The sequence below is a fragment of the Musca autumnalis genome, unplaced genomic scaffold, assembly GCF_047663935.1.
Source record: "Musca autumnalis isolate F117 unplaced genomic scaffold, ASM4766393v1 scaffold_4, whole genome shotgun sequence".
In the NCBI taxonomy this organism is placed as follows: domain Eukaryota; kingdom Metazoa; phylum Arthropoda; class Insecta; order Diptera; family Muscidae; genus Musca; species Musca autumnalis.
In genome coordinates, this window is record NW_027411977.1 from 47,159,127 (window position 1) to 47,220,074 (window position 60,948).

The 60,948-nt window shown below is 36.1% G+C and overlaps 2 protein-coding genes across 2 annotated transcripts; one reads left to right on the top strand and one right to left on the bottom strand.

Moving 5' to 3' along the window:
* Window positions 1–28,447: 28,447 nt before the first annotated feature.
* LOC141402078 (G-protein coupled receptor Mth2-like) lies at window positions 28,448–37,194 on the bottom strand. Its single transcript, XM_073982704.1, has 7 exons — window positions 36,813–37,194; window positions 29,701–29,833; window positions 29,436–29,630; window positions 29,181–29,372; window positions 28,973–29,111; window positions 28,726–28,911; window positions 28,448–28,665 (listed from the first exon to the last, which is right to left on the bottom strand). The coding sequence occupies exons 1-7, from the start codon at window positions 37,146–37,148 to the stop codon at window positions 28,602–28,604; spliced, it is 1,245 nt and encodes a 414-aa protein (XP_073838805.1). The 5' UTR covers window positions 37,149–37,194; the 3' UTR covers window positions 28,448–28,601.
* Window positions 37,195–48,619: 11,425 nt separating this feature from the next.
* LOC141403321 (G-protein coupled receptor Mth2-like) lies at window positions 48,620–57,223 on the top strand. The gene is made up of 7 exons (XM_073985516.1): window positions 48,620–48,975; window positions 49,142–49,274; window positions 49,347–49,541; window positions 56,313–56,504; window positions 56,567–56,705; window positions 56,780–56,965; window positions 57,049–57,223. Exons 1-7 carry the CDS (start codon window positions 48,649–48,651, stop codon window positions 57,107–57,109), a joined length of 1,233 nt encoding a protein of 410 aa, XP_073841617.1. The 5' UTR covers window positions 48,620–48,648; the 3' UTR covers window positions 57,110–57,223.
* Window positions 57,224–60,948: the final 3,725 nt, after the last annotated feature.

The window sequence follows — 60,948 nt, forward strand, 5'->3', positions numbered from 1 at the left end:
TTGTTCTTCGGTATTTGAGGTTTCCAGTGGTCAACAAGTGTCGATATTTGTATAGCCCCCACATAGCGGCAGCTCCCGATTCTAGGTATTTTAAGATGTATTTTTTATTACTTCATTTTAATTCACTACTGCGATTTGGCATTGCCACACCCTGGACTTTATAATATTTTAACTCCACTAGATCTAAATCTAATTCTACCTCAATGTTTGGCAAATACAAAACAAATTTGAAATTCACATTCATTATGGATGGCTTTCAACATCGTTAAATGTTCGCCATCATGGTTGGCTGTAATAATTTACATAAAATTACAGCAAAGAATTAATTTTTACGCATATAAATGAGCAAATTAACACAATTCGTTGCATTTTGTATCCATTAAACGGTAGATGAGTGCGCAGCATCAAACTGGACTGTCTGACAGACAGGCAACTTCAGAATTTAAAGAAGGGCCTCAAGGAAGCTTTGGTTAAGCCTAGAAACGCACACACACACACAAAACATGCGCAAATTCCAAACATTCAAAAATAAATTAAGAAAATGTCTTAAGATGGAATAGCAACAACAACAAAAGAGATACAATGTTTCACAAAAGTTTATCCCTAAAATAACAAAACCACTTAATTCGGTCCTGTCAAATCACAAAGGACGTTACGCAAGTTTCAAATCAGAAAGGGGAAGGGCTTAAAACTCAAAATTTCTTGAGGCCAAAGAGTGAGGGAATTAATATGATGAAATTAATGGTGGTGGTTAGTCGCCAATGTAATTTATTCCCAGCATTACAACACAATTTTCAACAATCCTGTCAGTAGCCTCCTGTCATGTCAAGAACAATGGAAAATCTGTTACAGTATCAACAGCAACAACAACATCATTATCATCAAACTCTCCTTCCTGTCGTTGTTGCTGCTCTACATTTAGGCTGTGTCGAAAGCCACAAAGGTTTTTGTTGTTGTGTTGTGGATATGAGCCTGCAAATTGTTTGATAACATTGTTGTTGCATTCTTGTTCATATCATTTATACCATCCCCAATGATGATGGGTAGGCTGTCTATTGTGAAGATGATGATGATTACAGTTCACATTTATGCCATGCCAAATGGGATGAGCTAAGGGAATGTGCCGGCCATTGTTATGCTAAAAATTTAAATTAATACGTTAAGAATACGTTTATCACATCCGAAACATAACCATAAGGCTTGTAAGCCGAAATTCAATTGCTCTGTGGTTTTGGGTAAATCGGTTATTGTTTCGAATTTTTTTGTAGCTGCTTCATATGGAAATATGAAGAGAGGGGGTAAACATTTGGTTGGAACTCTTTATTTGAAAATTAAACAAAATATGGTTTTACGCGGTAGAGATGAACATCATGACTTCTGAAACAGTCTCCACAAAAATTAATTTATAGCTTCTGTTCACATTCGTGAAACGCTGTTAATTTCAGATGAGCGGTCGGCGGAACTGATTTGGTAACCCTTGAGAAATGATACATTTTTTGATATGGCATAAAATGTCACTTGCTGTGCTTTTTGGTGTTGCTCGAACTATTAACTACAACTTCAAGTTTTTTTCGTGGAATTAAGCGCGCAGACCCACTTTATCCAAATTATATTCATTATACCCTCAGCCTTTAGGCTAAAGAGGGTATATACACTTTGATACCATGAAAATGTGCCTCATCGAAATAATGGTTTTAGATCCCAAGTATGTTTGGACGAAATGTGTTTCAGACAATTTGGAGTCGATCTAGCCATGTCCGTCCGTCTGTCCTGCTGGCTGGAGCGCACGATAACTCTCGAACGGATGAACCGATTCGGTTCAAATTTTGGTTTTCGTAATATTTTGCCCAATCTTAGTTTAAGTTCGAAGATGAGCTACATCGGTCCACTCCTTCGGAAAGATTGTGCGCACGATAACTCTTGAAGGGAGTGACCGATTTGGTCCACGTTTTGTATAACGTAAACTTTCTACCAGAGTAATATGAGGTTCAAATATGGACTCAATCGGTCCATTCCTTCGGGTACCTCCCACACAAAATTTCGGAAAAGTTCAGTTTAGGAGCTGCTCTCGAATAGCTTTGATTTTTGTTGTAGCAACTTGTATTCACTGCCCCTCATACGACGGTACAAGTTTCATAAGGGCAAGTCCACACTTCCTGAGATACTAGCCTTAAATGTGCAAAAAAACCCTCTGGCACCGTGTGTAGTGGTTGCAGCGCAAGATAACTCTCGAACGGATCTACTGAGTCGGTCCAAAATGTGGCCTTCGTAATATTTTGTGCAAACTTAGTTTAAGTTCGAAGATAAGCCATATCGGTCCACACCTCCAGGTACCTCCCCAAACAAGTTCAAAAATGTTTGGAAAAATTGTGCGCACGATAACTCTGGATTGGAGTGAGCGATTTGGTCCATACTTTACACATCCTAATATATTTACCTGATATAGATCAGGTTCGAATATGGACTATATTTGTTTTGTTCAGTCCTTCGGGTACCTCCCACACAAAATTTTGAATAAATTCACTTTAAGACCTGTTCTCGAATCACTTTGATTTTTGTTGACGCATCTTGCATTCTCTGTCTCAATTACGACAGTAAACGTTTTTTCAGGGGCAAGACCATACCTCTTGAGAAAGGTAAAAAAACCCTATGGCACCATATGTAATGGCTGTAGAGCTCGAACCGAATACAGGGTTCGTCCACACTTTGGATATCGTATTATTTCTTCGAATATTAGATGAAATTAGATGGTAGTGCTTATCGGTCCACTGCTTCCGGTACCTCTCCCACAAATGTTTGAAAATATTTGCTAAAATGATAAGCGCAATATCTCACAGACGTAGCAACCGATTTGGTCCAAATTTTCGATCTCGAAATTTTTTGTCCAAGCTTAGTCTATGTTCAAATTTGGTGGGCCATATCGGTTCAATACTTGGGGTACCACTCATACAAATGTTCAACACATTTTTGTAGTTGAGGGTCTATTCGAGGATCCTTTGGAGATTTTTACTGAAGGGTTCCCTAGTGGCCCGATATTATGCTTTTCGTAGGCTAGTATGGTACAGAAGCCCTATCTATCGATATCCCCAGCAAATTTTTGAGCTTTAATCAAATCCATATTTCTGTCGGTTCATACGCCCATACATTTTTTTTCTTTTTTTTTGGAAAAAAAAGTATTTCAATCCACACAGGCTGAGGGTATATCTCTGTCGGCAAAGCCGACCGATACTTTTTTACTTGTTTTATTTTATATTTAAAATGTTTACCGCAAATATGTAGTCCCTGTGATTCCAATTACACCTTCCTGAGATAATGGAAATGGAAGTCATGGAATGTCTGGGTGGAAAATTCTCTTTCGGAATGAAATCCCCTATTGACAATATTAGGAACCCCAAAGGATTACATAGCTCAAATATCTGAGTTAGGTCTTGGTGAATTTTTTGATTGACCCCCAGCAATGATTGACAAAATAGCTTTATATCTCTGTTTGGAGATATTGTCTCATAATTTTGAGATGAATTTTTTTCAGTTAAATAGTCTAATAATTTGTGCTTCTAGCTCAGTTCCTTCCATGTCCTTTTTGTTCATGAACTGAGAAAGTAACACAAGATTAAATTTTATACGAAAACTAGTTGATCCGGTTGCAAGTCCGTTTTTTTGGGGGAAGGAGTTGGTATTTCGTGTAAGCCGATCTACATACATATGTATTTATCTATCTACGCCTTTTTCAGATGCTGTTTAAGTTGCTTTTGCAATTCGAAACATTTCAATTGTAATTCGAATTATTCCATAACTTGATTCCATTGATCAATATCAACTTGATATTATTGATCAACGTAAAAATAAGCCAATATAGCGATATCCTTCAGCTGAAATCAAGATACAACTCACAATATTTAACATAGAACTTTGCATTTTGGTACAAAACCGATTTTCGGTATTTTTAAGGTTTTAGCAGCATTGTCCTGTCGAAGTGGCTTGAATTTGGTGTTTAATGGAAGGGTACCTCCCGGTACCCAGAAGAGCATCTCCCGGTTTTAGACATTTTCAAGAGTTTTAGCTAAATGAGTCAACCGAATCGGATATAATTCGGTATTAAGTCAGTATCTCTCGATTATAGATATTTTGGAGGTTTTAGTTTCATTATCCTACCGAAATGTCTACAATTTGCTTTAAGTCTTCTTTGTGTACAAATCCTTCCAGGTTTTATATATAGCTTCCATATATAGCTGAAGTTCGGTCCAATTGAACTTAACGCCGTTTTTACATGTTGTTAACAATGTACTGTTTCATTGAACACGTTCTTATTTTATTATCCTAAATATGTAATTCTAAAAAAAATTCCCTTTAAATGCAACATGGAATTGTCGACACCGCGATGACTTTGCAGGGTCAAGACAGTAATTACCATAGTATTGCAACAAACGTTTGTGGGGGGAGGTACCCTGGTCATTTCACTGACTAGTACAAAAAGTAGCTAAACACTTATTCTGAGATCTAAAAATACCACATGAAAAATTTCAATAAATTCGGTCCAGCAGTTTCAGAGGAGTTTAATTTCGAACATTATGGCAGACTTGAAGAATTTTATATATACATATGTATATAGATGTTCACCGAAAATTTTACGTAGGATCGGGTAAAAGTAATAAAGGATACCAAAGTTCAAAATGCGTGCGCTGAATTTTCCCTTTCTGAAAAAGGGATAAATTTCATAGAATATATGGTCTAATTTTCAAGTCAATCGGAACAATATTGCCCTAGATATGAGTTAATAATGGTTAACTAGTTTTCGTGCTAGATTTAGCACAGCATGAAAAATGACTTTTATTGGGCTTTACAACTGGGGGTCTCCTTTTAAGGCTTAGCACACATTGCTTATAATTTTTATCGTATTTAGTACTTATGATTTGTATTACCCCTTCATTTTCATATTCTCATATTACGTCCAAAATATACTCGTGCAAAAAACCCGTAAAACCGGCAAAAACTTTCTTCCTTTTTTCAATATAGACACGAATTTTACTTAATATTTATGTTCTGTAGTTGAGTATTTTATTCAAACGAATGCCATTTCTAAAGAATAGGTAAGGAAAAACCAACAGATTAGCCTATTTAGGCCAAAATATAGTAAAAAGTTAAAAATTTGTGCACATTTTATTTATTTTAGTTTTACAGGAATTCACTCTCGGAGTCGGAGTCGTGAAAAAAAACTGGTCTGGAGTCGGAGTCGTTCCAAAAATACCTCGACTCCGAAACTCTGGTCATAAGGTCCAGAGTTCCATGCGGAATTTCATGACGATTGGCACATGTCTGAGTTCTGAAGAATCATTGGAATTTATAATGAACATACGGGCCGATAGTCATATAATAGGAGTCTAAGACGAATATTTCGCGGTGTTACATGCATTTTTAGCAAAACAAACTTATAATACCCTTCCCACATTGTGGAGTAGGGTACAATTAATTAATTGTTAAATAAGATAATAAATAAATAACTAATTAACTTTATTTGTAGTATTTTTTCTATACAAAATCCATTGCACAATAATACAGGTTCTACACCAAAAAAAAGCTGAAACAGCAACAGCTGACAAAATGCATTATAGTGAATAGAATAACAGACAATTGTACGTCTGTTGAAATAAAGATGCAGCTAGCAATGTTGTTGGTTTAGGTCAACGTCTTCATATAGCACCCATAGGTTTTAGCGTCATACCCTCCAAATTTCGGTATTTTGAAGGATTTAGCCTCGATAAACCACCGAAATGGTTCCTATAATTTTGGAGTAGTAAAAGACTTCGTCCACCTCGGCACCGCCGTAAACACTACAAACAACATCAGTTGTGAAATAAAAACCAGTAAGGAAAGGATCATAGTCGGGCGGGGCCGACTATATGATACCCTACACCACTGTGAATATGTAAAATATAGGAGATATGTATCAATTTGAACTGATTTATATACATATATATACACATCTCAAATTTCATCAAAATTAGACAGAGCGGGCGAAAATATACATAGGAGCTATATCCAAATCTGAACCGATTTCGATATAAGTTGTTACACTTATTTCTAGACTAAATTCAGTCACACATTCCAAATTTCATCAAAATTGCACGTAAATAGCGTGTTTTCAGCAAATACGTCAAATCGGCCGAAAATATATTTGGGAGCTATATCCAAATATGAACCGATTTCGATGTAGTTTGGGACATTTATTTTGAGACCGAATTCAGTTACACATTCAAAATTTCATCAAAATCGGACGTATATAGCGTGTTTGGTGCAGCAAGTACGCCAAATCGGCGGAAAAATATATGGGAGCTATATCCAAATCTGAACCGATTTCGATATAATTTGGTACATTTATTTATAGACCTAATAAATTTAAATGTCAAATTATAGCTACATCGGTCTGAAAATGTAGCTACAAACGTCAAAACACCGCAAATCGGGGGTACCGTTATATGGGGGCTATACCAAAACGTGGACCTATGTCCACAAGTTTGGTTATATAAGTTTATTGACACTTAAGAACCCTAAGTGTCAAAATATAGCTAAATCGGTCTGAAAATGTAGCTAAAACTGTCAAAATAGCGTAAATCGGGGGGTACCGTTATATGGGGGCTATACCGAAACGTGGACCTATGTCCACAACTTTTGTTATATAAGTTTATTGACATTTAAGAACCCTATATGTCAAATTATAGCTACATCGGTCTGAAAATGTAGTTAAAAACGTCAAAATACCGCAAATCGGAGGGTACCGTTATATGGAGGCTATACCAAAACGTGGACCTATGTCCACAACTTTTGTTATATAAGTTTATTGACACTTAAGAACCCTAAATGTCAAATTATAGCTATATCGGTCTGAAAATGTAGCTAAAAACATCAAAACACCGTAAATCTGGGGGCACCGTTATATGGGGGCTATACCAAAACGGGGACCTATGTCCACAACTTTTGTTATATAAGTTTATTGAAACTTAAGAACCCTAAATGTTAAATTATAGCTACATCGGTCTGAAAATCTAGCTAAAAACGTCAAAATACCGTAAATTGGGGGGTACCGTTATATGGGGGCGCAAGCAGACATGGCAGTGCTTGGTGTGTTTGAGAGAAAAATTCTTCGAAAGATCGACGTCGCATGAAACACGAGCTGTATATGCTATATAACGACATCCGTATAGATAAACGTATCGAGAAGCAACGATTGCGTCGGCTAGGCCATATCATAAGAATGAGCAATGATGACCTCGCTAAAAAGGCGTATAAATACGGGCCGTTTGGCGGTACACGGAGAACTGGCAGACCAAGGTGGCAGTAACCCACCGAAATGGCTGAAATTTGGTAATTAGTCTTCGTTGATATTTAGTCTTCCACCTTGTCGGTATAGGTCTACGTTTTGATGTAGCCCCCATAGAACGGTACCTCCCGAGTTTCGATATTTTGAAGGTTTTGGCCTCAATAACCCACCGACATGGCTGAAATTTGGTCTTCGTTCGGAGTATAAAACATTCCACCTACAATTTGTCGGTATAGATCTATGTTGTGATATAGCCCCCATAGAACGGTATCTTCCGACTTTCGGCTATTGAAGGTGTGGCGTAAATAAACCACTGAAATGGCTGATATTTAGTATTAAGTATCATTGGGGATATAAAACTTTCCACCTGATATTTGTCGGTATAGGCCAACGTCTTAATGACTAAAATAACTTTTATTCCATATAAATATTTAAAAAGATCCCGCACAAACCACTTTTAATTTTTATGATATATGACATAATATTATATATAATATAAAATGATATATGTATATGTAATAATACGACGATAAAATAGTGAGAAAACAACGGTTATGTAATTTCAGTTATGTCGTGTGCCCCTATACCTTGTTTTCTGATAAATATCTGTTTACAGTGACTTCAAAAAAGTTTCAAAAGTTCTAAAAAAAAATTAAAAACTTTTTGTGCGGAAGCTTTTTCATCGAATCACTTTAAAATTAAGATTTTATGTAATCGTATGTAGAAATTCATCACGCTGTGATAAAGAGATATGAGGTTGTATAAATTCATAATCCAAATATGTATGCCCTAAGTCTATAAAAGAAAAAAAGTAAGAACGGCGTTAATTCAAGTAAATGTGAACAATTCGTAAATCCGAAATTCTATGAGTGCCATTCTATGGAGGCTACACATACCTATACTGAAAAATTTCTGGTGGAAAGTTTTATAACCCCAATGAAGACTACATACCAAATTTCATCCGTTTCGGTGGAATGTTGAGGCCACAACCTTCAAAATACCGAAAATCGGAAAGTAAAGTTCTATGGGGACTACATGAAGGTCCACGTCACCTATGCCGACTAATTTCAGGTGGAAAGTTTTATACCCCCAACGGAGAATAACTACCAAATTTCAGCCATTTTGGTGGGTTATTGAGGCTAAATCCTTCAAAGTGCCGAAACTCGAGGGTACCGTTGTATGGGGGCTACATGAAGACGCTGATCTATAGCGAAAAAATTTAGGTGTAAAGTTGTATACCACAAACGAAGACCAAATTTCAGCCATTTCAGTGGTATATTGAGGCCACAACCTTCAAAATGCCGAAAATTGCGAGGTACCGTTCAATGGGGTTATATGAAGGCGTGGACTTTCAGATGGAAAGTTGTATACCCCCAACGAAGACTAAGTATTAAATTTCAGTCATTTCGGTGGGATATTGAGGCTAAATCATTCAAAATGCCGAAACTCGGAGGGTACCGTTAAACGGGGGCTATATGAAGACGTGGGCCTTTACCGACCAATTTCAGGTGGAAAGTTTTATACCCCCAACAGAGAATAAATACCAAATGTCAGCCATTTCGGTGGCATATTGTGGCTAAAGCCTTCAAAATACCGAAAATGGGGAAGTACCGTTCTATGGGGGCTATATGAAGACGTATACATATACCAATTAATTTCAGGTGGAAAGTTTTATACCCCAAACGAAGACTTAATGCCAAATTTAAAAGTTATTTTAGTCATTAATAGGCAAAAGGTCATTCATTTGTGCAAAAGGAAATATTTTTTGAGAAAAAACATTTTTTTCAAATAAAATTTTTTCAAAGTGGTTTGCGATATTTATTTTATTAGGCATTAGTAGGCAAAAGTTGATTCATTCTCACTACAGGAAATCATTTTTGAGAAAAAATGTCAAAAAGTCATTACCCTAATAGATGTCTCTGGCCGGCTGATTATTTTTACTTGTTTTATTTTATTAATATGTAAGAAAAAAAAACGTTTAAATAAATATACTGATAGTGTCATTTATTTATAACAATGAAACGGTAATAATTCGTTTTGCAAATCTTTATCTGACAAAACTATTTTATTATTTATAATAATAACTAAATATCGATTTTTTCATTAGAAATGTTTGTTTTGTGTAAAAAAATTCAGAAATTCTTAATTATTGGAAAACACCTAAATAAATACCACAATAACAACAGCTCCATTTCAAACAATTCCTATGAAATTCTAAAGAAATTGGAATTCCCTTGGAATTGGAATTCTGGGATGACAGAAGTCTTTAAATGAAAGTGATCTGACTACCACATCTGCAATTTCAAGTGGACATCTAGAGGTTGCATTGCCGTTAATAATTTGTATTTTTCAAAACCAAAATTTCAAGTGGTTTTATGTGTGAATCAAATTTCTAGAATTTATATTTGTTGCTTTGGCGGAGAGGATCCGTCTAAAAATATTAACGACAATCTATGGTTGTGTCAAAAGTACATCAAGAAAAATCTTTAAGTGGATGGCAAGAAGATCTAGCATGACAAACAAAACTCGGCAGACATTGTGTCGCCTAAAAGTGTCCTTTTTGGTGTCTGTGAAAGTACTTGCCTGTCAGACAAAGGGAATGCCATCAATAACTATTGATTGTGATGAAGGTTGGGTTGGGCATTTAGACAGACTGAGAGAGAGACGTGTCTTGGGCGGTAAATAAATAACACACATGAATGACTATTTACGCCTTGCAGTGTTTAGGGGTTTCACGCATGCGCAAGCATTTCAAACAATTATTTATGGTCTCTTCTAATGACACACAGAGTGAGAGGCACAGACACCCCACCCCCTTGAGTTGAGGAGCAAACAAATATTTAATGATCGATCGATTTTCAATGTGCTGCTCTTTATGATTGGGAAATTTAAATCCCAAACGTGCGGGAGTGCCTTTACTGTAATCACTTGTCTAATAAAATATGTGACACTCATATCCTCATGGGTATTGTTGTTGTTGTGGCAATGGTTATTGAAGCGTACAAAAATCTCATATTTCGAAATTAATTTCTTGTCACAAAAAATTGTCAAGTGTAATGTTACGTTTGTCCAATGCTGTAATTGCTCATGTGGTTGTTTAGACTTACCATCGCAATTCCATGTCCCTATACGCAATTCTGAGATTTTCTAATGATTTTCCAAGAATTTCTGTTGTTTTTCTTCTTATTCCGGTTTTGAGGTATTTTCTTGAAATAAACAGAAGATATGATTAAAGATTTGTAAGTTTTTATATGTATGTATGTATATTGGTCAGTCCCCTTTGTCGGCAGATAAATTCCTTTAGCCTATATTACATTTTCGTTGGCGACAAAAGACGTTTTCAAAATGTTCGGCGGTTGTGTGTTCATAAACATTGAGTTTAATTACGAGGGGCACTAAAAACTTTCTGCTCTAGGCAACACGCAGTGTCGCCAGGCGTCACCTTTGACGCCTTTTTTGGTAAGCTTGACAGTACTCAGGACAGTTTGACATATGTTGACATGTGTTGTTTAGAGTGGTTTGAAAAAATTACTTTGCAAACAAAAATGGAATTTATTGTGAACATTTTCGTCCGATAATTTTTCACAACTTTCAACGGGGATAATCACGGAAAGAGTGGATCGATGAAATTAAATTTTTCTATGTCGATTAATAAATTCAATCGTGACTGACACTTGCCAAAAAACGGAGGTCGTGAGGGTTGCCCAAAATCGGACGATGAGAAAAAAAAAAATAAATAAATAAATAAAGCCGCGCGTGAACGGATAATGCAAAATCGCCACGTTATATACCGTGAGATAGAGGCACCTTGGCTTGCATGAACATCTGATCGCAAAAATGGATTTTTCTCGCTAGATCCAGAAAAATTGGTCAATCGCCCCAAAAATATTCTCTTGTGGATTGGTGCAAAGAACAATAGCGGTGCTTCAAACGATATTTATAAGATCGTCACAGACGTCGAATCTTGGATCTATGCTTAGGAGCTTGAAACAAAACAGGAATCGACCCTTTGGGTCTTCGAAATCGAACCAAATCCAACTAAAGTTTTTCATGGAAGAAGACCTTCGAAGCAAATGGTCGCCCGTTTCTTCGGCAAAACTGACTGTTTGCCGACTAACACGGCTTGAGAAATGTTTGCCTGAAGTCTTCTGAGAAATTGGAAAAACTAACAAGAGAAGACGAATCGTTCTGCATCATGACAATGCGAGCTCTCACACATACCAGCGCCTGTTTGACCGGACAAAATGTGGAATTGATGGGTCATGCGCCGTATAGTCCTGACTAGGGATGCAATGACTTCATTTGATTCCAGAACATGTAGAAAAAAACGAGATTAACGATTTTCGTCGCCAGAAGATGCTGTAAAAGCGTTCAAAAACCAAGTTTTGGAGGTGTCTCGATCAAGCCACTGGACAGTGGACCCACTTGTATGGGAAGGTGCGACAAAAATAGTCAAAAATACTTTAGCCAAAAAATCATCAATATGGGTCCAGTCTTTCCTATAGGCCCCATGTAGCGGTACCACCCGATTTCAGGTATTTTGAAGCTTTTATCTACATATTTGGCCCTAATTGACTGTACTTTGGTATTTGGGGTTCCCAATGGTCAGAAACCATCTGCGCCAAAAATTGTGGTCTTAGGTCCAGGTGTCGGTATAGCTCTCATATTACGATACATCCCGGTTTCAGGTATTTTGAAGATTTTATCAACATTTTCGGTCCAAATTGGTTGTAATTTGTCATTTGGAATTCTCAATGATCAAAAACCTTCTGCTCCAAAAATTGTGGTATTAGGTCCAGGTTTCGGTATAACCCTTATACTACGGTACCTCCTTATTTCAGTTATTTTCACGTTTTTATCTACATTTTCGGTTCTGATTGGTTGTAATTTGCTATTTGGAGTTCTTACTGGTCAAAAAACGTCTCCGACTGGTATCGTGGACTGGAAAAGAAAAATGATTAAAATGATTCCATTTGAGGTCAGAATATTTCATGGTAGGGGATATAATAAAGTTCGGTGTGATCGAACTTTACATGTTTACTTGTTTTTCATATTTTATGTAGCATCATACATACATCAAAAATATACAAATGTAAAAAAATACACTCATAAGTAGATCCCAAAACAAAAATGCCGAAATCTTTAAAGAAAAAAAGCCAAAACAAACAATTAAAACACAAAACAAAGAAGAAACTGAAAATACAGTAATAAGGCATATTCACTGAAACGACCAGAGGCATCGTCAGTATTTCGGATATGCAAATATATGCAGCTGGAACCAAATTTGTTGTAAAATTGACACTGTTTCGAACATTCTTCAAAAAATTTGGAGAGTGGCGAAGGATGGCGAAGTTAGTAAAACTCTACTTTAATTTTTAGGACTTGGAAAAAAATCCACAAGAAAGTATTATAAAAAATGTGATTTCAGGCACATTTTATGCGAATAATGTGTACACATTTTTATGTAAAAGTAATTAGAAAACATTGTACTAAAACTTCCATTTCGAAAAAAAAAATTATCTTTTCAATTTTGAGTTACTTGCCTTGTAAGAAGTCACAACCTTACTGATGTTTTTAAAGTTTTTAAGAGATCATTCGTAAATGTCAACATCTTCTGTTTTGTTTTGTTAAATACCGTTATAAATTACAAACACAGTGCAGGAATATTAAAATATGATATGTTTAGAAACGATTTGCTGAATTGTTGCAAAGATTTTCTGATATCGATTTTTCGATTTTTGTGCACATTAAAAACCCAACACATGCTCGTATGTCAAACTGTCCTGAGTACGTTTAGGCTAAAAACTGTCAAACTTTCCAAAAAATGTCAAATGACTCCTGCCGACGCTACGTGTTGCCTAGGCAAGAAAGTTTTTTAGTGTCTCTCGTAGTACACTGACAGTCTGTTTTAACATGGCAAGGCCCAGGACTTACCTTGGTCCCTCTTTCATCTCAAGTGGACACTGACCTCCCAGTGCACTGTGGTCCCAAACTGCGACCAAAATCGAAAAATCGATGTCAACAAATTTCAATGACAATTCACCAAATTATCTCTAAACATTAGGGTTATGACCAGGGTTTTTTTGGCTCGACTCCGACTCCAGACGAGTTTTTTTCACGACTCCGGCTCCGACTCCGACTCCGGGTCGACTCCGAGAGTGAATTCCTATACCACTAAAAATGAATAAAATGTACACAAATTCTTAACTTTTTCATATATGTTGGCCTATATATTAGAGTGGGGCGATTTGAACACCATCACGGGCGCCTGGAGTTTCTGATTCTTGGGATTGTACTGAGCAAAATAGTCAACTAGACCATATGTCTACGGTGAAAATCGAGCCCCCGGATTTTGACTTGAAGTTTTTTTTAAGGATTTTCGGATATTTTGGCATATAACAACCAAACCACTGATATTTTCGATCCAACGCAAAGACAACAATTGTAGCCAAGACAATAATAAAGAACTCTCTAGTACATCGTAAAAGCATTGGAACGCTCCTTCAGGCAGTTATGGCCTTGAGAAGGTGCACATTTTTCGGAAAATATCGATAAATGACACTGTGCTACAAAATGGGACTCAAATTCAGTGGGTGGAAAATCCCTTTTTGAGATGAAAGCCCTTGGTGAGTGTACTAAGAACCCAAAAGGAAATTTTCACAATAGGTCAAGTTTCCGAGATATCGCGTGATTAATGGTTTAATTTTGGTCCCTTAATTTGCGACAAAATAGCTTTATATCTCTGTTAAGCGTTATTGTAGCTTCATTTTGAGATTACATGTCTTCAGTCAAATCGAGTGGTGAATCTTTTTGTAGAATATTTTATCCCTCTAACTCCATTCCTTTTATGTCCTTTTCGTCCTTTATTTTTTGAACCGTAGTAAAAGTACCACAAGATGAGATTTTACAGCATCCAAATATTCTACAAAAATGTTGTTCAGAAGATTTTAGGTACGGTTCTCATTGATGACCACTCGATATTTCCCCGTTTTCATGGTCCTTTTTGATATTTACCCGTATTTTGTTGAGAAAACTATGTTTTGTTTTTATGTATATTCGTTATTGGTCTGTGGTGCATCTGAAATACTTACCATAAATAGCTCTTGTAATGACGAACACGTTAATAACAAATTTTATTGAAGGATAGATCCGGGTATCTAAATTTTTGAACCGGATATTCTGATATCAAAACCGATTTTGGAACCGGTTTTAAGTAACCGATTAATCGTATATGTATATCATTGTAAAGCTAATAAAATGGTCAATCAAATGACAGCAAGTAGCTGATTACATGATTACAACTTTGTTGGTTCCAAAGCTAGAACAAAAAAAAAAAACGCTTTCTTAAACCGATTTTGATGTAAAATATCACTGGGTTGAAAAATTCTTTTTGGCGATGAAAGTCGATTAAGATATTTTATAAATCTGGAAAGACAGTTATGCCATAGGTCAAACTTCTGAGTTATTGTGAGATGAATTTGTGTTATGCTGTTTTGTTATCATGCACTTAAAGTTCATCAAGAATGAATTAATTTCGCCATAACTCAGAAGTTTGAACCACGTCAACCCAGTGATATTTTACATCAAACTCGGTTTAAGAAATCGGTTTTTTTGTTCTAGCATCGGAACCAAGAAAGTTGTAATCAGCTACTTGCTGTCATTTGATTGACCATTTTATTAGCATTACAATGATATACATATACGATTAATCGGTTACTTAAAACCGGTTCCAAAATCGGTTTTGATATCAGAATATCCGGTTCAAAAATTTAGATACCCGGATCTATCCTTCAATAAAATTTGTTATTAACGTGTTCGTCATTACAAGAGCTATTTATGGTAAGTATTTCAGATGCACCACAGACCAATAACGAATATACATAAAAACAAAACATAGTTTTCTCAACAAAATACGGGTAAATATCAAAAAGGACCATGAAAACGGGGAAATATCGAGTGGTCATCAATGAGAACCGTACCTAAAATCTTCTGAACAACATTTTTGTAGAATATTTGGATGCTGTAAAATCTCATCTTGTGGTACTTTTACTACGGTTCAAAAAATAAAGGACGAAAAGGACATAAAAGGAATGGAGTTAGAGGGATAAAATATTCTACAAAAAGATTCACCACTCGATTTGACTGAAGACATGTAATCTCAAAATGAAGCTACAATAACGCTTAACAGAGATATAAAGCTATTTTGTCGCAAATTAAGGGACCAAAATTAAACCATTAATCACGCGATATCTCGGAAACTTGACCTATTGTGAAAATTTCCTTTTGGGTTCTTAGTACACTCACCAAGGGCTTTCATCTCAAAAAGGGATTTTCCACCCACTGAATTTGAGTCCCATTTTGTAGCACAGTGTCATTTATCGATATTTTCCGAAAAATGTGCACCTTCTCAAGGCCATAACTGCCTGAAGGAGCGTTCCAATGCTTTTACGATGTACTAGAGAGTTCTTTATTATTGTCTTGGCTACAATTGTTGTCTTTGCGTTGGATCGAAAATATCAGTGGTTTGGTTGTTATATGCCAAAATATCCGAAAATCCTTAAAAAAAACTTCAAGTCAAAATCCGGGGGCTCGATTTTCACCGTAGACATATGGTCTAGTTGACTATTTTGCTCAGTACAATCCCAAGAATCAGAAACTCCAGGCGCCCGATAACACTTTTTTCCTTCCATACAAATCGCCCCGGCCTACTATATATGCTAATGTGTTAGTTTTTCCTTACATATTCATTAGAAACATTCGTTCGAATACATTCGAATATATCAATACTGTTTCTCCGAATCTTACATTGAAAACAAGTAAAAAAGTGTCAGTCGGAATTGCCGACAGATATATACCCTCAGCCAATGTGAAGTGAAACTTTCACCTACATACAGATCGAATGTATTTAAGACCTCTTCAGAATTTTGTGGCCCTTTTTGGACATTTACACTTGCCGACAAAAATGTCGATTAGGAATTAACTACACTAAGACACAAATTTTGAACTTTTGAGGGGGGGTGGGTGTAAATAATATGACGAAGACCAAATCGGTTGAAGAGTTATCGTTCGAGAGTTATCGTGCTCCCCGACTGCCACATTTGGTGACATAGGGTTTTTTCACACCGTTCGGGCTGTTTTCCCAAGAAATATGGACTTGCCCCTGAAAAAGCTTTAACCGTCGTAATGGAGGTAGCGAATGCAAATCGCTTCAACCAAAATCAAAGTGATTCGAGAGCAGGTCTTAAAGTGAACTTATCCGAAATTTTTTGTAAGAGGTACCAGAAGGAGTAGAAAAATATTGTTTATATTCGAACCTGATCTATATCTGGTAGATATATTAGGAGGTGCTAAGTATGGATTACATCAGTCACTCCCTTTAAGAGTTATCGTGCGCACAATTTTTCCGAACATTTTTGAACTTTTGTGGGGGAGGTACCTGAATGAGTGGACCGATATGGCTTATCTTCGAATTTAAACTATGTTTGGGAAAAATATTACGGAGGTCAATTTTTGGACCGAATCTGCAGATCCGTTCGAGAGTTATCTTGCGCTCCAACCACTCCACACGGTGTCATAGGGGCTCTTTGCAACTTTTATGCTATTTTCTCAGGAAGTGTGGACTTGCCCTTGATGAAACTTGTACCGTCGTATGGGGGGCAGTGAATACAAGTTGTTGCAACAAAAATCAAAGCGATTCGATAGCAGGACCTAAACTGAACTTTTCCGAAATTTTGTGTACCCGAAGGCGTGGACCGATTGAGTCCATATTGGAACCTCATCTAAGTTTGGTAGAAATATCACGATGTGCAAAGTATGGACAAGTCGGTTATTCCCTTCAAGAGTTATCGTCCGCACAAATTTTCCGAACATTTTCGAACTTTTGTGGGGGAGATACCGGAGGGAGGGGACCGTTTTTACCCATCTTCGAACTTAAACTTCTTCTTCTTCTTTATTTGCATATCCGTTATCCGGATGTTAAGCGATCATACAATATTACATTTTATTACATTGTTCTTGCAAATATATAGTTTATGTGGAAAGCGATAATTGTCGGTTTTTAGCCGCTGTTAGAAGACTGAGTTCATCGCGGTATCCGGTCCAGTCTTGAATATTTTTTAGCCAGGACAATTCTCTTCGACCTCTACCACGTCTTCCTTCAACTTGGGATTTGAGAATGATCTGCAGGATCTTATATTTGTTGTTCCTCATCAAATGTCCCAAATAGGAAACTTTCCGGGTTTTGATGGTTTTAATTAGCTGCCGTTGTACATTCATTCTTCGCAGAACTTCGGCATTTGACACTCGATCGGTCCATGGAATTTTGAGCACACGTCGGTATGCCCACATTTCAAATGCTTCCAATTTCTTCTCGTCTGCTGATTTTACAGTCCATGTTTCAGCCCCGTACAATAGAACAGACCATACATAGCACTTGATAAAGCGGGTTTTAAGCTCAATGTTGATGTCGTGGCTGCTTAGTACTTTTTTGTATTTGAGAAACGCTTCTCTCGCCATTTCTATACGACATCGTATTTCATTAGAAGATTGCCACTGCTCATTTATTTGTGCTCCCAAGTATTTATATGATTTTACTCTCTCTATTTCTGATTCACGGATTTTTAGTGTGGAGTTGTAGAAATTGGTACTTTTACTAACGATCATATATTTTGTCTTAGTAAGATTAATGTATAATCCGTATGAATTACTTATCTCGTTGAGGGAACTTAAGAGACTTTGGAGTCCAACTAAAGAACTCGCTATTATCATGGTGTCATCAGCGTATCGAATATTGTTAATGAATTGTCCATGTATTTGTATCCCAATCCTTTTTCCTTCTACGCATTCTCGAAATATTTGTTCAGCATATACATTAAACAATAATGGTGAAAGTATACACCCCTGTCGAACACCTTTTGATATTACTACTTCATCTGTAGTTTCACCGGATACTTCTACTGATGCTGTCTGGTTCCAGTATAGATTTTTTATGCATCTTATGTCATTGTTTTCAATGCCTATGGATGTCAGAATTTCCATTAGCTTGTCGTGTTTAACAGTGTCAAAAGCCTTTTCATAGTCTACAAAACACATAAATACGTCTTTTTGGACATCGCGACACTTTTGGATTAGCACTTGAACACCAACTAGTGCTTCTCGAGTTCCCATTCCCTCTTTAAATCCAAATTGCGTTTCTCCCATTGCTGCCTCGCATCTGGGGTATATTCTTTTGTGAATTATACGTAGGAATACTTTTAAGGCGTGGCTCATTAGGCTAATTAATCTATAATCGTTGCACTTTCTTTTAAACTAAGTTTGGTTAAAATATTACGAAAGCCAACATTTGAACCGAATCGGTTTATCCGTTCGAGAATTCTCGTGCGCTCCAGCCAGCCAGACAGACGGACGGACATTGCTAAATCGACTCCAAATTGTCTGAAACACATTTCGTCCAAACATACTTGGGGTCTAAAGCCATTATTTCGATGAGACACATTTTGTCCGTATGAAAGTGTATATGGTAAATTTCAAATTTCCTTTGCAATTCCATTGGAAGAAATGTTAAAAAAATTTTTGCGAGCACATCCGCAATTTTTGGAATATAGATTAAGAAAAAAGTCGTGGTTTCAAATCTGTTCGCGTTCACAAAATTGGATGCTGCGCTCCAAAGTTATGGGGGGTTTTATTCCCTTATAAAGAACAAATTTTTAAAAATTCAATTTTTGCTGTAATAAGAAAATGTATATACAAAGCGTTAACAGCATTTAATATCTATCCGTAGATGCCTAAATATTTACTAAATGTATTTCTATTTTCGCGGAAAATCAAGAAATACTGAAAAAATCTTGGAGTAAATTTAATTTATTCTAATTTAGAGTCCAAATAAAACTCGAAAAAATAAATTAAAAATACGTACAGATTCTAGACAACGCATAGAAAAATATGAGACCAAAATTTTAACGATAGGATTTATAACTGCCATATTACAGCAACAACAAAAGACGAAAACTTATTGTTGGAATATTATTTCAAAAATATATTTTTTTGTTTAACACGAAAAATAAAAAAAACATTTTTTGGAGTTATTCTACTATTTCGCTAAATTTCGATGCAAGGACGGACTCCTTCAAGGAAAATGCGATGACAAACAGGAAAGTGTATTTGCTTACTTTGATAAACAATAGGATTTTGAAATAGAAAGTAATATTGAAATTACAACCAATTACAACCAACCGATTTTAGGGGGATGCAGTGTATATATCGAAAAGTCATCCATTAGAACCATGTTGCCCAAGGGGTATTCTTCAATTCTTTCTTTGGGCTCAGGTTTGAATTTTCCGTGGTTTGACCATAAATCAAGAAAGAACACAAAAAAACTTGTAAACTTCAACACATTTTTACCCATTTTTTAATATTACCACCAACACAGCTTCCACTTAAATTATTTGTTATGGTTAATTTTATGCGACCCCGGCTAAAACACTTCAATTAATATAAATATATTCATATTATATAAAATATATTGACAGTTCGCGACTTATTAAATGGTGAACCTCAACTTCAACGATTGTAAAACATTTTTGAATATTACCATATACCCTCGTTAGCAGAAGACGAGGATGACTTCTCATAAAAAACAAGATGAGAATACCAATAGACCTTTGTGAGAAGACCAGTAAGACTTCTGAAGAAAGAAATTATAACAGAACTTTATTATTGTTCGCAAAAATATAACAAATCAATTGGATCAACAAAATAGAGATGAATAGACTACACCTCAGAGGATAGTAAATATCCTGTGAATTGTCCTTTAACTTAGTATAATATATAATTTGCATATATATTTTGTTATACCTTTCTATTAAGATAAATAATGATTTTTAAAAATATGCTCTTGTTTCAAATTTAATGTTATATTTCTAAAGCGTTGAAAAAATTTTGCCCGGAGTCGGAGTCGAGTTATTTTTTTCGACTCAGACTCCGACTCCAGCAAAATTGCTCGACTCCGACTCGTAGACTCCGACTCCGAAACCCTGGTTATGACTTTTTGATTTTTTTCACAAACTTGATTTCCTGTAGAGAATAGATGAATTGTTGCCTATAAATGCCTAAAATAACATTCATTCAATTCTAGTTTCAAATCTGTTCGCGTTCGCAAAATTGGCCGATGCGCGCAAATGTTATAGCAGTTTTTATACTCAAAAAAGAAAAATATATTTAAAAATGTCTTATTTGTTGTTATGAGAAAATTTATGCATATATCGTGAACAGCATTCCATATCTATTCGTAGGTGTTTAAATATGTACTAAATTTATTTTTATTTTCGCGAAAAAGTCGACAAATAATAAAAAAATCTTGAATCAAATCCAAATTATCCTGCCCCAGAGTCCGTACAAACCTCTAAAAAATAAAATAAAAATGTTTGTTTTGTTTATTGTTGAAGATTCAATCTAATTTCGATTGCTTGAGTGGAGTATTCCCCCATTGGCTCAACTTCATTTATTACCCTCTATTACAGAGAGTAATGTTTTTCAAAACGAACTGACAGTGTTGCAAAATTTCACTGATCGCTACCATTATCATGATTTCAATCCGGCTAAGGGAATTAGCATCATTTCAAAAACTGAGAAGCCAATTGATAATTCCCTTCGCCGGGATGAAATCATGATATTGGTAGCGATCAGTAAAATTTTGCAACACTGTCAGTTCGTTTTGAAAAACATTACTCTCTGTAATAGAGGGTAATAAATGAAGTTGAGCCAATGGGGGAATACTCCACTCAAGCAATCGAAAAAAAAATAAATTAAAAATATCCCATACAATAATTAATTTGAACTGCTAAAACTTTTTCAATAAATATGGTTTACCATCGCGAAAGCTTAGTTGCTTACTGTGATAATTTATAAGAATAGGAATTTAAGAATAATATTGAAATTACAATCATTCAAAAAATGTGAAAATTAAAAAGCCTATTATTCGCGAATTAGTTAAAATCAGTTTATGGGCATCCGTTTTTGGATACAGCGAATCAATATCTTTCAATATTTATGCATATTTCGATGTTTCACTCAGCGGCCATTGTGTGCCGTCAGTTGAGATGCAACAATGCCAAAAACCTTAAAGTGGGTAAAAATCGTGCAATGTGCATACGATTTTGATGCGCATTCGGTTTCATTAGCGCCCATCAAAAATACGTCAATATACATCTATTTCAAGTAGATTCTTTAAGAACCGTGGATGTGCCTCCACATTCTATTTTGCGTAAAAGACCAATATTACTCGCGTATCTCTGTTATTTATGACACGTGTTTTCGCAAATATTGTAATCGCGTATTAAAGATTTCATTTATGTAAAAATTGTTAAAGAAAATCGCGGTTTAGTACGCGGATTTGTCAAAATATATTTTTGCTGATTTTCCTATTATCAAGGTATCTACAGTGTCGGCCAAAACTAAAGCAGCCCCTCAGTACATTTTTTTAAAATGGCACCCTCCAATTCGAGGTACAATAAAATCTATTGAAATCGATATTTCGTTGCGTTTTCTTTATTCTGGATGACGCCAGCACATCGTTTAGGTATAGAGGATATTAAATTATTAATTATTGCAGGCGATATAGCTTACTAAACTATTTTTGCGGCTTCAAATAATTTTTTTTTGTTTTTCAATTTTTTTCGGTTGATTTTTGAGTTAACATCTCCCACAAGCCTCAATCGAGAGCTAAAGTCAGGGACCAATGGCGAATTTCTGTCTAATTGTTTTGGCATCACTCCTTAACCACATTCGATACATGTTTTGGCTCGATATCTTCCTGGAATATCCATCTAAGTAGCATCTCTTCTTCAGCATAAACGATCCATAATTCCATTAATTTTATGAATTGGTCCAATCCCTTGCCCCGAAAAAAAATCCCAGACCATTGTGTTCCGTCTACATGTTATACAGCGCCCTTACAATATTTAGGATTTAACCTTTGCCTATTTGATATATGCCTTATGCCATCCGAATCCTTCAAAATCTATTTAGATTCATCAGAAAACAGCACAGTCCTCCACTCTTGGATACCCCAGTTCAGATGGGTCTTGGCGAATTCCAGTCTGGCTCCGTCATTTTTTGTCGATATGAAAGGTTTTTTTGCTTGTCGTCGACTGAATAATAGAGTTGTGTAGTTCCGGAACGAACTAGTTCCAAGGAACTATTCCGGACAAGGAACTATTGGAACTATATCAGGCTCTTGCATTTATATAGTTCCTTTAGTTCATATACCCAGCGTTTACACATGCCTGTGACAGTTCGAAAAATTCAATACATACACAATTTTTTACTATCACAATTAAATTTTTTGAATTGTCGACTCCACTGGCACTAGAATTTTCATGCCAGCAAAATTTTGAACTGGCTGCATGGCAGAACTACCAGGTAGTGGCATCACACCAGCTGATCGAATATGAAAAGTCAAATCCCTTTATAAAAAAATTATTTTTGTTGTAATTTCCCCAACATCATAAAGAAAGTTTTGACATAACATATTCAAAATTTTACGATGCCACTACTTGGTTAATTGTGCCATGACTGGCTGCCAGTGATATGTAGAAAAAAGAGTTGCCGAGACTATTTTTTAATACATGTACATTTTGTTTCTTTTAAGAATGCAAATAAAACATCTCGGTAGCTGCAATATATTAGTGGTAAATAAAGTCATAATTTTGATGTTTTTCATGAAAATATAGGTTGACAAATAATTTTCCCTCTGGGATTATACAATACTGAAAAGACGGCTATACCAGATCAATCATTATGTTTATGATTGAAAACAATCTTTTTAAAACGAAATAAAATAAAAATAATAAAATGTGTTGTGGATTGTGCATTTAATTCCACACTCACTTTGACCTTTCACGTTCGGGTCCCTCTAATCATTCAGATGCGGCCACATTGTTAAATAAACGTAAATGACATCCTCGTTACATCGCTCCAATTTATTTATTTTTATGTCAATTCATCCACCAAAAGATGAAAACAAAGAAAAGATTCGTTAAAATACTTCACTCTCGGAACCACTTGGAACGAAGGAAATAAAAATAAAGACGAAAGAGAAAGATTCATTGAAAAATATCGGTCTGGGAACTATTTGGAACGAAGGAAATAGAACGATATAAGAGAAAGATTCATTGACCTTTATCGCTCTCGGAACTATTTGGAACTATATTAAGGAACTAGTTCCTCTTGGAAAAAAGAACTGGAAAGATCGATCCGCTCCGGGAACTAGATTGCCCAACTCTACTGAATAAGCCGTCGTCTGCCGTTCTTCTGTAAATTGTTCTTTTGCTAATTTTTCAATCTAAGCGATTTTGTATTTGACCAGAAGATGCTGTAGCATCATTTTTGGATGAATATCAACAATATCGCCTAATGTTTTGGTATAGCACCCTTATAGCGGTATTTTCCGATCTTCGGTATTTTGAGTATTTAAGCCACATTTCCCACTAAATTAGCTGTAATTTGGTACTTAGGGTTCGTAGTGGTCACAACACATTTCGACCAAAAATTGTGGACCTGGGTCCACGTTTGGGTATAACCCCGATTTTCCGTATTTTTAGGATTTAAGCTAAATTTTCCGAAAATCAATTATTTCTCCAGCAATAATTAATAATTTAGTATCATGTTTTGTGTCGTCCAGAATAGAGGATACACAACGAAATATTGATTTCAATAGTTTTTGTTGTACCTCAAATTGGGGGGTGCTTTCGTTTTGTCCGCTTATATTTGAGACCTAAAATGATTTTTAAATTTTAACTTTTGTTTATTGAATTCTGAATTCCTTATTTTTGTTTTCCAACAATAAAGATATAAATAAATAAAAAAAAATAATAACTTTGTTTTCTTAAAAAAAATTCATTTTAAAAAATGTACTGAGGGGGTGCTTTAGTTGTGGCCGATACTGATTATCCGCGGTTTTAGTGGATGGATTCGTTCGCGGAAGATCTCATTAGATCCGTCGCGTAAAAAAACTCACGCGGGGTACAAAGGAAATTGAATAGCACTTGTAAATTTTAAACGCAAAAAATAGGTTTTTTAAAAAAAATTCACGCATCAAATATTGGCCTTTAGACTCCAATGAGCACACTCATGAGATATACATTAAATGATGTTAAATAATCCTATTATGAGTATGGAATAATATGTTGTGGCGCGTTCGGATTATTAAAAAATTCAAAAAACCCCGAAACGCAGTGGATATATTGAAAAATCATACACTAGTATCATGTTGCCCATGGAATATTCGAGAAGAACCCCTAAAAATGTGAACTTAAATCGCGATTTATTTGAAAATCCCTCCGGCGATTTTTTTTGTTTCTTGATATTTCTCATCTATGAGCATTGTAGTTTCAGAATCTGCAAAAACTTCCCAGGTGTAAGCACCTTTCATTTAAAATTAGTTAAGACGCACCGTGTTCTGTGATTCTTTCTTTTGGCATAGGTCTATAAAATGTAAGGTTAAGCCAGAAATCGGAAGGGAACATAAAAAAACTTGTTGACTTCAACCCATTTTGACCCATTCTTCTACATTGATGCCAACACAGCTTCCACGAAAATTAATTTTAATGGTCGACATTATGGGACTCCTCCTAAAACACTTCATTTTAAAGAATTTCGAATGGGTGAATGAATTTCGAATTTTTGGTTTTCGCCATATACCCTCGTTAGTATAAATTCTGAGGGTATAAAAATGGCAAAGTGGGATATTCAAGTTCGAATATGGACTACATGGGTCCACTTCTTCGGGTACTTGATTTTTGTTGTAGCAACTTGTATTCGCCTCCCCCATTACGACGGTACAAGTTTCAGGCTCAAGTCCATACTTTTTGGAAAAATGGCCCGAAAGCTGTAAAAACCTGCTATAGCACCATGTGTAGTTGATAGAGCGCACGATAACTCTCGAACGGATAAATCTAGTCGGTCGAAAATTTGGCAGTCGTAATATTTTGCGCAACATTAAAACAAGTTCATAAACTGGGTCATATCAGTCCACTCCTTCGGGTACCTTCCCCACAAAAGTTCACAACTTTTCGCTAGAATAGTGCGCACGATAACTCTCGAAGGCAGTAACCGATTTGATACATATTTTGCACATCATTATATTTCGACGAGACATAGAGCCGGTTAGAATATGGACTATATATGTCAACTCCTTCGGGTACCTTCTAAACAAAAATTCGGAAAAGTGTAGTTTAAGACCTCCTCTCGAATTGTTTTGATTTTTCTTGCAAAAGTTTGCGCTCAAATGCATGGTGCAAGTTTTTTGCATGGCCAGTCCATACTTCTTGAGAATATGACCCGAAAGCTTTAAAAAACCCCTACGGCCAGCATGTGTAGTGACTGGTACGCACGACAACTCTGGAACCAAATACTGCGTTGGTCCACACTTTGCATATCGTAATATTTCTTCGAATATTAGATGAAATTCGAAGGTGGTTCTTATAGGTCCACTATATGTAGGTCCCTATGGGCCCCCTCCTTGGGGTACCACATACACAAATGTTCGACATTTTTGTGCGATTAAGGATCTGTTCGAGGATTCTTCGTAATTGTTTACCGAAAGTACTCCTTGTGGCTCTGTTCCATAGGCGAGTACATGTTTCTTGATATAATGGTCCAAATGCTCTAAATTATATGGTGACCAATTGCAATGTCAGGTGGGTACAATATCGATCGAGAGGAATGACTCCCAAAATAAGACCCACCTTATATACACTATGATACGACCAAAAATGTGCCTCATCGAAATAACGGTTTTAGACCCTAAGTATGTTTGGAAGAAATTCGTTTCAGACAATTTGGAGTCGATTTAGCCATGTCCGTCCGTCTGTCCGTTTGTCTGACTGTTGCGCACGATAACTCTCGAACGGATCAACTGATTCGAACCAAATTTTTTTCATAATATTTTGTCAAAACTTAGTTAATGTTCGAAGATGGGCCATATCGGTCCACTCCTTCGGGCACCTTTCCCACAAAAGTTCAAAATTTGTCTGTAAAATGGTGTGAACGATAACTCTCGAAGGACGCAATCGATCCATACTTTGCACATCGTAGTTTTCCTTCTAGACATAGATCGGGTTCGAATATACATTGGTAAAATCCTTCGGGTACCTCCCACACAAAATTCGAATAAAGTGAAGTTTAAGAGCTCCTTTCGGATCGTTTTGAAATTTATTTCAGTAAGTTTTCCTTGGGGCTCCCTTTACGACGGTACAATTTTTTTGCGCAAGTCCATACTTCCTGAGATATTAGCTTAAAGGTTCCAAGTAACCCTGACGGCTCTAATCAAAATGGCAAATCCGCAAGTAATTCTCGCAGGGTGTTTCTGATTGGTACAGACTTTGCACATCATATTATTTAATCCAGGAATATGGACCATATCGGTCCACTGCTTCGGGTACCTCCCACACAAAATTCGAATAAAGTGAAGTTTAAGAGCTCCTCTTGGATCGTCTTGATTATTTTTTCAGCAGATTGTTCTTGCGACTCCCTTTATGGCTGTACAATTTTTTTCTTGCGCAAGTCCATACTTCCTGAGATATTGACCTCAATGTTCCAAGAAACGCTGACGGCACCAACAAAAATAAAAAATCCGCAAGATAATTCTCGCAGGAGTTATTGATTGGTGTAGACTTTGCGCATCATATTATTTTATCCAGTCATGTATCAAGTTGGAATATAACCTATATCGGTCCACTCCTCTCGGATCGTTTTGATTATTTTTTCAGTAGGTTGTTCTAGCGGCCTCATTTTCAACGGCACAACATTTTTCCGGAGTAACAGCGTGTTTTTGTAAAAAGTTTTTGCCCATTCGTTCGTCGATTTCATGAACGAAGACACAATTTGGTTTTCATAGCGGTTGACGGTTGTATTCGTGTGACAAACAACTGAAAACTTTTTATTTTCGTAATTTTTTGGTTTTCGTAACAAAATCAGACGAACGAATACGTCAAAAATAAACGAATGTAAAAGATCCATCGTTTTGAAAGAAAATTAAATAATTTGAGTAATTAATGGCACAAAACACACGAAAACTGGAAGGGAATGCAATTTTATTTATTTCCATAGAAGCACACGCGTATATGTACATCCGTTTCTTCATATTATCACAATTATTTTTGGACAAATTTGATTACATTTTTTTCTTGTTTTTTGTTTGACATCTGTGTATCAGGGTTGCCATCAAGTAACACATTTTACGTGCAGATGCCTATGCAAAATTCACAAAATAAGTATCATGGAAACCCTGAAATATAAAAGCTTTTATAAAATAGACGAAAGCTTTCAGATAAAAACGAATGGTTCGTAAAATTTTACAAGAACCAAATTTTGAACGTATACGTTTTAGTACGAACGGATCGTGTGACAGGCAAGCATTTTTACAAAAACACCCTGTAAGTCAATACTTCCTGACATAATGGTCCAAGCACCAAAACCCTCCCGGCACATACTAAAATGGCTATTGTGCAAGATAACTCTAAGACTTTTCCAAAAATTTTATTCAAACTTAATTTAATATTTCGAGTCCTTTATGAAGAAGTTTGGTTACTAAAAATGTTTGGTATATGTCAATGATTTGGTATAGCCCCAGATTATTTTACATACAGATTTTAAAGTAAACCCGTGATACAAAATCAATATATTTTATATACGGCATAATTATAGTGTTTGGTTTTGTTTCAGTGGCTGAGGTTATATCTCCGTCAGCACAGCTGACTGATACTGTCTTACTTGTTTTAATAAGACTTTAGGCAGATATCCGTAATTGAAACGGTTTGAACGACAATCGAATGATAGCGTAAAAAAATCTATTTTGCTTCAACGTGTTTTTACCGATTTCTATTCGTTTACGCGGTCATAGCTTCCATGCAAATTAACTTTTTTAGCGAAACAGTTGAGCTTTGTTAGATGCACTTCATTTGATCCAACTATAGTTATATTTTCTGGTAAACTAATAGTGCAAACCTTGGCTTCAGCTTAATTAAATTTGTTTGACTTTCACTTATAAACCCTCTGTAGCCTTAATCAATGCTTAGTTCAGTTTATTGGATAAATGTTCTGTAGAGGACCGGTCGCCTAAGTAAAATCAAATTATTACAATTATTTCTTTATTGTTTCGTTAGTCAATTGACTTCTTTGACCATAGACCTTTCATCAGAAAAATGGTATCATTTCGCCATAATAAATACGTTATGGCAAGGTCTATTTTATTTAATACAATTGATCTGATTTCAGCAATTCGGCTAATTCATGGTGCAGTGGTGGAGACATCTTCTGTTGTTGTGCTGGCCCGGACGTATTTGTGCCAAAATCTAAAATAATAATAATTAATTATTACAATAAATTATAAGTGTGAACTTCTTTTAAATTACCTATTTTTCAACATATTCCAAACATTCTTTTTCAGAACAAATAATTTGAAAATCAAGGGAGCCTCTATGGACAAAAATATATATTTGGAGATCATGTAGTAGGCCAAATTGCTCATATATAAAAATATAAAGAAAATTAAACGTGGTATACCCATCATAAAGAATAAACTGAGGATGATTTTTATACTAAAAATAGAAAAAAATCAGATTATGGCAAAAGTAAAAATTAACGCCCAGCATGACTTACGTTTCGACAACAAGGTTTTGATTATCCGTTAAATAGGCCACATTATATCGGGTTGTACATATTTTATATGTCAAAATGACAAATGTAACAAAGTTCAAGATTAGAATTATGACTACAGGTCCAAATGACCAGAAGTCACCTAAAAAGAAAAAAAATATTTTAAATTATTTCGAAATGCATTAAAATGAAATATTTGAAATTGCCTTACTTAGCGTCAGAAAATATAAAATATAGAAAATAATCGGTATAATCCAAACATAGATGGCATAGAGGGTATAACGTTTTCTATCATTCCTGCGATTATTCTCCATGCTCAATTCCTTGAAGGTATTCCAAATTTCAAAGCCAATAACATTCATCGATAGGAAGGTGGACATAAAGAAGTAGGAAGAGATGAAACCTACAAAAGAAATAGCAATATTTTCTAAAGACTTATTCTCTCTCATTCCCGCCCGTTACTTACCAATGACAAGTGATAGGTATCTTTGACTGTTATCATTCCATATGATATCGACACACGTTATCATCGATGCATGGGCCATAACCAGCGATGTCAAATACCAAATAAAAAGTTTTAAACGCATATTACTGCGCAAATCTTTAATGGTCAAATAAATAAGGATTGTTGACAAGAGAAGTAACACCGATAGACCTAGACCTGTGGCAAATGAATTTTATATAATTGGATTAATATATTGGAAATATGTTTGGATGTGTTTGGATCTTACCAACTATAATGACATATCGCGAATAACGATACCATGTATATTCCGTGGCACAATTCAAGGGAATCGTATCGTATTTTTTGGTGGTTTGATTGTAAATATGGGTAAAACAATAGTTAGGTGCATGGGATGAATTCTGAAAATACAAAATGATCAGCATTTTTTATAGAAGCTCATTCAAGGTTTTAAATGCGACATGGAGAGGCACATTTAATGTGTTTATGGGTGAATATTGCGAAAAGACTCGTTTTGGGGGTCGAAAACGGCAAAGTGCGAAAATGGGTTTAAATAAATATTTTTCGGCTCATACTATTTTATAAGACAATTTTATGCATAAATTAGCAACGAGCCATGTATCTTTGTTGCGTTTTAAGGATTTTTCAACCCACGGGAATGATATTTAAATAAATTCATTTGTCCTTTCATTGTTTTAATTAACTACAGCTTTGACTTTGAAATTGGTCTATTTGGATATAGCTCCCAAATCCCAACATATTCACAGTGGTGTAGGGTATCATATAGTCGGGCCCTGTCGACATGATCCTTTCCTTATTGACTATTTGTTTTTCCTCTGCATTTCTACTTTTTCTTTATGGTTCCATGTTGTATTTGACGGTTTGTTTAAAAATCCTATGATAAATTTTTTTAATAATTATCATAGATTGAATAATCTCAAATTTACATTAATTATTCCCACGGTAATGATGGAGACGTGATTATTCTTGGATTTAAATGTGGAAATCTTCAAAATTTGTTACAAAATATAATATAAGTCAAAGAAGGCTTAAGAAATTAATACATCATTAACATAAATGTGGAAATTTTAATATAAATAACGGAAAAAATACTCCGCACCGGAATGACAAATTTTCGGGAACAAAAAACACTAAACACTTCAACAGTTCTCAAAGAACTGAATATATTTTTCACTTCTGTCGATTATCTTTAAAACTAACGGGAATTGTCGTTACATTGACAGATTACATATAAACAAAAAATCGGGTTAAAGCATTTTTATACCTCGTTAACATAAATGACGAGGGTATATCACCAATATTTTTGAAAATTTAAGATAGCTGAAGCCAAGGTTTACCCTTTTAGAACACGCGACTTGTGATTGTATATTATACAAATTAAATGTTTTTGGCTAAAATAAGGTGTTTTTGGACGTGGCAAAAAATATTGGCACCAAAAGTTAATTTGCGTGGAAGCTGTGGCTATATTTATGTTAAACAAGTAAAAAAGTATCGGCCGGCTTTGCCGACAGAGATATACCCTCAGCCAGTGTGGATTGAAATACTTTTTTTTCCAAAAAAAAAGAAATGTATGGGCGTATGAACCGACACAAATATGGATTGGATTAAAGCTCAAAAATTTGCGGGGGATATCGATAGATAGGGCTTTTGTACCATACTAGCCTACGAAAAGCATAATATCGGGCCACTAGTGAAACCTTCAGTAAAAATGTCCAAAGGATCCTCGAACAGACCCTCAACTACAAAAATGGTGTTGAACATTTGTATGAGTGGTACCCTAAGCATTGGACCGATAGGGCCCAAATTTGAACATAAACTAAGCTTGGTCAAAAAATTTCGAGATCGAAAATTTGGACCAAATCAGTTGGTACGTTTGTTAGATATTGCGCTTATCATTTTAGCAAATATTTTCAAACATTTGTGGGAGAGGTACCGGAAGCAGTGGACCTATAAGCACTACCATCGAATTTCATCTAATATTCGAAGAAATATTACGATATCCAAAGTGTGGGCGAACGCAGTATTCGGTTCGAGCTCTACAGTCACTACATATGCTGCCTTAGGGATTTTTTTTACAACTTTCGGGTTGTTTTCTTAAGAAGTATGGACTTGCCCTTGAAAAAACGCTTGCTGTCGTAATTGAGACGGAGAATGCAAGATGCGTCAACAAAAATCAAAGTGATTCGAGAACAGGTCTTAAAGTGAATGTATCCAAAATTTTGTGCGGGAGGTACCCGAAGGACTGAACAAAACAAATATCGTCCATATTCGAACCTGATCTATATCTGGTAAATATATTAGGATGTGTAAAGTAAGGACCAAATCGCTCACTTCCAACCAGAGTTATCGTGCGCACAATTTTTCCGTACATTTTTGAACTTTTTTGGGGGAGGTACCTGAAGGTGTGGACTGATAAGGCTTATCATCGAACTTAAACTAACTTTGCACAAAATATTACGAAGGCCACAAATTTGACCGACTCAGTAAATCCGTTCGAGAGTTATCTTGCGCTCCAACCACTACACACGGTGTCATAGGGATTCTTTGCACCTTTAAGGCTTGTTTCTCAGGAAGTGTGGACTTGCCCCTGATGAAAGTAGCTACAACAAAAATCAAAGCGATTCGAGAGCGGGTCCTAAACTGAACTTTTCCGAAATTTTGTGTGGGAGGTACCCTAAGGGATGGACCGATTAAGTCCATATTTGAACCTCATATTACTCTGGTGGAAAGTTTACACTATACAAAGTATGGACCAAATCGGTTACTCCCTTCAAGAGTTATCGTGCGCACAAACTTTCCGAACATTTTCGAACTTTGGGGGGGGGGAGGTACCGGTATGAGTGGACCGATGTAGCTCATCTTCGAACTTAAACTAAGTTTGGGCAAAATGTTACGAAAGCAAGAATTTGAACCGAATCGGTTCATCCGTTCGAGGGTTATCGTGCGCTCCAGCCAGCAGGACAGACAGAAATACAGACGGACGGACACGGCTAGATCGACTCCAAATTGTCTGAAACACATTTCGTCCAAACATACTTGGGGTCTAAAACCATTATTTCGATGAGGCACATTTTTATCGTATCAAAGTGTATATACCCTCTTTAGCCTAAATGCTGAGGGTATAAAAATAGGTAAAAATGGGTTGAAGCCAACGTGTCTTTTTTTGTTATCTCTTGATTTGTGAATAAACCAAACTTTTCGCGATTTTCCTGTCAAAGTAAAAGTAGAAGCAAACTAAATAAGGATCATCTCACTGATGTATTACTTTTCAAAATATGAACTGCTTCTACCATTAAATGATGCTGACATTTTGAAGCCAGATTTACAGTGTTTTTTGAAATTTTCTTCTAATTTCATTCCGCAAACAGGTTTTTTTGTAATACTTGCGATTCTGAGTTATTTGATACGTATATTGTGAATGTAGTCTGCACAGCTTCATAGAAATTTGCATCCAAATGCGGACATTTTGTGCGAACATTTTTCTAAAAATCATATTTTTCGGGTCTAATATTTGCAATTGTGTCTGGAATACCTCGTACTCCATTGCACATTTTAGTTTTTTACGTTGCGGATTCAATAAATCATTCCTCGTGAAAATCCATCCACTAAAACGCGAGTTACGCGAAATTCCAAAGTATGAAATTCACATAAAATTGGTTTTGAAAATATCGCGTATTTTATTGCGTTTTCTGCGGATCGTTTCCACTGCAATGAAAAAACTAGCGCAGGATCTTCGTTTTAGTGGAAACAGACATTTGAAAACTTCACTGATAAGGAAGCTACATTGATTTTATCCCAAAAAATAGTGTGTGATGCTACATCCACGGTTCTTGATTGATCGCCTTCAAATAGATATATATCGATGTCGATTTTCATGGTGGACATTGAAATCGGATGCGGACAAAAATTGTATGCACTTTGCGCAAATTAGCGATATTTTATAGGTTTTTTAATGCTAAGATGCAGCCGATGCTACATCGTAGCCTCCAAATTAAATTTCGAAAAATATGTACAAATTAAAAGATATGGTCTTGCTGTACATGAAATTCACATGCGGACAAAATGATTTTGATAACAACGCGATTTACACGTATTTTAAAATGCATATAAATTAAAATGGGTTATGTGACCTCTATTTCCATTTCAGAAGCTATGAGATATATCCTCATCAACCCAATTACATTCCCTAATGGGAAAGCTTTTATATGAATGTCAATAAAACAAAAGACAACAAGAAGGAAGTATTCCTATAGATTTTTACAATATTTTCTACTACTAATGCATGTGAAAAAATATTTCTTCAAACAAAAAAATATTTTTTGGACCAAAATATGTGCGGTAACGTCGAAACTATAACACCAATCTTTATAATTGTAGTCTCATTTGATTCGCCGTGAAGTTTTGATCTACAGTACATTTTTATGTAATTTTATGACCACTAAATGGGCCTTAATTTTGAAAAAAGTTGACTTATATTAAATAATTTATCAATTTTATGTACACTTCGCGAATTCTGTCTAACATTTTGCATGTATTATGCAATCTACTCGCTGAAGTCACTTCGAGAGAACTTTTTTGTAACAATTGTGCTCATTAAAATAATTAGCGTTTTTATAATATTTTCTTTCTTAAAAATCGAAATAAAAGCGCCATAACTTTTGTCCGCAACAACCGAAAATTGGTTCGCGACCAGATTCGTACGCGGAATTTTACATACAAAAATCGTTGATGTAGCGCGAAAAAAATGTATCCTTTTTTCTGAAATGGAATATGAAATATTTGACAATATTCGTGATATACACTTTCATAAGGGCAAAATGTGCCTCATCGAAATAATGGCTTTAGACCCCAAGTATGTTTGGACGAAATGTGTCTCAGACAATTTGGAGTTGATTTAGCCATGTCCGTCCGTCTGTCTGTCTGGCTGGAGCGCAGATGCCTTCTTAATATTTTGTCCAAACATCGCTTATGTTCGAAGATGGGGTACCTCCCCTACAAAAGTTCGAAAATGTTCGGAAAAATTGTGCGCACGATAAGTCTTGAAGGGAGTGACTGATGTGGTCCATACATTACACACCCTAATATATCTACCACATGTATATCAGGTTTGAACATGGATTATATTTGTCCACTCCTTTGCGTACCTCCCACATAAAATTTCGGATAAGTTCACTTTAAGACCTGCTCTCGAATCACGTTTATTTCTGCTGAATCAACATGCATTCGCTGTCTCAATTACGACGGTCATGGGCAAGTTCATTCTTCTTGATAAAACTGTCCGAAAGGTGTAAAAACCCCATAGCACCATATGTAGTCGCTGGAGAGCACTATAACTCTCGAACTGATCAACCGAATTGGTCCAAAATTTGGCTTTCGTCATATTTTGTCCAAACTTAAAAAATTTCACTAAAAATGCAAAATGGAATGCACGATGTCTCTTGAACGGGGCAACCAATTTGTTCAAAACTTTGGATCTCCTAATATGTTGCCAAATTTAGTTTAACTTCCAAAATGACCGATATCGATTTTCTGGTCCAAAATTTATGCGATGACCCACTGAAATGACTAGTGGGCGCGATATGTATCAATAATAAGATCGACTTTCATAATGGACTTTGTCGGTCCATTCCTTTAAGTACCTCCTTCTGAATTTTAATCCTAATCCACATTTTTGTCGGCAAGTTCGAATGTCCAAAAAGGGCCACACAATTCTGAAAAGACCCTAAATACATTCGATCTGTCCGTAGATGATAGTTTAAATTCAGAGAGGCTGAGGGCACATCTCTGTCGGCAAAGCCGACGGATACTTTTTTACTTGTTATTTAAAGACTAATGTTCTCTGAGTACCATTACAAAATAATGTAAAGTTTTTCTTTTAAAGACCTCAAGAAGCCTATAGAAGTGAACAAAATGTCTTCTGTCTAAAGGATACGATAACAGATTTTCTGTTTGTCTCAAGAAATCTTCAGAATAATTCTGGTCTAAAGAAAAGGTATTCGTTATTATACTCCAAGAGCCTTTCTTTTGTCTAGAGAATTTCTGACCAGGTCCTCTGTAGAACAGAGAATACCTCAATAGGTTTTGAGATCTTCCACAGATAGGAACAAGACCTCTTGAGGTCTCCTAAATGAGGAAGACCTGAAATTTTCTATATACCGAAGATGATCATTAATAGAAAGAAAACTTTTTGACATCTTCCGTAAACAGAAAACCTGGACAGAAGACTTAAAGAGGTCTTCACTTTTCCTATATCTATAGAAGATTTTAAAATGTCTTCCGTTGTCTAAGAAAGACTTCAAGGAGCTTCTGTTATCAATAGATGACAACAAGACTTCTCCTTTGTCTAAAATAGTAGTAGTAGTCGAAAGAAGACCTGAAGAAAACTTCTAGCAGGTCATCTGATGTCTATAGAAGATCTCAGGATTCTTATGATACAATTTTCGGCTGTAGCAAATCCCTTAGTTCAACGTAGGCGACATTCTAGTATTTCAGCCACGAAAAACGTCTCTACAAGTGGTACCGTAAGACACGCCGTTCAGACTCGGCGATAACAAGTAGGTCCCATATCATTGAGCCTGTATGAATCGGCATGCACTCATTGACCTGGGAAGGACTTCTGGTCTCTATTAAAGGCCACAAGAGGTCTTCTGTCGTATAAAATACCTCAAGAAGTCTTCTGTGGTCTATAACAGAAGACCACACGAGGTCTTATGTAGTCTATAGAAGACCTCAAGAGGTATTCTTAATCTAAATAAAATAATCTATATTACGATATGCGGAAGTTGGACCAATGTTCGCATTAAGTTGGTCACCATAGGGTCTACTATTAGACCTCTACGGTCATTATGTCAGGAAGCATGGACTTACCCATAAAAATAAATATATCATTGTAATCAGAACCTCACAAGGTCCTATGTTCGGTGGAATTTTTAAAACAATCATTAAACAGGCTTTAAGCTGTGGGGGATATAATCGAAGATATTGTCCATTATTTAAATATGCTGGATGTAATACGATTTGAAAAACTTCTTCAAATCATATACTTAATTCGTAAGTTATATATTTTTTTTAAGTTTCGCCATTAGGTCTGGAAAAATGACTTTGGCCATGAAAAAGATTGCACCAAATCGGTTACTCCCTTCGAAAGTTATCATGCTAGCCAACCCGTCAAACAGACAGGCGGACGGACATGGCCATATTGGTTTAGGTTTTTTTTTTTTTTTTTGCTTTCACTTGTTAAACAGTACAACACAGTGCATTGAGTAAGGTTATTTACAGATTCCTTAACCACAAATAATGCGTCGTAAATAATCCATGATGATTAATTGCAACAAAAATGCGACATTCACCATCACTCACTTCTTCTAAAGCCACTGAATTTTCACGCCATGACATTTGAACATCTTCCGATCGTAAACACGGTACACTGACGTCATGCCAAAATTTCACCAATAGATTCATGTAGCGATGATTGCCATTGAAGACATTCAGCTTAGAATCCATGGAGAGATTAAAGTACTTCCAAACTAGGTGGCATTTCTCAGGATTAATGTGATAAAAATCGATCGAATTACAACAGGATTTAATACACGTCGTTTCATCGGTACGACATTTATCCGGTGATGATGTGGATAAAACAAGATTTGCGCAAAATATTGCCAATATGGGCAATATTATAGAAATCTTTATCTTCATTGCTAAACGAAGTGTGATGATATCTGAAAGCTTCGAGTAATCTACAAGAACTAATTAATATTGCAATTTCTGTGTAGGTTTCATTGATAACATTGATGATATGGTGGTTTTGTATTCAAATGGCTATAACGATAATTTTGAAATCTCAACTAACCACAACAATTCCGTATGATAACGAATAGAGTATTTAAAGACATTAGAAGAATTCCCCTCGTTTGTTACTTTAGTATTTATTTCCAGATGGTTAACAAGCGTATCTTTCTCAACTGACTGGCTTTAACATATCAAGTGGACACTGACATCCCCGTGGTGTCACCTGGGGACCTGCCTTTAACAAAATTAAAATTTGGATTCTGCGTCGGATAGTAAAAAGCAAAGAAAAGGAAAACCACCACAATCGACTCTAAAGTTGACGGCCCCGTCCCCCAAACATTTTAAGTAACATGATCTGTGAATGTTCGTATGGAATACGAGGACTCTCCAGGTTCACTCTGGTGGTGAGAGAATTGCCACAATCCGTATAAAACCAACGTTCTCTAACATCAGTCTCATATGCGCAAATCCCTGACCAAAGAGAAAACTTAACAGACCAAGGATATATTTCACGGGCCCCTCTGGAAAGCATTCCCTGGCCATGGCGTTTGGGAGATTGTTTAATGCTAAAATTAGGAAGAAAACTACCATTGGTCCCGCGGTTGGCAAGTTCAGCCTACATGATGTAACAATGGAGTGAGACTGATCGATTTTGCAGCGGCAAAACACATGGTAGTAAGCAGTACCAGATTTCAACACCTCGACAGACACAAGGTAACGTGATTGTCCCCAGATGGGGAAAACGAGAAACCAGATCGATCATGTTGTGATATACGGTATATGCATTTCCAGTGTGGTAGATGTCCGCTGGATTTGCTGAGCAAGCATTGATTTGGACAATTTTCTTGTAGCAGCCAAGATCTCGCCTTAATGTTGCGGCAAAAGTTCGATCTAATACAGGACGAAAGCTAGATGCTGAGAAGCTGCAAAAACAACAGATTGCACAAGCCTACTCCGCTCAACTGACCCACATGCTGGAAGACGACACTCCTTGTCCCGATAATGTGGAAGCGCAGAGACTAAGAATAGCCCACTCCCTTCAAACTACCACAAAATCTATTCTTGGGTACCAAAAACCACCACCTAAAAATATCAACACGAAGCACCAAAGAATATCTGTTGAAGAGGGGAGAGAAGAAGCGTATTTTCAGGAGAAGAAAGTGCAAGAAAAACATGAGCGTGAGAAACCTGAGATGTTCAAGAGTCAGAATGATGTCCGGAAATTGTATGAGAGTGTAAAACAACAGATGGTGCAGACACATTCTCCTGCAAAGATGACGGAGGGAATCTGTTAACTGATTCAGATAGCATAATGAGGATCTTAATGGTGCAGTTTATTATGCTTTTGGTATAAAACATGGGCGGCGATGAAGATACCCCAGTAAACAGTAGGTCCCATATAATTGAGCTAATATGAATCGGGGTGGACTCACTGATATGAGAAAGGTCTCCCTTGTTCCGCCTGGATGCAAATATCCAGATCCAGACGATGAAAATATCCAGATCCATCCCAGAAGATTGTATTGAATGTATACCGTCCCGCCAAGTCGTACTGAACTGTTCGGAGAGGTTCCTTCCTCTTCTAACTGAAGAACGGGTATCAGTTAGAGGCTTCTTATAAAGCCGAATGAGCTTTGCGGGGATAGCAAATTCAGAGATAACTTCAAATACCTTTGAACGTAAGGTGCTGTCAAATGCTGCCCTATATTTCAGGATTTGCCGCAGGTTAAATATCTGGTTTGGTGGATTTGCCAGGTGTAAAGCCGCATTGGTATTGCCCAATTATTTCGTTGACCATAGGATATAGTCGTTCGCACAATATCCTTGAAACTAACTTATAAGCACCAGGGAGCAGACGCATGCCCCTATAATTAGAGCACACAGTCTTAACTCCTTTCTTGTGAAAGGGACACAGGATGCTTAGGTTCCAAACTTCTTAGCCTAGCACAAAAAGCGCGGTATAAACAGAAAAAAGTTAAGTGTTTTGGAAACTTCCATCTCTGTTATGAACACATGTTAAATTTTCATATAGAAACAGGTGTCAAAAAAGACGCATCCGCAATTTTTTTACAATGGAAAAATTAGAAATGCGTGCTGTCATTAAATATTTACATAAAAAAGGTTTTTCGGGACAAGAAATTCATAATGATATGGTGAATGTGTTAGGAGAAAGTGCTCCTTCATATGCAACAGTAAAAAATTGGGTTGCTGAATTTAAACGTGGTCGTACAAGCATTGAAGATGAACCACGTAGTGGACGTCCAAAAACAGCAACAACAACTGAAATTGTAGCCAAAGTGCATGATATGGTATTAAATGATCGACGAATAAAAGTGCGTGAAATTGCTAATATCATGGGCATCTCAAGTCCATTTAATTTTGCATGAAGAACAAAAAAAAAAAAAAAACATTGTTCCACAACATCCCATACGGGAGTGCACCCCGATTCATATTTAGCTCAATGATATGAGACCTACTGTTTATCGCCGAGTCCTAACGGCGTGTCTTAAGACACCACTTATGGAGAAGTTTTTCAAGGCTGAAATACTCAGGAAATGCCGCCAACATTACTGAGGGGTATTTTGCCACCGTTGAAAGATGTTTGATGTTGCTTGGCCGGGGAATCGAACCCCCGACCTTCTGCGTGCAAGGCGGGCGTGCATACCATTGCACCACGGTGGCACCCAATGAAGAACTGCATGAAGAACTACAGATGAAAAAGCTTTCTGCAAGATGGGTGCCTCATTTGTTAACAGTCGATCAAAAACGCATAAGAATGAACATTTCTCAAGCTTGTTTGGATCGTTTTAAGCGAAATAATATGGATTTTAAGCGTCGTTTCATAACTGTTGGTGAGACATGGATCCACCACTATACTCCAGAGTAGAGGTGGGCGCGTGCCTAAAAAATTAGGCACGAACATGCACGAACACGGACCAAAATTTTTATGCACATTCACTCACAAACACGGCGTTTTTCAAGAAGGCACGAACACGCACACTCACGCACGAAATTACAAAACCAGTAAGGAAAGGATCAAAGTCGGGCGGGGCCGAATATATAATACCTTACACCACTATGAATATGTAAAATATGTATGTAAGCTAAATCCAAATCAGAACAGATTTCGATATAATTTTTCACATTTATTTGTAGACCAAATTCCGTCACATAGTCCAAATGTCATCAAAATCGGACAAATATAGCGTGTTTCGTGCATCAAATACCTCAAATCTGCCTAAATAATAAATGAGAGCTATATTCAAATCTGAACCGATTTCAATATAATTTGGCACACTTGACCCACTAGGCCAAATCCCGGCAAACGTTCCAAATTTGATTGAAATCGGACATATATAGCGCATTTGGAGCATCAAATACCTAAAATCGGACGAGAATATATATCCAAATCTGAACCGATATCTATATAATTTAGCACACTTATTTCTAGGCCAAATCTCGGTAAACATTCCAAATTTTATTGAAATCGTACATATATCCAAATTTCATTGAAATCGGACATATATAGCGTTTTTCTTGCACCAAATGCCTTAAATCGGGCGAAGATATATATGGGGGCTATATCCAAATGTGAACCGATTTTTACCAAAATATATAGCATTCGTCCTTTTGCCAAAAAACTATCTTCCCCAATTTTCATGCGAATCGGACAATAAATGCGACCTGTACTTTGTTTACAAAAATACATGGACAGACGGACAGACAGACGGACGGACACGCATAAATCGACTCAGAAAGTGATTCTATGTATATCCCTAAAAGGAACTATGGGTCTACCTCGTTTCCTTTTGCATGTTACAAACTAATGCACAAAGACATAATACCCCTTACCACAAGGTGGTGTAGGGTATAAAAAGGAGAAATCGATATAGGTGTACATTTGTTTTTAAAAAATATTCATATGTACTTCTAATTTTTCTATTCTTATTTAAAAACCATTATTTTGTCCAAGTTAGAACTCAAAAGTCTAGTACGCCTTTCGTTGAAAATATTTCCAGATGTGGAAAAAATCTCTCGCTCGTTGCTGAGCTGACGGGTATAGCCAAACATTTCCTGGCTAATTGTTCTAAATATTTTAGATTAGGCAGTTTCCAAAAGTTTAAAACATCAGTCGGGCTAGATACGGCACTCGATAATATGTATCAATTTCTGTATCAACTTTTTCATTTTTCGTCTTTTTGCCATTTTGATCCAAAAACTCTGATAATTAGTGTAAATGTGTCATTGTAATTTCCTGCTCATCATATGTTCTCACTTTGTATATCAAGTAACATTGCTTTTACATTAGCTAATAAAAAATCATCTTCTTATAGGTCATATCTACTTCAGTCATATCTACTTCATTAGCCGCATTTAGTGCATTATCAGGTTTCATTTGCTAAATCCGGCCAAAATCTACCAGATTTCCCACACAAATATAAATCCTCGTATTGGGTGGATTTATTTTAAATCCGGCATAAATCCTCGTATACAACTCTGTTTTTAGCAACATGTTGCTAGAAAATACAAAAAGTTGCAAGCTGGGACAAGAAACAAGGTAGATTCATCAGCTAATTGCCATTACAAAATTTAATATAAAATGTCAAAATTTGTAAACGATACGAAAAAAATAAATTTGATTTGATATACAAATTTGATTTGATACCAAGACAAATATTTGCAATGTTTAAACGATAAAATAATTCTTTATTTGCTCATTAGTTAGCATTAGTAGCATTATACCCCGTTTATATATAACTGGATTTTAAATGTCAATTCCATTGCTTATATTTCAAACAAATCCTTATAAAGAAGGTTAACCCTGCAAAAAGCTCTAATATAAACAGCATATAATAAGCTAACATTTTCAATATTAAAAATCAATTTGTAATTTGCCGTAAGTTTTTTTTCAGACGAGTTCAATTTACAACAACTTCTTCTGACGTTTCAAATTCGATCTGATGGGCTGATGCATCTACCATGGTAATTTTGCTATGAACAAAAATCAGCTGATTGAAATTTAAATCCTCGAAAAGGTACATATGGTAATATTCAAAAAAGTTTTTCAATCGTTGAAGTTGAGGTTCACCATTTAATAAGTCGCGAACTGTTCATATATTTTATAAAATATGAATATATTTATATTAATTGAAGTGTTTTAGCCACGATCTCATAATATGGACCATAACAAATAATTTTAGTGGAAGCTGCGTTGGTGGTAATATAAAAAATGGGAAATATGTGTTGAAGTAAACATGTTTTCTTGTGTTCTTTTTTGATTTCTGGACAAACCACGCAAAATTCGAACCTGTGCTCAAAGAAAGAACTAAACAATACCCCTTGGGCAACATGGTTCTAGTGCATGCCTTTCGGATATATACACTGCATCCCCCTAAAATCGATGCTGACATTTTGAAGTTTTGATTTCAGTGTTTTTCGAATTTTTCTTATAATTAGATGGTGCAACTAGATAATAATCGAAACTAGTTTATAGGATTGTAGAACTCGCGATTCCACGTCGTTCGATGTATATCTCATGAGTGTGCTCCGTACAGCTTCCTAGTAATAGGAGTCCAAAGGCGAAAATTTGGTGCGTAAATTTTCTGAAAAAACCTATTTTTTGGCTTTAAAATTTACAACTGTCGTACAGGTACCCCTGAACCCCGCGTGATTTTAGTTTTTTTACGTGCCGGATCTAATGAGCTCTTTCGCGGTCGAATCCATCCACTAAAACTCCGGATATAGACTCCTTGAATGTAGGAAAATCTGCAAAAATATATTTTGACAATTCCGCGAATTGAACCGCGATTTTCTTTGATTATTTTTACATAAATGTAATCCTTTATACGCTATTATAATATTTGCAAAAAAGTGTGTCACAAATTGCAAAGATTCAGGAGTAATATCCCTATTTATCCCAAAATAGAATGCGGTGGCACATCCGCAGTTCTTGACGAATCTGTCTAAAATAATTTATATTGACGTATTTTTAATAGGGGGCCATTGAAATCGGATGCACCTTATAATCATTTGTACATCGCGTAATTTTTGCCCACTTGAAGGTTTTTTGAATAGTAAGATGCAACTGATGGCACACTTTGGCCGCTGAATCAAACATGGGAAAATCCATTCATATTGATAGACGTGGACTCCCTGTATCCGAAAAGCACATGCACCTCAACCGATTTAAACCAATTCGCGAATTATACGGTTTTTAATTCTATGTTTTTTCTTTGATTGAAATTTCAATATTACTCTCTACTTCTTATCTCTATTGCTTATCACAGAAAGCAAATATACTTTCACGATGACTAATTACTTTTCTCGTAGAAGTTTAAGCAAAATACCTCAGGATTTGGATCGAAATTTAGCGAAATAATAGAATAACTCCCAACATTTATTTTTCAAATTTTTCGTATTTAACCAAAAATATATTTTTGAAATAATTTCCAATTTTCCTTGTTGTTGCTGTAATATGCAAGTTATAAACGCGATCTTTATAATTTTGGTCTCACATTTTTCTACGCGTTGTGTAGATTCTGTACGTATTATTAAATTATTTTTTTAGAGATATTTTGGACTCTGATTTAGAATAAATAAAATTTATTTCAAGATTTCTTCAATATTTTTTGATTTTCCGCGAAAATAAAAATAAATTTAGCAACTATTTTAGCATCTACGGATAGATATCAAATGCTGCTAACGATTCATATATACATGTTCTTATTACAACACAATAGGACTTTTTAAATATTTTTTCTTTACAAGAGTGTAAAACCGCATATAACTTTTGAGTGCAGCATCCAATTTTGTGAACGCGAACAGATTTGAAACCACGATTTTTTTTCGTAACCCATGTACCAAAATTGGCGGATGTGCTCGCCAAAAAAGTTTTTAATTTTTTTCTATGTAATTGTAAAGGAAATTTGAAAAATGTGCATAGTAGGGTACTTTTCCGAGAGTATTTTATGAAAACCCAATAGAAGTTCTAGCAATGAAAACTTTAAGTCAGATATACGATATACTTTTGTAGCATAACACTCTTACAGCCAGTTTCTGTATGTCGAAAGAAGAATGTGTGCGAATGAAACACGTCCGAACTCTTGTGCGTTTTTCAATTTTTTTTCTTTGTTTTGAAGCAAAAGCAAAGGTAAAATTATTTCGAAGACTAAAGTTTGGGCGTGTTTCATTCGCACACATTCTTCTTTCGACATACAGAAACAGGCTGTTAATCTGACTCTGGAATTGGTATATGCTCTCAAGTATATATGTTGAATTCCAACGTGTTCTTATATCTTGTTTTAACATTTTCGACAATTTGTTGTTCAGCTCCGAGTGTTTAAAATATTTCACAACGTTTTTTGGGCAGTCAATCGGTTTTCTCAATTCGGGAAGAGGATGTTTTTCAATAACATCATCCATAACAAATAATACAGTCAGATAAACATCTGATTTGCAAAGAGAGTATATTGCGTTAACCCTCTGAGTAGTTTTTGTGTTTGCTTCTCTCATGAACAAAACAAATGGCAAACAAACATCATCTTTTTTTCACTCATACTCTGGCCTCTCCATAACAAAACGGCAATAAGTACCAGACTGCAAAAACGAAGCAAATAATTTTAGGAATATTTTGGTCGGTTTCTTGTTCGATGTTCGTGTTTAGTAAGGTATCTTGCACGACTTCTAAAGGGAGACCAAAAATTTAGCACGATCGTGTCAAATAGTGCAGATCGTGTTTAGTCGTGTCGTGCAAAACCGTGTCGAACAAAAAAACACGATCACGCACGGCCAAAAATGCATTCCGGCACGACACGCACAAACACAGCGTTTTTCGAGAAGGCACGAACATGCACTACTCACGGCACGAAACGCGCCCACCTCTACTCCAGAGACAAAAGAACAATCCAAACAATGGACTGAAGCTGGAGGAATTGCCCCAAAGAAGGCAATTCAATCGCCTGGTAAGGTTATGGCAACGGTTTTTTGGGACTTCAAAGGCATTTTATTGATTGACTATCTGCAAAAGGGTAAAACAATAAATTCAGAGTACTATTGCAACCTTTTGGATCAATTAAAATTTACAAATTCGAGAAAAACGTCCTGGCTTACAACACAAAAAATAATTTTTCATCAAGACAACGCACCAGCGCACAAGAGTGTTTTAACAATGGCTAAAATCAACGAATTAAAGTACGAGTTGCTTGACCACCCACCTTATTCTCCTGATTTAGCTCCCAGTGACTTTTACTTGTTCCCAAATCTAAAAAAATTCCTTGCTGGCAAGCGTTTTACCTCAAATGAAGATGCAATTACAGTTGTAAACCACTATTTTGAAGACCTTGACCACTATTTTTAATCAAGGGATAGAAATTGATAGGCTAAGAAGTTTCCGAACCGTCCTCGTACATATCGCTCATTTACTCAAAGAGTGACACATTTCAAAAAATCGAGTTTCGAGAAAACCGCGTTTTAAGTTGGAGATTGAAATTTTACTTACCAACTTTAAAATATTATTACACCAAAAATAAAATAACCACTGGGACTAATTTCTGTGCAAGATCAAGCATGATTTGAGGTGTTTTAGTGCTTCATAAACTCAATTTTTGTTTTCTTGAATTATGCCAAGCCCGTTGTAAATGAGATGTAACTCGTTGAGTTTAAGAGGTATGGGCCTGAAAATTTGACACAAGATAAAGTAGAGGTCGTAGAAAAATAGAAATTGCTAACTCAGAAAATAATTTTTTTGAGTTATGCCACTCTTTGAGTAAATGAGCGATATATAGTTTGTAGGGTCTAAAAAGATTATTTCGAGTTGTTACAAACGGATGACAAACTTAATATACCCCCATAGTATGGTGGAGGGTAAAAAATAACACAAATACTACCCGTGCTTATGTATGGTTCTGAAGCCTGGGTACTTGCGCAAGCAGAAAAGCCAGTGGGTGGTTTGAGAGAAAAATTTGTCGAAAGATCTACGTACCAACATGCGTTGACGGTAAATGTCGACGTCGTATGAACCACGAGCTCTATCGGCTTTACAGCGACATCAGTATAGTGAAACGTATTGATATACAACGATTGTATTGGTTAGGTCATGTCATAAGAATGATCGATGATAAATGTCGAGATAAAAAACACGATATTCCAAATTGGAAAAAGTAGAGCTACAAATAGGAATGGAAATCTTTTCTTAGTTTGGCTTATATGACGGCTAACAAAGTAAGTAGGATCTTGTCTAAGTCAATAAACTCCCAGAATAAATTTATAACTAGCTTTTTTCTAATTAATTCTCTTTCGAGTTCAGTTGTTTAGACCTAAGAGATACATTGAACAAGTAAAAAAGTATCAGTCGGCTTTGCCGACAGAGATATACCCTCAGCCTGTGTCTATTGAAACAATTTTTTCCCAAAATACGTATGCATTGAGGGGGTTTTAAAAATGTTGGGGGTTTGAACCGACAAAAATGTTGATTATAATTAAAGATCAAAAGTTTTGCGGAGGAGATACTAAAAGGAACGGATCGACATTGACCGTTATGGAAGTGGATCTCCAGCCACAACATATGGTGCCATAGGGGGTTTTTACACTCTTCGGGCTGTTTGTTCCAGAAGTATGGATTTGCCCCTAAAAAAACGTTTACCATAGTAATTGAAGCAGCGAATGCAAGTTGCTTCAACAAAAATCAAAGTGATTCGATATCCGCTCTTAAAGTGAACTTATCCGAAATTTTGTGTGGGAGGTACCGGATGGAGTGGACAAGTATAGTCCATATTTAAACCTGATCTATATCTGGTAGATATATTAGGATGTGTAAAGTACAGACCAATTCGGCCACTCCCTTCAAGAGTTGCCGTACGAACAATTTTTCCGAACATTTTTGAACTTTTGTGGGGGAGGTACCTGAAGAAGTGGACCGATATGGCTTATCTTCAAACTTAAAGTATGTTTAGACAAAATATTACTAAGGCCAAATTTTGGACCGAATCGGCAGATCCGTTCGAGAGTTATCTTGCGCTCCAACCACCTCACACGGTATCATAGGGTTTTTCTTTGCATATTTCAAGCTATTTTCTCAGGAAGTATGGACTTGCCCCTGATGAAACTTGTACCGTTGTATGGAGGGCAGTGAATACAAGTTGCTAAAACAAAAATCAAAGCGATTCGAGAGATGGCCCTAAACTGAACTTTTCCTAAATTTTGTGTGAGAGGTACCCGAAGGAGTGGACCGATTGAGTCCATATTGAAACCTTATCTAAGTCTGAAACACATTTCACGATGGGTAAAGTATGGATCAAATCGGTTACTCCCTTCAAGAGTTATCGTGCGCACAATTTTTCCGAAAATTTTCTAACTTCTGTGGGGGAGGTACCGGAAGGAGTGGACCGATATAGCCCATCTTCGAACTTAAACTAAGTTTGGGTAAAATATTACGAAAGCCAAATTTTTGATCAAATCGGTTTATCGGTTCGAGAGTTATCGTGCGCTCCAACCAGCCAGACAGACAGATGGACGGACATTGCCCAATCGACTCCAAATTGTCTGAAACACATTTCGTCCAAACATACTAGGGGTCTAAAACCATTATTTGGATAAGGCACATTTTGCCCGTATGAAAGTGTATATACCCTCGTTAGCATAAATGCTGAGGGTATAAAAATTAGGTGTCTACCGAAATCCCATGCATCCAACCATTATGCTACGTTTCACTGGTGATTAGGCCGATCTTTAGGCATATTAGGATGTTGTTTTTGTGGTAGACAAAGGCAAAGCTTAGTTACTAGTATATATACGCAATTCATTAGATAAATGTATATGCGAAATTATGTCAGTTAATTGAAACTCCAAACTTTTCCTATAGTCCTGCTAATGGGTAATCCCATTTTTCAATGTTCACAAATAGCATGGTAAGTTTTATTCCTACGTCATTAGTAATTGCTCTTCTATATCAGAAGATTTTGATCATCAATTATTGTCTCATTATTACATAAGGAGATTCTGGACACTGCTGAACCTACCCCAGCTAACAACAAAATCACTTTACAAAAGTTAAGAAATGTTTAGCATTAAAATCGTTTGAAGAATATACTCGTCAAAGAGATCATTTGATCTGCTCGTCTTTGTGGTTGGTCGGGTAAAAAATCTTTTGAAATCCTTGGCAGCATTGCCTACGTCATAACTTAGTTAGACAAATGTTTCATTCCATTAAATCGGGGACTCACAATGCTGCATATCATGAATCTTTGGTAAAAATATATTCTTTTATTTTTGTGGTTCCCCAAGATATACTACGATAATCAACGCTTAATCATCGTCGAATGTAATCTAATAATGGACAACAATTGAATTGCAGTTCATTCAGAATATTGAAAGTGTTGATAACGCTAACGGGTTGAAATAAAATAAAAAAATGAAACATTTTATAAGCTTTGTGATACTCACATTATTTTGCATTCGTTTCGTGCTATCTTCCAGTGACAAATGTCGTACCGACGAAACCCTATGCATTCGTTCATGTTGTAGTTCAAGTGATTTCCACACCATTAATCGGGAAAAATGTGAACTTATTGTGAAATATTATAACCTCTCAATGGAAACGAAGTTAAATGTTTTCATTGGCATTCATCGTTACATGAAACTTTTAATGAAATTTTGGCATGATGTCAGTGTGCCATGTTTACGTACCGAAGACGTGGAAATTCCATGGCGTCAAACGAAATCCATTGATGAGTATGAAGTGAGTAGAAATTATGTGTGAGTAATATGAAAGGTAAAAACAATTCGTGTGATGAAGCAGCAAAGAAAGTAGCTTATTGGGCACTCTTACATGAGGCTGCAAAGTTTAAGCAATATTCATTACAGTGGGGTAAAATAAAAATATGTAGTAATAATTTGTTTTGCAGGATCCCATAGTTGTACCAGACTATTGTTTCACACGTTATTATAACTATACGACAAACGAATACGATCTGGTGCCGCTAAATTGTGCCAAAGAAAATACTTGGTATCAATATGCCAGATATGTAATCATTGGAGGTATGCATAACATTGACAATTATTATTTATTATAAATAAAAATTTCTTTTGTCTCGTTTTTTCTTCCAAAAGGTTTACTCTTTTCTGTACTACTTTTAATAATAACAATTTGCATTTACTTAACGATTAAGGAGCTGAAAACAAATATGCGTTTGAAGCTGTTCATTTGGTATTTGACATCACTGATTGTGGGCCATATTTCCATGATAACTTGCGATCATATTATTTGGAATTATGAAGGGAAGGAATATTTAAAACGTGGAATTGGTAAGTGAAAAGACGTAAAAAGAATTACATCGGAATTAGTTTCTCGACATGGAAAGGTTGTTTTTGTACGTACATACATACATATGCCAAATACATATACAAACAGCGTAAACGTAATATCGCACGTTCGATTTTATGACGTTAGGACAGCTCTAAGGATGCGCAGCCATCTAGTAGTATAGGCGACAGCTTCACTCGGAGACCGTTGGTCCATTGTGTTCATCCTGTGTAGTTTGTATTTGCAGATTTAATGATGTGAGGATGTTGATGTGGTACAGTAATATAAAAATGATAGGGTAGAGATGATGAGATGATGGTGAAGTATAGGAGATGATGCGTTGATGGTGCAGTGCTGATAGGATGAAGATGTGGGGATGAGAGGTTTGATGCCGAGGTATAGATGATATTGTTCCGGAAAAGTAGAAAAAATCTGTTTAGTATTTAATAGTTAAGGACTTTTGTCAAGCCATGATAGATGTTTGGCACAGTTGAGTAGAACAATGGGATCTATGTTAGACAGGAAGGTCAGAGTGTCTATCTCATATCTACCTAGTGTTCGGTATATCCTTCTATACAGCAAGGGACACCTACAAAGCAGATTTTCGACAGTCTCTATCTTCTCCGCATCTTCACATCTGCAGTAGTCAATGCCACTGTCGTCCCTTTTTGAATCTAGAGATCTCAATCTGCAGTGACCTGTTATAAGTTCCACCACGATTTTCATCCCTAACTTAACAAGTGAGAGGAGGGACGCCGTTCTTCAACGAGAGACCACAGGCCAGATCGCCTTGGCCAATAGCTATATTTGATGTTCCCTCTCATTGAAGATCTTCCGAAGTTTGCCGATGTAGTAGCACATCGGTTAGGGAATCCACAGCTCTCTCGGCTTCCTCGACAGTGTGGAGAGCATTACTTCCACATAATTTTGAAGCCGTCAGAGCTTCGTTCTCCTGGAATTTCTATGAGGGCTCTGTGTTGCCTGAGTAAAGAGATTTGAAATAGTATCATCTTGTGATCCGATACCTTCCAATTCTCTTCATCAGAGTCGTCCATGTTGGTCAGGGTTATGCCAATGACTTCCCCCCTTAATCTATTTTGAAACGTGGGAGTGTAACCCCTATTACAGATTCTTAATTTTTTTTAATAAAATTGAAAATGCACTCACCTCTGGCGTTTGTGTCACTGCTTCCCCAGTGGAAGTGGTGGGCATTGACATCACATCCAATGACGATCCAGTCCATGCTCCCTAGTTCATCCCCTAGATCCTGAGTGACCTTGCCTGATGTTTCGGGGTCTTCATAAGGCAGTTAAATCGAAGACAAAACCAGGGGTTTGCTCCGACCTTCTTCCATCCATACCGTGGCTATATCACCTCTACTGTAATGGGACAGAAGGATTTTTAGCAACTATACATGTCCTCACCTTGTCCCCATTCGAGGCTGCCATTTGCTTCGATGTGCGTAGCCATTACTTTCGTTGGATTTGGCTAGTCTAGCCTTCGTAGACCCACACAGTCGACTGTTGTTTTGTTTAGTTCCCCTCGTACACTTAATGTTATCTTCTGGCATTCGATCTGGTGTATCTTTGTCGTACCCGCTACTGTTGGATACCAACAATTTGAAAAACATTTTCTTGCCATATTCTGAGCATTCTATCTAATGTGCATGTGCTTTACAGAAGCTATCAGATGAATGTTTCACTATTTGGTAGAAATTTCAGTCTTCATTCTGGCTCCCGTGCATCTCGATTTTTTTCACACTCCTTTATTTATACCCTCCACCATATTATGGAGGGTATAATTAAATTTGTCATTCCGTTTGTAACACATCGAAATATTCATCGTAGACCTTATAAAGTATTATATATATTCTTGATCAGGGTAAAATTCTATGTCGATATAACCATGTCCGTCTGTCCGTCCGTCTGTTGAAATCAAGATATAGCTCGCATTTTGAAGATAGAGCTTTGTAATTTGGTATAGAAGTTTCGACTACGCCTAGGATGTTTGGTATTGCAAATGGGCTATATAGGTCCACATTTTTATATGGGTCCCATTGAACGGTACCACCCGATTTTCGTTATTTTGAAGGTTTCAGCCTCATTATCACACCGAAATCACTGAAATTTGGTACTAAGTCTTCGTTGGAGGCATAAAACTTTCCCCCAGAATTTTGTCGGTATAGGTCCACGCCCCCATGGAATGGTACCTTTCAATTTGCGGTAATTTGAAAGCTGTGACCTCAATATTTTGAAGGTTGTGGCCTCAATATTCCTCCGAAGTTTGGCATTTAGTCTTCATTTGGGCTATAAAACTTTTCCCCAGAAATTTGTCGGTACAGGTCCACGACTTAGTATAGCCCCCATAGAACGGTACATCCCGATATCCAGAAGTTTGTGACCTCAATATTACAGCCAAATGGCTAAAATTTGGTATTTAGTCTTCGTTTGTGTTATAAAATGTTCCCCTAGAAATTAGTCCGAACAGGTCCACGCCTTCATATATACCATACGAGTATATACATTCAGTCCTGATATGTGTGGATATGGCGTGTAATGCTGTTGTGGTGCTGCATTTTTTCCGGAATCCATGCTGATGTTGGGCAACTGGAAACTTCTTCTCATCATGGACAGATAACTTGTTTTGGGTACATCTTCGGCTGTGAAGAGGGCTCTTATACGACGTATCACAATCCTCTTTACCCTATCCGGTTAAAATAACACGCACACCTCTTCCGCCGTTGAAAGTAAAATCCGTTCTTCCATCCTTCTTTCCCGAATTCGAGAGTGATTTAATTCGTTGCCCACAATTTACTTAATCCTGTACCAATGTTGCATTGCTTCAGTTTGTCTAGCCACTTTTTCCGTTTAAGTTCGCCAACTATCCTGTTGACTTTAAGGCAACCAAGATGGCCAATATACGTTAACGTGACTGCAACAACAAAATATGTTCTCTTTATTCTCATCTGTCGTGGTTTAGCAAAGGAAAGACTCGCTCAGAGAGACTAATGCTCAAAATATTTTGAGCACCACCGCTTCAAGGGTAAGTTCTCTAACTCTTGGGTCTTCAAAGTTTGCTCATTTGTAGTCCCATCGCCTCTGCTGGAAAATTGGGTCTGATTTCAGAAATTTGACAAGGTAGGTACACAGAAAAAACAAAAGTATGAATTTTTTACTAATTCCGTTCATAATTTTTGTTGTCCATAATTTGAACGTACCTCTTTTAAAGTGAATGGACAATTTTTTTTACTCATGCACACAATACTATTTTTGCAAAAGTATGAATGCTTTTCTAAAATACAAAAATAAATTTCATTGTTTCTCCTACGTTAACCACTATTCTCTGGCAAAACCGGTTTTTGTGCTTTGCCTACAAAGATATGGTGGATTTGCTTCTATTGTTTTTGTCTTTCCTCCCCTCCATCGTATCTACACGCACATTGACTGCGTGTCAACAGAGCACAACAGCTTAAACAACCACCACTACTCACCGCTACCACACTAACTAACCACCATAGATTTCGTTTGTTTTCGGAAAACACTCACCATATCAATAGCATTAATTCGCAAATACAATTTTTGAATTACTTTAATATAAATGCAACATCTATAAATTCAAGCTAGTGCTGATGGACTCAGTATGTATGTACGTATGGTTCACATTGTTCTGATTTACAAGATACATAACTAGTTAGGAACAGGAATTACAAAATTAAATAAAAAACAAATAATTTGAAAATAAAATTAAAAAAAGAAACATTTGTATAGAAAATATAAATTTTTGAAAAATATAAAAAGAATTTTGGAATATAAGCAATTTTTTTTCTTTAAAGAAGATTATTTTGAAATAAATTAATTTGTTCATATTTTGCAAAATAGAATACATATATTACATGTTTATGATTCATTCAAAAAAGAAACCGGTATTTATTGCTTTATGAACTAGGTTCATAAAATACAAAAATTTTAACATTGGAAAAATTTTTGAACACTATTCATATATTGAATGAATTTTTTTTCTGTGTACTAGCGGCTGCTGCAGTGATACAGCTACCCGAGTATCTACGGCAATGGACAGTTCTCTGAAGCGGTCATTGGTAAGCCTTGCCAATCTGAACCTTTGGTTAATGTTAAATTATTTCATTGACGATAGACTTAAGTTCTTCACACAATATCCCAAACACTACCTTATATGTAATAGGGCAACAGACCTATGCCCCCATAATTCGAGCACACAGTCTTATCCCCCTTATTGTGGACATAAGATGCTCACGTTCCTCGACTGGCAGACCATCGGTTCCTCCTGTTTTATGATTCTGCAGTCGGTTTATTGCTTTCTTTACCGCATCTTGGCCGGGCGCTATACACTTAATTCTTCTCTTCGGTAGCAGCACGACACTCCTTGTTCCTTGGTAGAGGTCTCTGGTATCCAATTATGGATTTTGGGCAAGTGACAATACTTTGCTACTATGCTGATATGTTATCGGGACGAGCAGTGCTTTGATTAAGTAATTGAGCCAGCTGGGTGCAGTATGTTATGGCTATCTGGTGTGAAAGTAAGAGAAGACACAATATGGAAGTTGGATCATATTGTGTCCGAGTCAATGTTTGCTCCTCGGAACGATTGATTAATAAATGGGGGTTCCATTGATCACAACGTGATCAATTTGATTTCTTGTTTTATGGGCTGGAGACAACTGGGTGCCCTTATGAATTTCGAAATGCATAAATCTGGTACAGCTAACTACCATGTTTTTTTGTTGCTGCGAAGTCTACCAGCCTGAATTTCCCAACTGTTAGGCCAAAGATATTTTCGTTTCCTTCTTTACAAAGAGTCCGAAAATGCCAGGTGCAGTTTTGTAGGTTATGGTCCTTTTAACTTTTGCGGTGGTTGTTGTTGTTGTAACAGTGTTTTTTATTATGTTTGTATGTTCGTTCCTCTGTTCAATATGGCTCTGGGTCTATCTCCATTTCCACAAAAATGGGGCAGTTGAAAAGGGCAGTTGAAAAGGTGTTCTGAGTCGTGCGGGCCCATGCCGTATACTGGGCAGATGTCTTGCACGGCGCGATCGATTTCCGCTAAATAAGAATTTAGGCAACTGCAATATTCCGAGCGTAGTTGAGCCAAAACTACTCTGGCTTGTCGTGTCAGCTGACGCTCCTCAGCTGCGATAGATGGGGGATGTACTCCGAGTACTTTATTCACACTATAATTGCTTAAGGCCTTGGCAACTGCGTCCGTTTGAATGCTATTCAAACCTGCTTGATATGCTTGTTGATCTAGGGGTTCTCTCCTGTATCGTTGGACCTCTCCCCCAGGATATCCTTCCTGATCTGCCTGAATGTGTCGGGCCTACCCACAAGATGGTGATTGTGATGGCTCACACGGTCACATCCAAGCAGGTACTGCAACGAAAGCATCTCATTGTGTTGCTTTACTGGAAGAGTCTTTGCCTCCTCATGTAGATGGTCCACTGAAGATTGGAGGAGGCACCCTGTTGCTGCTCTCAGGGCGGCATTCTGGCAAGTTTGAATATTTTTCCAATTCTGCTACCGTCGACCACGACATTCAACTCACGTCCAAACTGCGCTGTCCATGTGGTGAACTGAGTGGCTGTGGATTTTGTGGCGGAAATCTGCATATTCCTCGAAAGGAAAAAGGTGGTAAGGTCGGTTAAATAGTTGTTCTCACAGATGTCATCAGGATAGTTACCCGACGCCAGGATCGTGCAATCATCCGCATACGTTACGATCTCGATGCCGTCTGGAGTGGGGCGGAATACAGGAGAGGTAGGGAGATATCACCCCACCTTGGGGGACTCCCTGTTTCACTCTACGGGGTTTGGACTTCTCATTCGTGAATTCCACGTACGACTGGCGTCCATACATATAGTTGACTATCCAACGTTTCGAGCTTGGCCGCAGGGTTGTCTGCTCAATGTCCTCAAACAGTCAAGCGCCACCATCACTGTTCTATCGCACGGTCGTCTCTGGTTGAGTCCTTGACAGATATATGTGGTAATGGCGTGCAGCGCTGTTGTCGTGCTGTGCTGCCTACGGAATCCATGCTGATGATCGGCAACTTGATAGCTATTTCTGATACTGGGGAGGAGTAAGGCCTCAAGTGTCTTTGCTACGGGCGACAAAAGCGAAATCGGCCTGTACGATTCACTTTTGCTGGCACCCTTGCCTGGCTTCCGTAGTGGGAACACACTGCCAATTTTCCAGACTTCGGAAACAACGAGGATGGCTAGCGACAAGTTGAGAACTTTAGTGAGATACTCCACTCCCGGCTCATCCAGCTGCTTCAGCATTACCATGGAGATTGCATCAGGGCCCAACGCCCTGACGACCACGTGCGGTGGTCGTCAACCCATGTCGTTAACGTTCAATGGGTGAACGAGCGGCACATGTGGGCTCACTACCAGCTTTTCAGGTGACACCACGTAGATGTCAGTGATCACTTGAGATTAAAAAGGACCAAGATAAATTCTTGATTTTGCCTTGGCCTTTTATCGCCTACAGGTAATAATATTTCGAAGTGATATTATATAAATGGCCAATCTGAAGTAAGAGCTACATACTAATACATCGTCTTGCGTTTAAAATTGTAGGTTCCTATAATGGATTGTGTATGTAGTAGGGTATTAGATGGTAGGCTCCGAACAACTATAGTCTTTCTGCTTGTTTTCTATTTTTTTTTTATTTTATATGTTGTGTTTGCAATATTTTATATTTATTAATTGTTTCCATTATTTTGCATTCATTCTACAGGTTTCATCTCTTCATACTTTTTTATGTCAACATTTTTGTCGATGAATGTTATTGGTTTTGAAATATGGATAACTTTCCAAAAGATTCGAGTGGAAAATAATTCAAACAGCGACAGAAAGCGTTATCTTCTCTATGCCATCTATGTTTGGAGTATACCAATTCTATTATATACTTTGTATTATTTCACGCTTTGTAAGTCATACATCAATCTGGTAAAATCAAATCTATTAAATTACGTTTATATTTGGTTACAGGCAGTATTTGGTCATCTGGTCCCGTTGCCTTGGTACTGCTACAAAATTTTCTAACATTTATTTTCTTAACCTATAAAATATGCAGGACACGTTATAGGGCAGCTAAAATGAGAAACGATCAGAATTTGGTAACCGAAACGTAAGTGTTAAGTAATTTTTAATGAGAATTATTAAATTAAGCATATATTTTTTCCATTTTTCTTTCTTCTATAGCATTAAAATCGTTTTGAGTTTATTCTTTATGATGGGCATTCCGAGATCGCTGTTTGTTGTATTTTTATACTTGAATAATTTGGCATATTTTATGATTTTGAAATATTTATTCCTTTCGATAGAGGCTCCATTGATTTTCAAATTATTTGTGTTGAAGAAAAATGTTTGGAATATGTTGAAGAATAGGTAACTATTTGGAAGAAGAAGAAAAACGGAAAGTGCAAACCAAAGAAGTAGTTTAATTAATTGTACGTTTTTTACTTTTACAGATTATGGCATAAATATGCCCAACCAAGTACAACTACAGACGAGGGACCTTCAATCGCATGACAAAAATAACTAAATAATTTATTTTAAAGTATTTAGTTTTTATTAAAGTTAAGTTTGAATTGTGTTCAATATTTTTATTTCAGTTTTAAATAGATAGAAAGTAAATGATATCTACATATCTTATTATGATGTTTTCTTATGTAACTGATAGTTTTAAGTTTATTAGATAATTTTTAGTTTTGAGTTGAGAATTAAAATTGTAACGTAAATTCTTATTATTTTGAATTTGTTTGCAATAGCAATTGAATTCCATAATCAATTTATGTACTTTTTACTTTGTTTGTTATGATTTTTGATTGTTATACTCTTGTAATACTCAATAATTGTTTATTAATCTGTGACATCATAATCTTTATTTCATCTATTCATTCTACGGATATTCGGCCTCCTAATTCTACATTCCACAAACGACTGGCGTCCATACATGTAGTTGATTACACTGTGCAACAGCCAATCTGGGGTGTGGAAAATTCTAAGTGGGGGTGAAAGTATTCGGTTAGTAGATCGAAACCCCCAAAAGTTTTTAGTTCTCAGGCCAAAGTTTTTTTAAAGCCCCTTTTATGTATATATAACCTTAACCAAAGGCAGTGGATCTTCAATATTATTCGCTATATTTCGCACCATTAAAGATATTCTTTGAAAATTGATAGACCTTTGAGTTGCACATTTTGGTATAGCCTGGGGGTTATATAAGGGGTATATTTTCCAACTATTTTTGCCAAATGTTGGTATTTTGATTTCATAGTATATATAAACCATCTATACAAAAAATCATCAATATGGGTCCACGATTGTTATAGCCCTCATATACAGCCACTCCCTGATTTTAGGTATTTCAAGGGTCTTGACCATAGTTTACAATGGATTAGACTCTAATTTGGCATATTCGTTTGTATGCGCGTCTTTCGGAGTAGAGTCCATAAAAAATACCCCCTGATTTGATCTATTTCGAGGTTCTTGGTCACATTTCCCAACGATTTGACTGAAAATTTGTATTTGGGTTTCTTTGGGAGTAGATATAATATAGGTATATATTTTGGTATATCTCCCATATAACGGTACCTCCCAAGTCCATGTTTCGAACCCATTTGTTATGAGGTACCATACAATTAGGTCAGGAGGCAAAACACCAAATGTATTTTGAATTCTTAGGTTAATTTTTTATTTTAGGATAAAGTCCCCATACAAATGTACATGCCAAGTCCACGTTCCAACCCGATTTGGTGTGGGATGTGGGAAATTTCGAATGAAGCCTATGGTGTTAGGACAGAAGAAAAAACCATAATTTTTCATCTTCTAAGATAATGTTTGGCAAATCATTTCTTTAATGTTGCGAAGCATAGGGCATAATATTGGGGACCCACTGTAATTAGTTATGGTTATTTTAACAAGTAAAAAAGTATCAGTACACGCAGAGAAAAAATATTTTTATTTTGGTTCCAAAAATGTGTTTGTTTTGTACAAATATTGTAATCCAAATCCAAAAATACCATCTTTTGTTCCGAACATAGAAAACAAAAACAACTTTCTGTTTAATATTTTTGACCAATGTAATTTTTTTTTTATTTTCTTTACTATGTATTTTGTTGGGCTTTTCGTGGTCAGATTGCTTTATGACAATAAAAACAAGTTTTATTTCATTTTCTGCTCGACGTTTCGCTGGCTTTTTTCCAGCTTTTTCAAGAGCTTTTTATTGAAAATCTGGTAACAATTTAGGAGGAAATTTTAAAATTTTAATTACATTATTTTTCTATTGCACTTTAATTTTTTAACTTACATTATTTATTTTTCATAATCATCTATTATTATTAATATTAAAAACTGGACTCCACAACACATAATTAATATAATAAAAATAAATAATTAAAATAAATAAATAAATCACAGTAAAAATTAAAGCTAAATCACAGGTGTCGTTACGTTATTGCAATGGAATACTGAAGATTGGTTTTATCTTTGTCCTCTTTTGTGTTCATAGATATGTCAAGTCGTTGTTGTATACGTAGGCTTTCAAGTGTGTATCTCCTGTTTTGCCTTTTTTCTTTATCTAATATTTTGACATTTTTCCAATCAGCTGTATGGTCATTCTCTTTCATATGTTGTGATAGCGCGGTTTTTTCTGTCTTCTTTTTTACATCTGCTTGATGTTCACCCACTCTCACTGATAGCATTCGCTTTGTTGTGCCTACATACACCTTCCCGCATTCTTCCTTCTCGTTACCCTTACATGTGATCTCATACACAACATTGTTCTGGTTCATTTTTTCCTCTTTTGTTTTTGGTCTTTTGAATATCGTTCTCAATGTTTCGTTTGATTTGTGTGCTACCTTTGTTGTTGTTGTGTCTTTGATGATGCTTCTTAGGTTTTGTGTGTCCGTCAATTTTGGCAAATACGGTACACTGAAAAAATAATTATCAGTCGTTTCTTTTTCATTTTGGCAATTGTTTTTAATATTAATGTTATTTATTATGTGATTGATAACGTTAATTGGGTAACTATTTTTCTCCAATATCCCAGCGAACTTTTTTATGTTTTTCTTCAAAAATTTGTCGTCAGTTATATTTAATATCTTATTTAAAAGGCTTCTTGCTGTGTTAATTTTCATGTTTTTTGGTTGCGTCGAGTGATAGTTTATAATTCTTCCTGATGATGTTTCTTTTGTGTACCATTCAGTTAATAATTTGTCATCTTCTTTTATTATTAACATGTCCAGATATGGTAATTTTTGAAATTCTTCCTTTTCAATAGTAAATTTTAATTTTTGATGGTATTTATTAAGAAGGTTTAGTATCGTTTCCTCGTCTTTTTTATTTATAATTGCAAATATATCATCCACATATTTCGTAAGCAATTTTATTGTGATATTCTGTTCGTTGAGTTCTGCCATAACGTCGTCTAGTAGCGTGTCAAGTACGATGTTTGCAATCGTAGGAGATAATGGATTGCCCATTGGCATACCATAAGTCTGATGGTACATTTTGTCATTGCACTGGAAGTAGTTATTGTCCTTCAAAACGAAATTCAATATTTTTAGGAAGATTTGCTTTGGTATTTTGGTTGTTTCTTGGAGAATTGTCCATTTTTCCATGATGTTTTTTATGGCTAGATGTGTTGGTATATTTGTGAACAACGATACTACGTCAAATGAAACAATAATGTCGTCCTTGTCCAAGGTTATGTCTTTTAATTTTTCTTTTACTTCCATACTATTTTTTACATTATACGTTGGCGATACTAGTGTTTTCAGGATTTTTCCTATATATTGGGCCAAATTGTAGCATGGTACATTTATCGAGGATGCAATCGGTCTAAGGGGGTTGTTTTCTTTGTGGATCTTTGGTAGTCCATAAAGTTCTGGGGCTCTTGCGCCTATACTTGTCAATTGCGATTTTTCCCATTTTGTAATTATATCTTTATTCTGTAGTTCGGATACTAAGTTATTGTTTATTTTTTGAAGTTTCTGTGTTGGATCCTCTCTTATTATCTTGTACGTCGATTTATCTTCAAGTAATTTGTTGAGTTTTTCCGTGTAGTCTTCTTTATACATTATCACAGTCTTATTTCCTTTGTCTGCCGATGTTATGATTATTTTATTACTTATTTCTTTTAGATATTGTTTAGTATCTTGAAAAAACAACTTTCGAATTTCCGCAATATTGTAAAAATCGTTAACAATACCGATTGTAGGAACAATCATAATCTAAATTTTTTACAAAACATATTGTCAGCCCTGAAAACCAGATACTAAATTTTTTGATTTGAGTGTATATACTTCTCATATACACTTTCCACACAACTTTGATGTAAATATCGCGTATAATATTACGAACATTGATGA

Excerpts from the sequence above, each read along its gene's own strand:
- LOC141402078 (XM_073982704.1), bottom strand. The coding sequence starts at position 37,148 with ATGAAGATAAAGATTTCTATAATATTGCCCATATTGGCAATATTTTGC. Across the intron at positions 29,834-36,812 it reads ATTCAGTGGCTTTAGAAGAA|AATTCATCCCATGCACCTAA; the intron begins GTGAGTGATGGT and ends TTGTATTTTCAG. Across the intron at positions 29,112-29,180 it reads TTTATATTTTCTGACGCTAA|GTGACTTCTGGTCATTTGGA; the intron begins GTAAGGCAATTT and ends TTTTCTTTTTAG.
- LOC141403321 (XM_073985516.1), top strand. The coding sequence starts at position 48,649 with ATGAAACATTTTATAAGCTTTGTGATACTCACATTATTTTGCATTCGT. Across the intron at positions 49,275-49,346 it reads CAGATATGTAATCATTGGAG|GTTTACTCTTTTCTGTACTA; the intron begins GTATGCATAACA and ends TTCTTCCAAAAG. Across the intron at positions 56,505-56,566 it reads TTTGTATTATTTCACGCTTT|GCAGTATTTGGTCATCTGGT; the intron begins GTAAGTCATACA and ends ATTTGGTTACAG.